We start from the raw sequence: 72,089 nt of genomic DNA, 5'->3' as shown, positions 1-72,089 counted from the left end.
TTACTGGATCAATTGCACCAGAGAATGAATATGAACCACGCTTAATTTTATTAATCTATTTATATTGCTGCTTATTGTCTGAATCATCAAAATATTTATGGCTTTTAAGGAACCTAATGTTTTACTGTTCTTTTGTTTGCAATAATTTAAGAAATTCATATCATATGTCACTTGTAAATGCCTACTATGAGTGGGAAAAGTAATTAAAGACTTGTGATGACAAATATTTCCACTCCTGATAGAATAAACCCCAATGGATTTAAGCAATTTAACAAATAATTTAGCTTGTAATTTTGTAGCAATAAATATAATGAAGAGAATCAGATTATATTTTTTAAAAGAAAACAGAACAAACATGTTTTTATTTAATTAAATTGATTCATTAGCTATATTATCATGAGTAGCACACTAAGGAAAGTAATTGTTAAATAATTAAATATAGAGGCACTCCGTAGTACAATATTGCATTGTTTTAATCGAAGTATCAGCTCCAATAATGTAGATACCAATGTGTTAAGGACAAGGAAAGCCAAATAGGTTTAGGGGATAGAGATGGTGGAAAGCACAGAAGTAGGTAAAGGGTAGAGATGATACAGTGGTTAAGGCTGAGCTAGGGTTCTGAAAGCAAGTCCAAAAGGTGGGTAAGATATGGGGAAAGAAAAGAGGGGAGGTTTATAATACAATATTAAAAGAAAATGAGCTTTGGAGTCCAACACGCATTGGTTCAAATCTCAGTTCCACTGATTATTTACAATATGACATCAGAGACTTATTGAGCCTGTTTTCTCATTTGTGAAATGTGGATAATAATGTTTGCCTCTTATGGTTAGTTTAGGTATTAAGATAGATAACTTGCATAAAACACGAACACAATACTTACTAAATGACACTTTTTTGTGACCTTGACACAGCATTCCATATTTATTTCATGTGTTCTTACCATGAAGGATTATCTTTGAATTAGTTCCCACTCTTCAGGAACTTACATTTTAATACACAAGAGAATGTGTACACAAACAATGACTATAGCATGAAAAATAGGAATAATTAACTCAGCTTGGATAGGCAAAAGGAACTGCACAGAGAAGGAGATATTTAATCCTTATATATTCTATTATTGACTGTCCAAGGTAAGCATCTGTCTTAGTCTGCTCAGGTTGCCATAAACAAAATACCACAGACTAGGTGGTGTAAGTACCAGACATTTTTCTCATATTTCTAGAGACTGGAAATCTGAGATCAGAGTGCCTGCATGCTCAGGTCCTAGTGAGAGATCTCTTTCTGGCTTGCAGATGGATACCTTCTCACTGTGTTCTCACACAGTATTCCCTCAGTTCGTAGAGTGGAGAGAAAGAAAGATCTCTTCCTCTTAGAAAGCCACCAATCCCATCAGGTCAGGACTTCAGCATTATAACCTCATTTAACTGTAATTACCACCTACAATCCCCATCTCCAAATAAAGTCCCATTGGGAACTTGGGCTTCAATATATGAATGGGCGGGGGGCACAATTCAGTTTATAGCATCATCTAGTCAGAGGCAGGCGCCAAAGCTTTAGGATTAAGGGACAATGGATGCAGAATCCACGGAGGGTGTCTGAGCAAAAGAAATCAGAAGCCTGGACAAGTAGTCTTGTCCACTGGTTATTCTTTACTAGAACTGGAATTCTTCACAATAAGGTAGCAATTTTTCTCCAACTGGGGAAATTTTGCATATTTCCAATTTTTTAGGGAAAAAGTCTCCAAGTGTGGTTATCTGGGGTCTTGTGGGATAGCTCTGATGGAGTACACAGTTGGATAAATAATGATGGTATAGAAAGGGATGAGAGAGAAACAGGAAGAACTGCTATCTCATCCATCTTTGATTTTTCCATGGGGCCTGGTACACTCAGCAGGTGTTCAATACATGTCAGTTTAATCAACTTGATAGGAAAATCCAAATACCTAAAAATAAACTTTAGTTTTTGCCCCATTGGTGACAGATAGTATCTTCTTTTCAGAAAAGAAATAAAATTTCTGCTTACTGTTTCAAGAAAGTTTAGGTATTTGTTAAAATAGCTGACTTATCTCTTCTACAGCAGCTTATATATGTTCAACTCAATGAAGATTGGGTATAATGACAGTGCCTTGGTCTAAATTCTATTTCCACTTCCTCTTCCATATGCACGAGAAGACTGTATTGTGCAGTCTTCCTTACAGGTAAATTGGATCCATGCAACCAAATACTGGCCCATGGGATATGGGCAGGAGTGATAAAAGCCACTTCCAGGCCTGCCTCTTAAATACACCTTGTGTGGCTCTGAACCTCTCTCTTCACTGCTGCAGGTGGCATACTGTCTTGAAGACCACTCATTCCATGTTGTGAAGTTGTAAGACTGAAGGGGCTCATTTAACCTGCATTGGCTTTGCACACGTAAGGAGATTTTTATTGTGTTAAAGACATTTAGGTATCAAGTATAGGTTAGTCTATTTTGACTAATACATTACCCTTTACATGAGTGAGGACATTTACTTTATCTTTTACTTACTTTCATTTATTTTCAAAATAGCTCTTCTCAACCTGCTAAATTGATTAATGAATCCTAGGGGGCTATGATCTGTAGTTTGAAAAACACACTTTAGAGACTGCTACTAGAGTTCAGATAAAGTAATGAAATGCTTGCCATGAAAACAGATGGAATGAATCAGATTCCAAAAGACTCTGGGGCTCTGGTTCAGACTAATCACAATGAGATGGTTCTGCTCTCTTCTTAGATAGTTAATATCTCACCCTTCTCCTTATTGATTGGTAACAATGGACACTAACTCCAGATACTTGTCTTTTTCAAAATGCAGCAAATACTATTCAAACAACATAAATATTAATAATTCAATTCATAGAAAGAACAAAGAAATGAGAGATCAATTTTAAAATGACTGTGTTTCTTTTCTTCTGGATCTTTGATGTCACAGACTGTCTTGTCCTGTTTTATTTTCATGCACTGTCTTCTTCAGTCTAGGTTTCCTACCTTTCAATTCATATCTGTGTCTTCCTGGAGCAGTATGACTGTGGTGCATCCCCAGGAACTATGATCTGTCCAGTTGCTGTTCCTCCTTGAGGTTTGAATCTTTTGAGATAAACTCAAAGCCAGCTAGATATTGACCTTTCAATTAACTCAAATAGTTAAGATCCTAGTAAGAGAGGTTATTGTTTATTATTTATTTTTAAGAAATATGTTACTCAAGCAAGGGGGTATTGAGCTTAAAGAGAGACAGCAGATCTCTATCACTTTTGAAACTGTAGGAAGTCTGGATACCCTAATGTATTTCAGGTTTAGATCTGATCTGTCTCAGCCCAACTTTCCATCTTTGGGTTTCAAATTATTTTAAACTTTTAGGAGACTTTTTATCTACCCTGTCTCTACTTGAACAATGAGAAACGCTTGATAACAAGGAACTAAGCGAGCTTTCTGCTGATAAGAAGTTACGTTAAATTCTTTTTTGCATTAAAACATCTTGATGTTTCAACATAACATAGCAAAAGAAAATGTAAGACACATTTAGAACTAGCTTCTTCATAGGTTCAAATCCTCTGTTACTTAGTATGGGGGAAAACGATTAGTAAATGTTTCAGTAAATGTGGTCATGCTCTTATATGAAGATTCCATAATCTGTGGACTTGCAGAGTAGGAATATTAAAGTTCTTACAGTTTGAAAGTATATTAAATTCACTAAGTGCCAGATAATGAGCAAGAGGTACAAATAATATTATAATCAAATGTGCTGCTGTCATTTACAACAGGGCAGAGTCTACTAAGAGTGGAAATGATAAATTTATATCACAGTTTTAAGAACAGAAAAACCATCAGAAATCGTGGTGAAATTTAAAGTGCCATCTTTAGGGAATGTATTTGATTCACAATAAATAAATTTCAACTACTAGTTTCTACCCTGATTTTGAAGAATGATTAGTATTTAAGACCACAGAAAATTGACATGAACTAGAAACAAAGATAATAGGTTGTTGGAGCCATGTTAGTTCTTGCCATTTGCAAAGAAGTGGGAAGCATCAGAGTTATAAAGAAGTGGGAAGCCGGGCGCGGTGGCTCAAGCCTGTAATCCCAGCACTTTGGGAGGCTGAGACGGGCGGATCACGAGGTCAGGAGATCGAGACCATCCTGGCCAACACGGTAGAAACCCCATCTCTACTAAAAAATACAAAAAACTAGCCGGGCGAGGTGGCGGGCGCCTGTAGTCCCGGCTACTCGGGAGGCTGAGGAAGGAGAATGGCGTGAACCCAGGAGGCGGAGCTTGCAGTGAGCCGAGATCCGGCCACAGCACTCCAGCCTGGGTGACAGAGCGAGACTCCGTCTCAAAAAAAAAAAAAAAAAAAAAAAAAAAAAAAAAAAAAAAAAAGAAGTGGGAATCATCTGAAGCACACACACACAAAACCCTGGAAGTTTATGGTGTTTCCATTGTGGAGAGCAAATGGGGCAAAGAATCAAAGGTTCTTGAAGCCATGCCAAAAGAATTAGGCATTTCTCCTTTTACTTAAATAGGAAACCATCAAAGAACTTTTAAAACAGTGTAGAGGCCTGATATGGTTTTTGCTGTGTCCCCACCCAAATCTCATCTTGAATTGTAGCTCCCATAATTCTCACATATCATGGGCGAGACCCAGTGGGAGGTAATTGAATCATTGGGGTGGGTCTTTCCTATGCTGTTCTTGTGATAGTGAATAAGTCTAATGATATCTGATGGTTTTTTAAAGGGGAGTTCCCCTACACATGCTCTCTTCCCTGCCGCCATGTATGACCTGACTTTGTTCCACCTTTGCCTTCTGCCATGATTGTGAGGCCTCCCCAGTCATGTGGAACTGTGAGTGAATGAAATCTCTTTCCTTTATAAATTACCAAATCTCAGGCATGTCCATAGTAGGATGAAAACAGACTTAAAAGGTCTGATTAATTTAAAATTTAAATAGCAAGCAGCATTGTTAGAGATGCATTGGGTGTCTAGATAGGAGACAAGGAAGTCAGAGAGTATTATAATCCAAACTAGGGCAGGGAAGTAGAAATGAAGAGTAGTGAGTAGAAAGGATATATAAGGCAATACAAATGTAGAATTGCAGAGCTGGGGGAACAACTGAATGGAAGAGTGAGAGAGGAGGGGAAGTCAAGAAATAATTACAGCTTCTCTTTCATTGTAACTAAATAGATGGTGGGACAATTAAAAGAACATAGTAAAGAGGAGGGTTTGGGGATAATGATAATCAGTTCAGTTTTGAACCTTTTGGGTTAAATTTTCAAGTAAGATAGATCCAATCTATAAGTCATTGAAAGCCAGGTCCAAAAGTTCAGCTTTGATAAAGTAATTAGACAAGAGCTATTGAAGAATAGAATCACAGGATAATAAAAATGGTGCTACAGTATAATTTATTGCATAACAATATATAACTTTTAGGAACAACTAGATTAAGAAAAAATCTATCTTTCAGAAGTTGGTGATGTTGGCATATTGATAACAATAGAAAAATTTAGGAAGCAACCAGAGAGGGGAGATTATAAATCATGTCATGTAAAGAACACAGGTCCCCTAAACTCAAATGACAACTTTGTCTCAATAAGAGGAAGGTTCCTTCTTGAGATAAACTAAATCATATAGATAAAAAGCATGACAAGAGGACCAAATGGAAGTACTTTCATGAAAATTATAAAAAGACATCTTCTATGGGTGGATACAGTCCCAGTGTTGGGGTCCAACACTTAGCACATAGAGTGTAGCCTGAATTTCAGCTCCCATGCTGCTTCTTGACCCAGCTTCCATTGCAGCATGGGTGTATGGTTGGTGCTAGGGGTGACTGATTGGACATGAGTAAATGAAGACAATCATGCTGTGTTTTACTTCAATATATAAAGAACTCTCTTGAGGAAGGAATATTCTACTTTTTCTAATGGCTTTACAAGACAGAATTACAACCAGTAGACAACTATTTTTAAATGACAGGTAAACACTTTAAGTAAATAAAACATCTCAAAAGCATGACTGATTTTTTCTTGGGAGACTGTGAATTCAGTTACTGAAAGTAATAAAATGGAGTCTGAATACCCAATTGATAAAGGTTTTATAGAGGTATTCTTTAAAAAAGTACTTTCAAGCCTGTGATTTTATGATTACTTACCAAATAAGCACTGTGGCCAGTAAATTTATGATCACAGATAAAAGCCTACTATGCAATGGAAGAGGAAGAACATTTGGTTTTTGTAAAAGGAATAATTCCTCAACTACAAAGATTCAGGAAAAAAATAGAAGAACCTTGGGAAACATTTAATTTTTTATATTTGCATATCAGTATAATATTTACTACAGTTGACTGTGATTTTATATAGCTTTAGCCTAAAAATCCTACTTGATAGATTATTTTAGTATGAAGAGTTGTGGATGAAATCCTGATTAGTCTTTGGCTAGATTATGTGCATTCCCCATATTTTCTAACATACATAATGAGATCGCTAGTGTTGTTTTGTGCTTCAAACTCAATTGCTTTGACTGGACGTACTTTAGAGCTAGGACATCATTTTTATTTCAAAACGGAGGTCTTCAGTCAGGACCTGACTTTGTTAATAAGTGTACAAGTATAAAGTATCTATATTTCACTGAAACAAGAAAGTAAGAATAATAAACATCAAATACCTTGTTTTCACTGAATATTAACTTGATCAACTAATTTAAAGAAAATAAACTTTTTTTCCATAAAAAATGTAAGTTAATAGAAAAGCTTCCCCCCCCCCGCCAAATACTTCAGCAGTAGAGAATGCTGAAAGAAAACAGAAAAATGGAAAGAGCCCACTAAGAAGGACAAAGAGGAACCTGAGCTAGCAGGTTAGTTACACAGCTAATGTTATTGCTTCTGTCTTTTCAAAAGATAAATAGAAGGTCAGGAAGATAAAGATCCTGTTTCCTGGTTCAAGAGGTTGCTGAGCATCTTGGAACACACTCTGCCTTCCAAACCATAGGCCTCACTGAAGATTAGAAACAGTTTCTGACAGATCAGAGTATCTTAGAGTTGGTGTTTTTAGCCAAGTAGAACATTGGGTCTAGCAATTATGTATACAAATACCTATTTCTGGTGATAGCAGTTTAATCAGAATTGTAAGATTTAGAGGAAAATAAACACTGGAAAAATCGGTGGTACAGTGAACTCAGTTAAACTCAAACACCTTACTATTTAAAAAGAAGGACTCACATTTAATTTATTCATCAATATTCATTTATAGAATGTTACCATGTGACAGGCATTTAAAATAAAAACTGTAGCAGCAACAGCAATAACAACAAACACAATACCCTTTTCTTCATTGTTTTTTATTTCCTTGTTGGCTTGATCTAACAAGCTAACTAAAAAAAAAATTTTGATTCAAGTAGCATTTTTTAATTGACTAGAAATGTACACCTTTATGATATATCAACCATAATTGAATTTAGAATATTATCATTGTTACCAATTGAAAGTATTGTATGTCAACATGCAGAAGTTATCTTCCTTAATTTTCAGTCTCAGTCAAAACACCTCAAGTGACTCAATGTAAGCTTTCCTAGGATTTATTCCATAAATTCCTCGACATATACATATGTAAACCATAGGAGTGCATATCACTTTGTAATATACATGTTTTGCATAATTCATTGTCCCCATTTCTGAATGCTTTACTGTGACAGATTCTAAGAAGTAGAAATCTTGGGTCAAAAGCTATGGTTGTTTAAGGCTCTTCATTCATTCTGGAAACCTGCTTTCCCCAAATATATCATTACCGGGCTTTCAACAATAATAAATATTCATATTCATATAGTACATTGTTATTCTAATTTGATTCTAATCACCATTTCTTTCATTGCTGGCCAAGTAGAACATATTTTTATAAGTCCATTAGCCATTTTCATTTCTTTTTTTCTGAGGATTGTTTTTTCTTGTATTTGTGCTCATTATTTTTTGGTAGATAGGTGGGAATTAAGTACATTAACTCTACTTTTTATATAATTTGATACTTTTCTCATTTTGTTGCTTGCTTTTACATTTTTATGTTTTTTTTAAAATTTTGGTTTTTGTATTTTTGTTTTTTGTTTTGTTTTTTGTTTTGTTTTTTGAGGCAGGGTCTTGCTCAAATTCTCAGGCTCAAGCAATCTTCCTGCCTCATCCTCCCAAGTAGCTTGGACTATAAGTATGCACCACCATGCCCAGCTAATTATTTTTAATTTTTTTGTAGAGACACGGTTTCACTATATTGTCCAGGCAGGCCTGGAACTCCTGGCCTCAAGCAATCCTATCACCTTGGTCTCCCCAAATGCTGTGATTATAGTCCTGAGCCACCAGCCTGATCCTATTTTTTTCCTTCTATAAAATAATTATATATTTATTGTAGAAAATTTGGAGAATACATACAATCACATAGAAGGGAATACAAATTACCTAAATCTCCCATAGATGGCTACTGCCAACATTTTTACTACAAATTTATCTAGTCTTTTATAATAGACTTAAATATAAAAATATACATGTTCTGTATTTAGGAAAACAGGATGATATTGTACATTTTGTTTATAACCAACTTTTACTTTTTACTAAATAATAGATAAAATACTACAGTATTATTAAATATTCTTTTACAGCATGGTTTATGTAATGTATCTCCTTTGGGAGATTTTTGGTTGTTGGCAATTTTTGCCATAGTAAATAGAGATGCACATCCTGGTAAATAAATCCTTCTATTAGCAGTATTAAATTATAGAACTATAATTTCTTGTGAAAAGGGGGCATTTTCTAAAGCTGCTGATGCATATAACCAATCTGCTCTCCAAAAAAATTTATACTGGTACAGTAGTTTAAGAAGATGCTAACTTCTCTATACTCCCAACAATACTTGGTATTTTTATTACAAACATCACCACCAGAAAATAGCTTTGCCAATATGTAAGTTAAAATCAGCATCTCTAGTGTTTTCCCTTTCCCTTGACATTCATTCTTCTAGTCATTCAACAAGTAATTATTGAGTACAACCATGGATGAGGCACAATGTTGAGTTCTGAGAAAACAGTAACTCTTTCCTTTCTGAATCATTATCCTCCCTTTCTTGAGTCAAAGAAAGTCTTGACGTGGGCTTTTCCTCTCATGTATCCAAGTATCTCAAGAATATACTGTATCTCTTCTATCTCAATTTTACCTACTCAGGACATTCTAGTTGGTTTCTATTCTCATATCGCCCCTACTTTTAGTGGTAGTTCCATCTGCGTGACCTTTTTTTTAATTTGACACATTTCTGATTTTTGTTGAGATCAGTGTATTGCAGAGGGTATGGACAAGCCAGTTAAACAATGAGCCTCTGGCGACTGGGCGTTGTAGAAAGAGGGTAGATTTTGCATCAGAAAGACCTCAGTTCTCACCCTTGCTGTGTAACCCTGGGGAAATTACTTAGTTGTCTCTTTTGTAAAGAGTGTCTTATAACACATCTCACAGAGTAAAAAGTTCTAAAAGGGTACCGCCATCTGGTAGAATGATGAATTTTTGGTTCATTTCAGCCAAAGTTTGTTTGCTATTTGGTCTGTCCTCTTTCAACAGCCTTTTCTCTAGTTTTGCTTCCCTTTGTCTTCCAAGGCATCCTTAGCCTTCCCTAGTGGCCCTGGAAAAATCTCAATTTGGGATTACCAGTCTGTGCTTTCTTTCCTAAAGGATGTCTTATGTTATGACTCGATCTTCACCTTGATCTTGCATAAAATCCTGTTCTCACTGGACCCTGTTTTCCATAGTGATTAACTAGTTTTCAGGAAAACTGTGAGTTTCTTAAGGGCAGAAAACATGTCCTGTATTTACTGTCTTTGCGTCCTTGATGCTTACCTAGCACAGTGTCTGGCAGAATGTGAGTCCTTGATGATTGTTGAATGACTACTCATCTTAACTTGGCTGTTAGGGGCTCATAAGTCTCAATAACTTACATACTCTTAAGATATTCTTGAATGTTATTGTTTTTAGATATGAGGAAATCTAACGGTTCTGTGTATACACACACATATCCATAAAAACATATGTATATATGTCTGTGGGTGACGTGTGTGTACATGTGTGTATATCCCATTTTGATGTCCTTTTTAAATTTCTTTACCTGAAGATATCCTATATACCTAAAGACTAAACCGAAACGTCATTGTCCCCGGAAGGCCTCTACAGGTCTCTGATGAAATAAATCACTCATTTCTCAATGCTCTCCGAGCACTTTGTCTATTTACTCACATTGCCTTCTCCTTTGGTAGACTCTAATCTCCTATTTATCTTTGGATTCTTAATGCCCAACATACTGAAAAACAATATTGAAAAACGTGTTCAATAATCATTTGGCTGAATGAGGCGAGAGGCTAGGCTTAATCATTCATGTGGCTTTAAGTTTTAGTTTGTATAAACGAGAAGCCAGTTTACAATGAACTTAGAGGGCCAGATACAGTGGCTCACATCTATAGTCCCAGCACTTCCGGAGGCCGAGGCGGATTGCTTATGGCCAGGAATTCAAGACCAGCCTGTGAAGCATGACAAGACCCCTGCCCCTAAAAAAATAAACTAAAATAAAAATAAAATGAACATGAATTTAGAGGATAGTAAGTAAAAAGAGGTAATGTTTAAAAAAAATTAGTGGTTAGGGAGATGAGGAAAGAGAATAGATTTTGATTGGTGGTTCTATAGGTTATAAATGTATGTATACGAGCCACCTTTCTCCCACTCCAGCTGCCTCTAATCTCTGACTGGTTCTAGCAGGAAATCCACAAAAGGCGGCAGCAAATTGCATGGAATTTACATTTTAGATAATGCTCTGCCCTTATAGACATACTACTTTCAATTGATGATTAAATTCCAGGAACCATGGCAGAGCTAAGGGCAGATATTTATACCTTTAAAACACACATGGAGACCTCTGCCTAAGAGTGACCCTGCAGAGACCAAGTCCATGGGCATTACTTATTTAACACATTAAAGGAAATATGTGGGTAACTAGAGCTGCAATAGAAGGCAGAGGAGGAAATGAGGACTAGCTTCAGAACCAAATTGGCGATCTTGAAAATCTATCACTTCACCCTTGCAATAGCTCATAACTTTGTATTATAAGTAAATTTAATTATCATGCTTTTGATTCAACCTTTCAATCCAAGGATGATGTTCTTAAAAAAATTGGACTTTAATTTCATAAGCCTTTTAGGAGGTATTTAATCTTCTGAGAGAAATCTTTTGTACTTCTGAGAAATTTTCTTTTATCATATATGGCCTTAGACCATCACTGAGTCTGCAGGCTTTCCCCCACTCTTATTTCCATATTTTATACTGAATACCCATCTTCAACTTCTCAACCTTGAAATGCTAGACAAAACCACACTCAAGTTATCAGTGTCCTCGAGGAAATTTACCTGAGGAAAATTCTCAGGAGCTCCATTAATTGATAGATGGACACTTCTGAATTTCCCCCAGCCCTCTGCCTGACTTCCTTACCCTGGGGTAAAAAAAGAGTGAAAATAAGCACGATTGAAGAAAAAGGATTTAGGTTTGGGAAAATTTTTGTTTCTCTTAATAGTTCCACTTTGATTCCAGGGAAAAGACTGAATGTCATTGTTTCAAATATGAAGAAATCTGTTGGTTTTGAATTTGCTACCAGTTATCCATCCATGTGTGGAATCAACATATATAGGAAAGCAAAGGAGTCTGATTTCTTAATTTTTAAAAAATAAAACAGATGAGACAGCAAGTGATATTCAATCCTATTAAAGAGACTAAGCACCGACCTTTAAAAAAGTCCTTATGTTCTTTGCATTGGGATTGTGTGATATGGCTCCACAATTCAGGAGTACTGGAAATTACAGAACATCTGCAATGAAATTGTTTTTCTGTGAAAAACTGATGAATCACTTACTGCCAATGACTAGAAGGAGAAGCACTTGCTTATGCCCTTATGTAATGAATTTTTATGAGGTGAAGTTTGCTGTTTATAAAAAATACACTTTACGCTGCTATAGATGTAAAATAATAGAATTCAGAATTCACAGCAATGCATTACTGTGAAGACAGTCACCAGCAGAATATTACCTGCTTACAAAACACCAAAACAGGGCTATTACTTCTATAATGGAATTAAAAAAAAAAAAAAAAAACTTCACCTACCCAGTTGGATTCTAGAAGAAAAAAGTATTTAAAGAGACATAGTTAAAATTGACAGCTCTGAAATTGCATGTACTTTCAAAGCAAAGTTATTAATTCTCTTATTGGGTTCTTGAATTCCAACTGTTTTTTTCTCAAAGCAAGAATGCTACAGGATATTTTTAATTAAAAATGGCAATCTTAAGATACACTACAAACCTGAGGTGTGGCCTTTCTACAACATCATAGACATGCATATAGAATTCTCCCTACACTAATACCATCAGCTACTCTGCTCAATCCTTGTGAAGGGCTTGATGATCAAACTCCAAACTGTCTTGGTTTCTACAGACATTTACAGAGCATCTATATTGTGCCAGTCAGTTTTTGGCTATAGTGCCACAAAAATGAGAAAGATACAGTCTCTGTCCTTACTGAGCTCAAAGGTTATTTTCCTGTTTGAAAGAGTCATCAAGTTGAAACTGAGAAAAATTCCACTAGGTCTGAGAAGGAAAACTAAGAAATAATGCTCACAATATTGGATGAGGATCCTTGCTCTTAAATTTTTTTTTTTTTTTGCCCTCTATATTTAGTCTAGAACTAAGTATTTTTAAAGCAAGTAATTATAATTTCATTTAGTGAAAAAGAACTGAAGTATTTTATTATTTCTGGTGACTAGAAAGGCACTCTTACAAATTGGTGTGGATTTAAAATAGAGGCTGTCAGGAGAGGATGATATTTTCTGAGTGCATGGTGAGATATATTTACCAAGGAACCATTCTGAAAACCTCAAGAACAGTAAAGACTTAAGTTCCAATAATTCAGAATTGTGACTATTTACTTTATATATTTTCTTGAGACAGTCTTGCTCTGTCGCCAAGGCTGGAGTGCACTGGTGCGATATTGGCTCACTGCAACCTCCGCCTCCCAAGTTCAAGCGTTTTTCCTGCCTCAGCCTCCCAAGTAGCTGGGAATAAAGGTGTGCACCACGAGGGCCCAGCTAATTTTTGCATTTTTAGTAGAGATGGGGTTTTGCCATGTTGGCCAGGCTGGTCTTGAACTCCTGACCTCAGGTGATCCACCTCGGCCTCCCAGAGTGCTGGGATTACAGGCATGAGCCACCGCGCCTGGCCAACTGTGACTATTTATATTAGGTCTCAGTGGAGATTCAAGTTTGCATTGTCTCTTATTGGCAGCCAAACCATAACAATACTCAGAAATGTCAACATCTTTGTGTTGATATCTGGAAGAAACACAAAATCCTAGGTCAGACCCTGTATCTTAGATTCTTAGTTGTGGAAATAGTGACTTTACAAGTTTAGGCAGTTGACAATATTCAATATTCATGTCACTTGTTCAGATCTGGTGTATTAGCTCTAGAATTTTAAAGTAACTAAAATACATTTTTTTTAAATTTTTTTTTAGAAACACTGTACAAATATTTTGGAAAAGGAAGTAGGAACTTTTATTCCTTTTTGCCTACATACTTCTAAGTGATTAAAATGCACATATTACATGGAGTCAGATATTTAATATGTAATTTAAGACATATGAGATAATTCAGACTTTCTACAGTTGTGATTGGCTATAAAGGCAGGCTTTATTTAATGCAAAAATAGGTACTATAGTAATTTAGAATCTTTTACCTCCTAAATTATCTCACATCAAAAGACTTGTTTACGAGTTGTGAAGATGGTTTATCTTTGGATTAACTGAAAACTGGCCATGAGATTTTAAAGAAATAACCTGTTTGGGTCTTATTAAAAATAATTATATGCTCATTGTAGAAAATTTGGGAAATACAGAAAAACATAAAGAAGAAAATCAAAATTTGATTACCGAGAGGTATTTGTTGAAAGACATATTATGTGCCTATTTATGTCATTGGTGAGCTCATATTGTACTTAATTTAGTATCCTATTTATTTAATTTAGTATTACATTATGAGGACTTTCTCATGTAATTAAAAATATTCATAAATATTTCTGCATGAAATTCTTTCCTGTTGTATTTATATTGCATTACTTTAGTCAACTACATTGCTACACTCTTTTATTTATCTCCCTATTGTTGAGCATTTATGTTGTTTCACATCTTTCTGTATTATGAATAGTTTGGCACTAAACATTACCATTTCCTTCAGATAGATCTCTTGAAGTAAATAAATATAAACATGTCCACATCCACCTGATTTTGAAAATCAGTTTTACTTAACTAAGTAGATACACAATTTATTGGTTCTGAGGTTTCAGCATAGACATAAGTTGAACCTGTTAATGAGAATATATTATTCTGCTGCTAATGGGAAGGGAAGTGAACTACCTACAGAATACTACACTTAGGGATCTCCTGGCCTCAAGAGTGACTTCTCTCAACCTTGTTTGACTTTTTATAGTTTCCAGAATAACAACTCAATTCAGGATTAGGTAAAAGACATTATACAAAATGGTGCTTACTTAATTTTTTCCCAGCATTTTAAAACCATAAGCTTTTTTTTTTTTGGAAAAAAGGGGAAATAAGAGACCACCTGGAAACATGAAGGCATATTCTCATATTCTGTCTTGTTTCATGATTTACATACTCTTTGAAAGATAAAAGAAATAGATACAAAAAAAGTTGATTTTGCTCCCCTCAAGATGGGGGATTAGAGACTTTTAATACATCTCAGCCACCTGGAAATAGCAAGACAGTGCATAAAGACCAAATCTGTGAGCTTTAATTCAAAAAGGAAAATAGGAATCCATCAAAATTGTGAAGGACACCCCAGATTCTATCAGTGTCCAGCTGATAAAAATGAGTGACCCCAAGTATGTGAAAGAGGCAGAGGGCCTCCCTCTGAAACTCACCTTTCCACTGCAGATTCAAGAAACCCAGGCCAAAGGAGAGCACTTTGTTTCTCCCAAAGCCAAGAGCTAATTTGGGGAGAGGCTTGGAGACTTTGTGAGGAAAAGACATTGGGAAAAGCTGCAAGCATTTTCCCACACCCAGGACTGAGAGCAGAATGCCATTTTTGATCAGGGTGCATACAAAGTCTCAGTCATTCTTTGGTGACCTAGCAGCACAGCCACGCACACATTGTAGTATCAGGCCAGAGACTGGAGCACTTGATCTGGAGCACAGTAGGGACTCCATAGCCAGAATTGTGGAAAGTGCCTCAGCAGTAGGTACTGGAATTGTGCTCTCACCTGTTGCAGGCCTGAGGTGGGAGGAGATCTGGTACAGCTGCAGTTTCTCCTGGATGACAAGACTTGCAGCCAGGGCCAGTTGGCAACCTGGAACTAGTCTGCCTGTGTTACCACTGGGTGTCCCTCCCTGCTCCCCTGAGATTGTGGTGCAGTGGGGCCTGTTCCACTCTACCCCCAGGCAAAAATCTAGGCATCTGGAGCACCTACTTGTCTGGACCAGTAGCTTGGCTACCCCATCCTTCATGGATGTAGATTATGGTGGAATAGGGCCCTTTCTGCTCCATTCCCAGGCAGATCTCCAGCTATTCAGAGCACTCCCTTGCCTGAATCAACAGCCTGAGCTGTCCCACCCTTCCAATGCATAGATCATGGTGTCGGGGGTAGTGGTGGGGGCCATGTTAATATACAGGCAGATCTCCAGAGATTAGGAGCACATGCTCCCCCTGGTTCAGCAGCTTAAACTGCCTCATGCTTTCTAGGCAAAGATCATGATACAGTGGGGCCCTCTCTGCTCCACATATAGGCAGATCCCCAGGCATTTGGAGTATCTGCTCACCTGCACCAGCAGCCTGAGCTGACCCACTCCTCCTGGGCAGAGATTCTGGTACAGTGAGGCCCTCTCTGCTCCCTACCCAGGCAGATCTCCAGGCATGTGGAGCACCCACTCTCATGGACAGGGAGTTTAGGCTGCCCCTATGCCCTGTGCAGAGAACCTGGAGCTGGGAAACTTTCTCAGCTCCATGCCTAGGCATGACTCTGGGCACTTGGTGACGCCTCAATGGATTCTCCCTTGGCACTTCTGCATGTGCATGCCATCAAGGGGCCTGCAGGCAGACCTGTCTATTCCAGCCCTGCCCATCTTGGCCCCCACCCCATTGGGGCTAAGGAGGGAACTCAGATACCTGTGTACTCTGTGAATAAGCCCATTGCCTGAGGCAACAGAGCTTCTCCAGTACACAGTGATCAAGTATATATCCAGCTGTGTTGGCCCAAACTGGCTCTTACCCATGAGCACTATCCACTGGCTCTTAGGTTGAACTGCACAGCCCAATATAAAACTTGACAACAGAAGTGCCTATTAGGGCAATAGAAGTAAAGCCAGAAGATCCTACACAGCATTCTCTACAGTGATACCACTTAGGGAGAGCGGGAAAGGGAAAGTGGGGAAAAAAAAAAATTATAGGGCAAGAAAGAAAAAGAAAAAATCCTACCCCCACACAAATAACTACAAAAATTAGAAACACCAATGTCTCCAGATGAGAAGGAACCAGCAAAAGAATTCTGGCACCATAAAAAAAAATCCAAATGCAGTGACATCACCAACATTCTCTCTCCAGCAATGGTCCCTAACCAAAATGGAAACTCAGTAATGACAGATAAAAAATTCAAAGCATGATAGGATCAAAACCTCACATACAGATATTAACCTTAAATGTAAATGGTCTAAACACCCTACTTAAATGGCACAGAGTGGCAAGCTGGATAGAAAAAAAACATCCATCCTTTGTCTTCAAGAGATCCATCTCACATATAACAATACCCATAGGCTCAAAGTCAAGGGTTAGAGAAGATCTATCATATAAGTAGAAGAGAAAAAAGACCATGGGTTGCTATTCTTATATCAGATAAAACAGACTTTAAACAAACAATAGTAAAAAAAGACAAAGAAGGTCATTACATAGTGATAAAGGGTTCAATTCAACAAGAAAACTTAACTATCCTAAATATACACAAACCCACCATTGGAGCAACCTGATTCATAAATCAAGTATTTCTAGACTTATATAAAGATGCAAACAGCCACCCAATAATAGTGAGAAATTTTTAACACCCCACTGACAGCATCAGATCATTGAGGAAGAAAACTAACAAAGAAATTCTGGACTTAAATAACCAATAGAACCTCATAGACATCTACAGAATACGCCACCTATCAACTACAGATATACATTCTTTGTTATCCGTGACAGAACACACTCCAAGATTGACCATATGTGCAGCCAAAAGCAAGTCTGAATAAATTTTTAAAAAAACCAATATAATACCACCAATCACACTCTTGGACCACAGTTGACTAAAAAGAGAACTCAATACCAAAATGATCTCTCAAAACCACACAATTAAACAACTTGGAAATTAAACAACTTGCTTCTGAATAACTTTTGGATAAACAACAAAATTAAGACAGAAATAAAAAACTTCATTGAAATAAATGAAAACAGAGACGTATCATGCCAAAATATTTGGGATGCTGCAAAAGCCGAGTTAAGAGGAAAGTTTATAGTGCTAAATGTCTACCTTAAAAAGTTAGAAAAATCTCAGATTAACAATCTAACATCAAAACTAGAGGAACTAGAAAAACAAGAACGAATTAACCCCAAAGCTAGCAGAAGAAAAGAAATAACTAAAATTAAAGTGAAAATGAAACTGAGACTCAAAAATCCATACAAGGAATCAATGAAACCAAAAGTTAGATATCTGAAAGGATAAACAAGATTGATAGGCTGCTAGCTAGATTAACAGCCTGCCTCTCTCTCTCTCTAAGATCCAAATAAGTATAACCAGAAATGACAACGGGACATTACAACCCATCCTACACAAATACAAAAGATCCTCAGAGACTACTATGAAAAACTGCACACAAACTACAAAATCTAGAGAAAAGGGTTAAATTCCTGGAAACATGCAGTCTCCCAAGATTGAATAAGGAAGAAATTGAAGCTGTGAACAGACCAATATCAGTTCCGAAACTGAATGAGTAATAATAATAATAATAATAAAACCTACCAACCAAAAAAAGCCTTTGACCAGACAAATTTACAGCTGAATTCTACCAGTTGTACAAAGATGAGCTGGTACCATTCCTACTGAAAGTATTCCAAAAAACTGAGGAAGAGGCACTCCTCCTCAACTCATTCTATGAAGTCAGCCTCCACCTGATTCCAAAACTTAGCAAAGATATAATAACAACAACAACAAACTATAGGCCAATATCCCTGATGAACATAAATGCAAAAATCCCCAACAAAATTACTAGCAAACTAAATACAGAAGCATATCAAAAGTTAATTCATGATAATCAAGTAGGCTTCATTCTTGAGATGCAAGGTTTTTAAACCTATGCAAATCAGTAAATGTGATTCACCACCTAAACAGAATTAAAAATAAAAACCATATGACTAACTCAATAGACACAGAAAAAGCTTTTGGTAAAATTAGACATCCTTTCATTATAAAAATCCTCAAGAAACTAGGCATCGAAGGAAAATACCTCAAAACAGTGAGAGCCACTATGACAAAACCATATTCAACATCATACTGAATAGGCAAAACCTGGAAGCATTCCCCTGAGAACTGGAACAAGTCAAGGATGCCTATTCTCACCACTCCTGTTCAATACAGTATTGGAAGTCCTTGCCAGAGCAATCAGGCAAGAGAAAGAAAAGACATCCAAATAGGAAAAGAAGAGTGAAACTATTGTCTCTTTGCTGATGATACAATTCTACAACTAGAAAACCCTAAAGTCTCTGCCAAAAGGTTCCTGGAACTGACAACAGACTTCAGCAAAGTTTCGGTATACAAAATCGATGTGCAAAAATCAGCAGTATTTCTATACACCATAACATTCAAGCTGAGCACCAAATCAAGACTACAATCCCATTTATAATAGATGCAAAAATAAAAATAAGAATAAAAAACCTAGGAATATATCTAACCAAGGAGCTGAAAGAGCTCTACAAGAACTGCAAAACACTGCTGAAAGAAATCACAGGTGATACAAATAAATGAAAACACATTCCATGCTCCTGGATAAAAAGAATCAATATTGCTAAAAAGGTCATACTGCCCAAAGCAATCTATAGATTCAATACTACTCCTATTGAGCTACCAATGTCATTTTTTAATAGAACTAGAAAAAGGTATTCTAAAGTTCATAGGGAACAACAACAACAAAAGAGCCCAAATAGCCAAAGCAATTCTCAGCAAAATCAACAAAGCTGGAGGCATCACATTACTTGACGTCGAACTACATTATAAGGTGATGGTAACCAAAAGAACATGGTACTGGTACAAAAACAGACACATAGACCAATGGAACAGAACAGACAGCCAAAAAGTAAAGTCACACACCCACACCAATTCGTTGACAAAGTTGGCAACAATAAACAATGCGGAAAGGACTTCCTATTCAATAAATGGTGCTGAGAAAGCTGTCTAGCCATGTGCGGAAAAATGAAACTGAACCCCTACCTTTCACCATATACAAAAATTAACTCAATATGGATTAAAGATTTAAATGTAAGACCTCAAACTCTTAAGAATCCCATAAGAAAACCCAGGAAACACCATTCTGGATATCAGCTTTGGGCAAGAATTTATCACTAAGTCCACAAAAGCAATTGAAACAAAAACAAAAATTGACAAGTGGGACCTAATTAAACCGAAGAGCTTCTGCACAACAAAAGAACTGTTAACAGAGTACGCAGAAAATCTACAGAATGGGAGAAGACATTTGTAAACTATGCATCCAACAAAGGTCTAATATCCAGAATCTATGAACTTAAATAAATCAACATGTAAAAAATATGTAAAAAAAATGTAAAAAAACCCATTACAAATGGAAAAAATATATAAACAGATACTTCTCAAAAGAAACTACACAAGCAGCCAATGAACATATGAAAAAATATTCCAAATCACTAATCACAGAAATGCAAATCAAAACCACAACAAGAGATCATCTCACACCAGTCTGAATGGCTATTACTAAAAAGTCAAAAAACAACAGGTGCTGGCAAGGCTGTGGAGAAATGGGAATGCTTATCATACATTGTTGATGGAAATGTACGTTAGTTCAGACCCTGTGGAAAGCAGTTTGGAGATTTCTCAAAGAACTTAAAACAGAACTCCCATTTGACTAAGCAATCTCATTAGTGGGTATATATGCAAAAGAAAATAAGCCATTCTACAAAAAGACACATGCACTCCCATGTTCACTGCAGCATTATTCACAATAGCAGAGACATGAAATCAACTTAGGTGCCCAGCAACAGTGGACTGGATAAAGAAAATGTGGCACATATACACCATGGGACACAATGCAGCCATAAAAAGGAACAAAATCATGTTATTTGCAGCAACATGGATGCAGCTGAAGGCCGTTATCCTAAGTGAGTTAGTGCAGAAACAAAAAACCAAATGCCACATGTTCTCACTTATAAGTGGGAGCTAAACAATGGGTATTCACAGACATAAAGATGGCAATAATAGACACTGGGGACTACTAGGTGGGGAGGCACAAAGAGGGTGCGAGTTGGAAAAAAAACTATTGGGTACTATACTCCGTTCCCTGGGTGACAGGATCCACTGTATTCCAAACCTTAGCATCATGCAATATATGCGGGTAACAAATCTGCACATGGTACCCCCTAAACATGAAGTAAAAGTTGAATTTTTTTTTTTTTTGACAGAGTCTCAGTCTGTTACCCAGGCTGGAGTGTAGTGGCATGATCTCGGCTCACTGCAGCTTCCACCTCCCGTGTTTACGTGATTCTCCTGCCTCAGCCTTCTGAGTAGCTGGGAGTACAGGCATGCATCACCAAACTCGGCTTTTTTTTCTTTTTTTTTTTTTTTCGTAGAGATGGGGTTTTGCCATGTTGGCCAAGTTGGTCTTCAACTTCTGGTCTGAAGTGACCCACCTGCCTTGGCCTCCCAAAGTGCTGGGATTGCAGGTGTGAGCCACCATGCCCAGACTGAAATTACTTTTCTACCAAAGAAAAATATTTGCTAACTTATTTGTCGTGATGAGTATAAATGTACAATGCATAGTAGTTCTAGCTGCAGAGGACCACGGGTCATCAGTTCTTTAGACAACATGGCCAATTGGTTTGGCTAAAAAGCATGTTTAGAACTGTTTTCTTGCTGAAAATATCTTGTCTTAAACAGTAACACTTACTGAATGTTTTTGCTAAAATTGAATGTTTCAAATAAATCAAACTTTTGCCTCTAAGTGCCAACCCATTTTGAAGGCTTCTCAAACAGAGCAATACTAATTTCTCTGCCTTCTTAACCAAATCATACAGAATATAGGGTAGATTTCGTTGATGATCTAAGGTCATTTTTTAAAACCACAATTACCATTCACGGTTAGTCCTCAGAGCCTGTGTGTCCCTACTCTAAATGATACCAGATTAAAGTCTTTTTTAAGTTTTTCTTTTTTGATATCAAGTTGCTCATTATTGCTTGTTATGGTAAACCATGCTTGCTTTTACCAGTTTTCCTCTTCTCTTTTGTCTGTTATTTTTAATCTGTTGGTGAAAATTGTTTAGAATTATACTCAAAATAAAGCAGCCTCTAACTGGGGACTTGAGAAACTCCCACAAGTATAGTTTTGGTGATAGAATCTATTAAAATGTACTTAGGTTTCTTCAAGCTTTATTTCAGATTGCAGACCATTTCAGTGATACTGTTAATGGGAGTAACAATCATGGCTCATGTTGACTATCAGCTATAGCCTTTGACCTGTTTTCTTGCTTTGACTCATACCTCTGCACAAATTATCCAGCGTGATCCCTTAAAAATGTAAATCTGATCATGTCACATCTCTGCTTAAAATCTTCCTCTGGCCTCCTCAGACCTGGAATAAATTCAGGTATTGTCCCCTTGGCTTGCATGACCTCACCTCGCCTACCTCATTTCCAGTCTCTTTCTGGTTCACTGGGATTTTTTGCGGTTCCTCAAAGAGGTAACAGACTCTCATCTCAGAGATTGGGCGCCAGCCATTTCCTTATCCTAGCACCCCTTTTCTGCTTGGCTTTCTCCCTGTTTCCTTCAGATTTCTTTTAAAATTTCACCTCAGAGAGGCATTCCACAAGCACACAATTCAATACAGCAACCCCTTTCACTCCCCATTTCTCAGCCTATTTTCTTCAGAGTACTGCTAACATTTGAAATTACCTTTATCATCCCTCTAAGAATGTAAACCCCACGACAGCAGGGGTTTTGTGGTATTCATGAAGGCATTCCCTGAGTACAGAAAAAGAATGTTTGCAAGGGCTCAACAGATATTTTTTGAGAGAATGCTTTATTTAATTCCCATTAGAATTCTAAGAGGTAGATATCACTGAATGTCCATTTCATAGGTGAACAAATTGAATCTTAAAGAAGTTAAATAAACTTGTCCCAAATCCAGTCACTAAATACTGAAAGCAGGGGAGCTGAGAGCAAAGTAGTAGGACATACCTTATGTGAGCTCTGATTGATATCTGAGTAATTTAGATATGATCACTGAAGTCGCTTGGGTACTTTAAATACAAAAGTAGCAAGCTTGATTTGAGAGCAAGTGCATGGGAGAGAAAACAAAAATGTTAAGCGTAAATGTTTTTATTTTCCCAAGGAAGAACATTTGTAACCGATGGTTACCTACTTGAGGCTAACATGGAAACATATCATGTTGCTAAATCCCACCCAGTTTTCCTAAAGCTTGAGCCTGGAGGCTGCTGGGGAGTAGAAACAGTTGCACCAGAGGTAGAGCAACTCTTCTGGCAGTGTCCAGAGAGGCAGAGACTGAATAGAGTTCCTGGGGGCTGACATAGCAACTTGGCCAGGAAGTCTGGTATCTGCAGTGGGGCAGAGATACTCAAGAGACACCTGGGTGTGTCAGCCAGTCATAAATCTATTGTTTATAAACTGAACACTACCTGGCATTAGTGTGTTGTTTGTTAAGCGTACTATATGCAAGAAAAACAAACAAAAAAGGAATCTATAAAGGAAAAATGGACAGTATTAGATGTGGTACACACCAAGATATGCCACCCAGCTCCTTCTGCAAGGATGGACATAGTGCCCAGCTATGGAGTGTGGTCAGTGGACTGCCTCCAGCTGCTGGATATGCTTCCGCGACAGAGCTGCCATGCTTGAGATCACAACCTTCCCAGAGCTGCCCACACCCAGTGACTGATAGAAGTGTAGGTAAAAAGGCCTATTTACTTTGGCCTAATTTAAACATTCTGACAGATGACACTAGCTCAGAGCTCCCCTCTGGGTTGGCCAACTCTTTTCAGGCCTGCTTTAGAGCACTCCCATTTCTTCTGCCTATTCCTGCTTCTTTGCTCTTTCCCTTCACAGGCATGCATCCCTGAGAGTTATACATAAAAATCTCTTGTACTTCAAACCGCTTTCAGTGCCAGCTTCTGCAGAACCCTATCTGTGACCTTAGGTTTATTCAGCTAATAAAACGTTTCTATTGCTACACTAGAACTAAAAGGCTCTGGCTATCTAGTGATGAACAAAACAGTCATGGTCTCTGAACTCACGGGGATTATCACCTACTAGAGGTAGCAGATGTTAAATAAAAATGAAAAATAATAAAAATCTATTTTCACTAAGTGTCATTAGGGTCTATGGAAAAAAATACCGCCCCCCTAATACTCACAAGTCTATCAGCTAGCATATATGTGAAGTACTGTTTTCATGTTAAGATTTTGACAATATGGATAACAACCACTTAGAAGTTACTCTATCAAAATAATATAACAAAATTGTTGATATAACAAAATTTTGTTGACTTTATTTAATCCTTTCAAATCTGCAATGTTGAGGAATCATCCAGTTACTTATGAATGTCCTTATCAAACTAGATCACTGGTAAAATGAGACTGCATGTGGACTTTTGAAATGAGTAAGGCAAATGTAGACTCTAACTAGTAGAGATCTATCTGCCAGCATCCACTCTTCTAAGAACACCTCAGTTTCCTGTGGTGAACAGCCTCCTCCAGGACTCCTTTAGGTTCATGTGGTATATGGGAGGAGTGTCACCTACATTTAAGTAACCAGGAACAGTGTTTTCCATCCCCTAGCTATGGTGGTTGGTTCAGGAATGTGCACATAATCCAAGGCAGACCAGTAACAGTGAGCTCCTGGACTTTAGCGGGAACTATTAGGCAAGAGTATCTCATGCCAGTGGGATCAGAAAACTAGCAGAATATAAGCCTTGAGTTTCTAGCGGCCATCATTCTGTGTGAGAATGAAACTGACTCAGAATAATACTGACAACAGCAAAGGAAAGCACTACTATTATATCCTATTTAGTATGTGTCAGGTATTGTTTTAAGAGTTTTATTTACACTAAACATGTAATCCTTACAATGTACAGATGTGCAGAGATGTGGCACATTGCCCTAGGTTATACACAAGTGGGATTTGAATCCTAGCAGGATCTGTGTCCCTCATGCCATGTAGACGCATCATAAAAATGAGAGCCAAGGGCTAAAGCCTGTCTCAAAGAGAACCATCTGAGCACCTACATCCAGACTGGGCCTGCAGTGTGCAGCTGGACTCTTCACTTAATGAACTCAGATTCATCATTGCATTATTCACAACAGAAAGTGAAAAGAACCTAAATACTCTATGACGGTGGTTAAATAATAATAGGAATAGGAATACGATGGCATATGCATAGCCTTTTGAAAATATATTATGGCCGGGTGCAGTGGCTCATGCCTATAATCCCACAACTTTGGGAGGCCAGGGTAGCAGGACTGCTTGAGCCCAGAAGTTCAAGACCAGCCTGGGCAACAAAGTGAGACCTCATCTCTAAAAAAAATTAGCCAGGCATGGTGGCATGGGCCTGTGGTCCCAGCAACTTGGGAGGCTTAGATGGGAGGATCACTTGAGGCACAGGAGGGAAAGGCTGCAGTTAGCCATGATCGCACGACTGCACTCCAACCTGGGTGACTGGGTGAGGCCCTTTCTCACCAAAGAAAAAAAAAAAAAGACGTTTGTATATATTTTTATTTTTTTAGAAACGACCTCAAACTCCTGGGCTCTGCCTCCCTAAATAGGGAGCCTGAGATTACAGGCATGAGCCATTGTGTTCAGCCCTAAAATATTTTTGAAGAATATTTATGCATACGAAAAAATGCTGTTTTTCAAAAATAACAAAATTGCATATTCATTGTAATAATTTTGTAGATAAGGAATGTATGTGCAACAAATCTACAAATATAGCAAAATATAGTGATGATCTCTCTCAAAAAATTGTGGGAGAGTTGATTTTATATTTTTTCCTGAATTGTTGATGTTTTCTACAATAATGTTTTAAAATTACAGGAGGCAAAAGAAGGAAAACTCTTAAGATGTAAAATACTCTTAACTCAAACTACAAAACTTCTTCGGTATCTTACACTAAATTGAATCTAAATTAAACTTACAGTTCATTCAATCACAGAATGTAAACTCCACGAAGGTAACTTTCTTTTTCCTGCTTAATGTAGTGTTGTGCCTCCAATGGCTACGTCAGTACCTGGCACCTGAGTGCTTTTCAATGAAAGATGAAGAGAAAAATGAACTGGCAGTGTATTTCCACCATACTAGCAAGACATTTATTTAAAAACATTTAAAAACTGTTTTTTAAAAAAATTCTAGTTAAGACTTGAAATAATTCAATGTTCAACCTAATAATTCTATACAATTTTAAGAGTCTAAATTTATTTTTAAGTAAAAAAATGCAGAGAAAAGGAGTGAATGATACAGAATTATCTTGATATGCGCTGCTGTATTATTACCATGCTAAAGGCCTCTTTTGTTTCAATAAAACTATCAATATTTACTGAGAATGAGAGCTCTGAATCAAAGGCAAGAGAAAGAGACCTGTAAATAGTGCTGTTCGTACTAGTTGCCCCCAGTTGTTCCCAGGCCTCACTTCCAAGTTGCCTTAAGTAATTTTTGCTTTCTGAATATAAAGCCAACTGTGGAGGGGTCAGACAGCTGAGGACTGAACTTCTTAAAAACTGGCTTCGGAGAACAGCGTAACATTACAACTGAGGTGGCCGGGCACTGGCTCACGCCTGTAATCCCAACACTTTGGGAGGCCGAGGTGGATAGACCATAAGGTCAGGAGTCGAGACCATCCTGGCTAACACGGTGAAACTAAAAACACAAAAATTAGCTGGGCATCGTGACACGCACCTGTAGTCCCAGCTACTCAGGAGGCTGAGGCAGAAGAATTGCTTGAACCTGGGAGGCGGAGGTTGCAGTGAGCAGAGATTGCGCCACTGCACTCCAGCCTGGGTGATAGGGCGGGACACCGTCTCAAAAAAAAAAAAAAAAAAAAAAAAAATTACAACTGAGAACTGAGGCATCAGGTCTTAAGGTTTAAAACAACAGTCTTATAGTTGTCACATTATCATATTATGTCATCTCTGAAAATAAATGCACACTCATCCCAGAGTCTCCAAAATCTTTATCTTTAGAATCCAACCTCGTTTTAAGAAGTAGTAAAATGAAGGAGCATTGTTAGTAGTCACCTGACAAAAGTTGTCCACTATTCTTGACATTAAAAATTGAATGCAATGATTTAAATAACATTTCCATAATATATTTAGAATCACATGGTTTCTAGTGATTAGAATTTAGTCATGACTGGAAAGGAGCAGAAGACAATGGCTAGGCAGCACATTCCTTATAAAGGATACATAAATCGTTTACTTAGGATGACTAACATTCAGAATTTAAACACGGTGCATTTTTTTCCTCAGAGGAAGCAATTTTAGTTTCTAAAGAGCATTTACTTCTGACATCTCAATTCCTGATTTCAGTGGCTGCAGACTGTGCACTTCTGTGCCACACTTAGGACAAGTAAAGTACATGTCAAATAAGAAACTACTCTTAGCACAGAAATAACAGAAAATATGCTCACATCCTATGGTGTGAGGCATGGTGGGCCACTCTCCACAAAGAGAGCATTCTTTGCCACTAGTGGCTAATGTATTGTCACTATTAGGTGCACCAGTAAGAGGGATACACCATGAAGACAGCTTGGCTTTCAACTTCTGGACACTGATAAGTGGTAAGAGAAAAATCAGAAATTCAGCAAAACCATGCCAGAGAAGTTCCCTATTCATGTATTCAAAGCCAACTTCACGTATGTTTTGAGGCTTGCAAAATACAGAATGAATGCCTAGGAGACGTTCTGTCAAAGTTGCAAACTTTCCCCTCTGAAGGAAAATCAAAAAATTAATCAGTCCACCTAATTTCAAAAGTCCAACCACAAAATTCACACACTGCTTGACTTTCCCAAATGATGCTAAATGATGGTTTCGAAACAAATCATAGCATCGTTCTTCTAACCACCTCCCACCAATTGTACAAACAGCATACCAGATTTTTTGATTTTTACTGGGTGGCTGATATCTCAGGTTAGGGGAAAAATCGTTTTTGTACTGAATATTCAAAACTGACTGTCCCACTGTGGCATTTCTGGAGTAGATGGTGAATCTCCACAAGAAAAGCCATAAGCACGCTTTCACCTCTGGCTCAAAGCGAGCTAATAGCCCAGGTTTAAATCCATGAAAGCACTGAGCAAACTGGGACCAAACTAGCTGCTCCAGGGCCTTGTTTAGTTCAAGCGCATCCAACTGGCTTATTCTTAGCACTCTGTTTGCACTCTTTGCATTCTCTTTTCTGGAAGCCATGTCTTCTCTGAAGGTCTCTAGGAAAAAATACAATTGAAGAACATTAACAAAGAGTTGCAATCTTGTACAACCCCCTCAACTTATGCCCGGAAACTGTCATACACAAATTACACAGGATACACAAGAGATGAGCCTTTCAGTAGTCTAAAACAGTACAGCGGATAATCACTTCTTACTTGAAACTTCTGTCTCGTCTCTCAGAGCCTTTCTTTCTCCCCCTGCCTTTTTTTTATTAATTTCTTTTTCTTTTTTCTTGGCCCTCCTCATCAAAGAAATAACAAAACAAAACAAAACAAAACCTGTACCCTCTTTCCACAAATATACTTCTAAGCAATACTCTTTGGTCAGATATTCTAGCAGGGAGATACTAAAATCCTGAAGTTAACAGAAAGGAGGCTGAATAACATGACTAATGAAGAGACATTGGAAGGTAATAAATACAACTACTATATAGAACATTGCAATAGATGGTTAAGTTAAGACCTCCGTTTATTTTCCAGCACTTCTACTGACTCCAAAGGTGTTATTTTTCAGCAAGTCATTTAATCTTTCTCAAATACATTTTCTATGTGTAAAGGAAGTTAAAAAGAAAAATAAAAGAACAATACATGGTTACTATTCTATCACACTATTGCAGAAAATAAATAGTACTAAATCTTAGTATGAGGGAACAAGAATGCAGAAATATCATTATTAACGTACTAAAAACGTATACATCATACAGTACTCTAAGAAAGCTATGATATAAAAATATATACCACAATAATGTCATAAATATACTAAGGAAACAAATTGGTGCTAAAGGCAAAAAAACTTAAATGAAATGTAAGAGCTGATTAATGGTTAGCTAGGTACAGCTTACTGATTCGATACACATATATTACTGATTCAATACACATATACGTATTATGTGCAAGCTGATATAATTAAAACACCAAGTCACTGCTATAATCCAGTATACAGACCAGTTCAGATACTTTAAATATTATTAACTGGCAAATCCACCCATGACCAAAAAAAAAATACATCATTACATTGCACACTTTGTATATATACCATTTTTACTTGCCAATTATACTCCAATAAAGCTAGGAAAAAAAAAAAACACAAAAAAATTAAAATGGGCTATCACCACACTGGGCTTGGTTATCACGTCTAGGCCTTTAAAAGGCCAATACACTAACAGAAAGAACAGTTATTGAAGGAGGCATGGATCCTGCCAGAGCTCACTGCCACGCTCTGGTCATGTATTCTTCGACAAGTCATTTCCCCGACCCTGACCTATGCCTTGGTTTCTTCACTGATAAAACAAAGGGCTGGAGATAAAACAACCTTCAAAGTCTTTTCACATTCTATTCTGTTATGATTTTTAGTAAAAAAATGATAAACACAATTTATTAGAAGGTAAAATAAACGTGTACTTCTTGAAATTGGGAGTATCTTTGACAACCGAAGATGTTTTCAAGAGGGAAGTTCTAAATTTACCCATGCATCCTAGAAGACTTAGTGGCAGAAGACTACATGTTTAATAAGTTCAAGTCCAGGAAATAAAAGTGATCATTGAATAACAGGTTGTTTGGTGCTATTTTTCTCTCAAACCAGATATACAACAGGAATGCTTCTCACCATAAATGCCAATGATCTTCTGGGCAGATCTCACCATTTTCCCGTTCCTGCAGCTCCCTCAAGACTGGACAGCCTATAGCTATGGCAGTGGGAATTTTTGCTCCAAGTTCTTCTGTGAAACCCTTGCCTCATACTTGCCAGAAGCTACACACAAAAAAGAATAAAGTTAGAAAGGTAGTTCCCTTTCCTCACTCTACAAATCAAATCCATTGCCAAGGACTGTTGATACGTGGTCCAAAATTTTTCCTAATCCATCTGTCACTCCCTATCCCCCGCAAACCTTTTCCTGAATTCTGGCTGCTCTCCTCTCTCATGGATTCCAACAAACTGGTCTACCTTACCTTCTGCCTCCTTCAGTGCATTCCCCACAATGCCAATGCTCTAAAACACAAACCTCCCCAAATCCACTCCCAGCTTGCTTTCCTTCTTTACGCATCATATCGAGTCAAAAAGTACCCCCTTCTTTTGTTCACCAGTAGACTTCACTGTCCTTTCCCTTCGTGTGGAACAGTCTGTTTCCAATCTTTAACTGAAAACTCATACTAAGTTTTTAAGTACTGGCTCAGACATCACTTCCTTCTGACTCCAAATTTGGGTAGCTGCCCATCGAGTTGTTCCCTTGGCACGCTATTCTTTCTCTTTCTTGGCCTCTATCTACTGTACATAAACTACTTATAAATTGTTTATTTCCTCCACTAGAGGATAAGCACTGTTGTAAAGATTATTTGAGCCTTATTACAGTTGAATCAGAACAACTATCTCAGTTCCTGGTACACAGAAGGCACTCTACAAGCACTAGATAAATGAATAAATGAACAGGATGAAAGTCTGTGATGTGTGAAGGATAGAAAATATAAATTCCCATCCATTACACTTTAAAATTATTTCAAATTACCATATCCAGAAAGATGATTATTACTAATTTCACTAATTTCAACATGTTTATTGTGCATCTGTTATTTACCTGTTAATGTGAGAGCTAGTGATATAATGGTACAACAGACACTGTCTCAACCCTTGTGGAGCCTATAGTCTACTGTGGAACGAGAGGGAAAAGTAAAGGTGTGCTATATAAAATAAACAGGTGATTACAATAAGGTGCGATCAGTGATCTGCAAGGGAAAATTCAGGGCACTATGGTTACAACTATACTTCAGAAGGTCAGATAAGGCTTCCTGGGAGAGGAAATTACCTAAGCAGCCACCTGAAGTATTAGCATGTCAGCCTGGTAAAGGAGGGTAAGATTATTATTGCCAATGGTGGGAAGAGTAGGTACTAAGGACTAGAGGTGCACAGATGAGATAAGGCTGGAAAGAAGCAGGAGACAGGTCCTAAAGGCCCTAGAAGCCAAGCTGAGAAGGCTGTATTTTATGAAGAAGGTAATGGGAAGCCCTCAATAGTTGTACGCAAAGAACTAATAAGATTTACATTTTAGACTGTTTGTTCTAACCAACCTGAGGAAAGAATGGATTCGAGGCTGAGAGAAAAGACTGGAAACATAGAGACTAGTTAACAGGTTGTTAAAATGATCTGGTGAGAAACTAATGATGGCCTAAATTAGAAAAGTATCAGTGGGGACAGAGAGAAGAGGGTATCTTTGAAAGCGATGAGGTGGTAGAAGTGACACTATCTGGAGAGAAATAAGCCAAGACAAACTGACTTAAGTAATTGAGTGATAGAGATCCAAGTCCCTGAAACAAGAAATCCATGAGGCAATACAGGTTTGAACAGAAAGATAATAAATACATGCAATGTTAAAGATCTGAGGCTCCTATGAGACATCTAAGTGGAAAAGTTCAGTAGGCAGTTATATAAATATGACAGAAAAAATCTAGGTAGAATTTTAGAAGTCTGATGCCCCTCTGGTAAAACTAATCTATTTTAAATCTACTTGATCTATGTAAGTGCTAAAATCAAGAAGGCAGTGATTCAAAACAAGATAGATCTTGTCTATTTGTAACACATTCAACTTTCTTTGTAACAACATAATCTTATTGTTAGTTTTTAACTGCTAACATATATTTGTCTATGATAAAGATACATATATCTCTGGACTTTTAATCCGTCTAAACTGTGGTCTTCACCATCACAGTCCTGTGGTCTCTGTTCCTCTAGTCTAGTGGTTTTCAAACTTGTGAGTTCATCAGAATCACATAAAGCAAACATACCTCAGAGACACTCTAGGTTAGGTTCCAGACCACTGCAATAAAGTAAATATCACAATAAAGTAAGTTACACAACTTTTTTGGTTTTCCAATGCATATAAAACTTACACTTTCACTATACTGCAATCAATTAAGTGTGCAATAGCACTGTGCCTTAAAAACAATGTACATACCTTAATTAAAAATTACTTGATTGCTAAAAAATGCTAACAACCACCTGAGCCCTCAGTGAGTTATAATCTTTTTGATAGTGGAGGGTCCTGCCTTGATGTTAATGCCTGCTGACTGATCAGGGTGATGACTGCTGAAGGCTGGGGTGGTTGTGGCAATATCTTATGACAACAACAAAGTTTGCTGCATGGATTGACTCATTTCATGAAAGATTTCTCTGTAGCATGCGAAGCTTTCTAAAGGATAGCATTTTACCAAGAGTAAACCTTCTTTCAAAATTGCAGTAAATAGTCTCAAACCCTGTCACTGCTTTATCAATTAAGTTTATGGGATATTCTAAATCCTTTGCTATCTTTTCAACAATGTTTACAGCATTTCCCCAAGTGTAGACTCCATCTTAAGAAACCACTTTCTTTGTTTATCCATAAGAAGCAACTCACTGGGTACAGTGGCTCATGCCTATAACTCCAGACCTTTGGGAGGCCAAGGGAGGATTGCTGGGCAACATAGGGAGACACTGTCTCTACAAAAATTAAAAAAAAAAAAAAAAAAAAAAAAAAAAAAAAAGCCAGGCATCCTGGCATGCATCTGTAGTCCTAGCTACTAAGGGGAGGCTGAGGCAGGAGAGTTGCTTGAGCCCAGATTGAGAGGCTGCAGTGAGCTGACTGCTATTGTACACCAGCCTGAGTGACAGAGCATGATCTTCGTTTCAAAAAAAAAAAAAAAAAAAAGAGGGGAAGCAACTCATCGATTCAAGTTCTATTATGAGATTGTAGCAAATCAGTCACATCTTTAGGCTCCACTCTAATTCTAATTCTCTTGCTGTTTCTACCACATCTGTAGTTATTTCCTCCACTGAAGTCTTGAACTCCTCAAAGTCATCCACAATGGTTAGAATCAACTTCTTACAAACTCCTGTTCATGTCGATATGTTGACCTCTCATGAATCATGTTCTTAATGGTACACAGAATGGCGAATCTTTTCCAGAAGGTTTTCAATTTACTTTGCCCAGATCCATCAGAGAAACTGCTATTGGCAACTACAGCCTTATGAAATGTAGTTCTTAAAAAATAATATATAAAAGTCAAAATTACTCCTTGATCCACAGGGTGCAGAATGAATGCTGTAATAGCAGGCATGAAAACATTAATCTCCTTGTACATCTTCGTCAGAGCTCCTGGGTGACTAAGGTGCACATCGATGAGCAGTAATATTCTGAAATACTTTTTTTGAGCAGGTCTCACCTGTGTGCTTAAAATATTCAGTAAACCATGCTGCAAACAGATGTGCTGTCATCCAGGCTTTGGTTTTTTTATTTATAAAGTACAGGCAGAGCAGTTCTAGCGTAATTCTTAAGGGTCTTCGAATTTTTAGAATGGTAAATAAGCACTGGCTTCAACTTAAAAGCCACCAGCTACATTAGCCCCCAACAGGAGAGTCAGTCTGTCCTTTGAAGCTCTGAAGCCACATATTGGCTTCTCCTCTCTAGCTATCAAAGTGTTACATGGCATTTTCTTCCAACATAAGGCCTTTGTCTACCTTGAAAATATATTGTCTAGCCTAGCTACCTTCAGCAATTATTTAGCTAGAGCTTCTGGATAACTTGCTGCAGCTCTGATGTCAGCATTTGCTGCTTCAGCTTGCATGTTTATATTATAAAAGATGGTTATTTCCTTAAATCTCATGAACCAACCTCTGCTAGCTTCCATCTCTTCTTCTGCAGATTTCTTACCTCTCTGTCTTAAAGAATTGAAGAGAGTTAGGAACTTGCTCTGGATTAGGCTTCGGCTTAAGGGAATTTTGTGGCTGGTTTGATCTTCTATCTAGACCACTAAAACTTTTTCCACATCATCATCAACAAGGCTGTTTACTTTCTTTAATTCATATGTTCCCTGGAGGAGCACTTTTAATTTCCTTCAAGAACTTTTCCTTTGCATTCACAACTTGGCTGTTTGGTATAAGAGGTCTAGCTTTTGGCCCCTGTTGGCTTCTGACATGGTTTCCTCACTAAGCTTAATCACTGCTAGATTTTGATTTAAAGTGAGAGATGTACAACCCTTCCTTTCACTTGAACACTTGTTCGAGTGAAAGGGCCATTGTAGGCTTTTGTAGGCTTATTTTAATTGGCCTAATTTCAACACTGTTGTGTCTCAGGGAATAGGCAAGTCGGTCGAACAGTCAGAACACACAATATTTATTAAGTTCACCATCTTATATGGATACCAGTTCTTAGTGTTTAATGAAGGATTCTACCATGTGCCCCAGAATATAAGTTCATCATCTTATATGGAAACAGTTCTTGGTGCCCCAGAATATTTATTAAGTTCACCATCTTATATGGATACCAGTTCTTAGTGTTTAATGAAGGATTCTACCATGTGCCCCAGAATATAAGTTCACCATCTTATATGGAAACAGTTCTTGGTGCCCCAGAATATTTATTAAGTTCACCATCTTATATGGATACAGTTCCTGGTGCCCCAGAACAGTTATAATAGTAATAACAAAGATCACTGATCACAGGTCACCATTACAAATATCATAATAAAAAAAAGTCTGAAATATTGCAAGAATTACAAAAATGTTACACAGAGACACAAAGTTGAGTACATGCTGTTGGAAAAAAATTGTGCAGATCGACTTGATTGACTCAGGTTTGCTACAAAACCTTTAATTTGTAAAAGCAGTATCTGCAAACCAGAAGAAAGCACAGTAAAATATAATGAGGTATGAACTAGGCTATACCAACTAGGCTTGTGTAAGTACACTCTATGATGTTCGCACAATGATGAAATCATCAAACTATGTGTTTCTCAGAATGTACCCTCTTGATAAGTACAGCATAACTGCATCTCTTCCTCAGGTTCCTTAGTGATATTTAGTGAGCAACTGGTCAGAGGGAGTGGTTTCTCAGAAGAATCATGTATTTCAAGTCTCTTGTTTTTGGAGGAATCACACTTAAAAACATTCAGTAAAAATAGGAATTTTTAATGACTGCCAGAAAAAGAGACCTAAACAGTCTTTAACCAATACAATATTTAACAATACTTATTATCAAAAAATTCTTTCTTATCCCTTCTGTTACAGTTTAACATTTTTTTCTTTCTTCTTTTTCTCCCCAGGCCTGGCCTCAGTGTAGATTAGGAACAGCTGGGCTTGCTCTCCTCCCTACATAAGACTCTTTAATAGACCAAAAGACTATTATTAAACTGTTCTTCAGCCTTTGCTCCTCCAGATGAATAATTTCTGTATTTTTTGTTTTAGGTTTTATTTTCCAACATTTTAGTCATTTTTGTGACTTCTTTTAGTTGTAAACATAGAACAGACACTGTCTATTACACATCATAGTTCATTAAAGTGGAATACTTCTCCCAGGCTCTACATTCTTCTTTAGGCATCTGTCATAGAGTGGAAAAAGCAGATTTAAAATCAAACAGGCCTGGGCTCAAGTTCTAGCTCTGCCACTTACTTGCTATGTGATCTTAAAAAAATTCATTAGCCTCGGATTCTTCTCCTAAAAGTTGGAAATAACAGCTACCTCACAAAGTTGTTGAGATTAAACCAGATAATGTTATGAAAGTGGTTTGGAAGCCACAAAGCAGTATTATTTATTACATTATTGTTGCTTTGGCTAGGGATGGGCATGAAAAGTAACAGGCCCCAAACTAATTTTGGCAAATCTCATTTCAAAAAACTGAAACCTTCACTGTTAGTCATAGTAATGCCTCAAACAACCTGTATCAAAATATTTTTCCAGGAAATATTGACATCGTTAAGACATAAATTGTGGCAGTTAAACCACGAACATGATGTCACCCTTCTGTGTGCATGTGGGAGGGGCCAGGCAGGAGTGGGCAGAGATATGGTTCAGTGAAACTCATTGTCCACTTAACTTCCACCTTGTCTGAAAGGATATGACACAGTGTGGATTGAGAAAAGAGATGGGTTCCCACAGGACCTGCTCCCGTGATTATTTAGCCCCATCAACACAGTTGTGCCTGTTATCTTAAAATAAAGAAACCTCATGAATGCACACTTATAATACTTGACGCTAGGGTGCTTTGCTGCACAGAACATGGTACAGGCAGTCCAATACAAGCACACAAACTTGTGTTCATCACCAGCATATTACATTCAGTTCTTCCTCATCGCATGAACTCCCACCCCACCCTCTCTTTCTGGTAGGTACAGCTATTCTAGAATACTCTCTAGAAAAGGGCAGCCAAGGAGTAGAAGAAAATGATGAAATCAAAATAACTAGAAATTCAACTAACCCAATTATGGAATCTTCTTCCCTCTACAGCGGTACAACATTTGTTATAATAGGTATGAAGCACAAATGCCACAAACGACTTTATATCACATAAAATTACTCCCAATATAGTGTAAGCTGTTTGTGTTTTAGTGAATTCTAATTCTCTGACAAATGGTTACTCAATGTAACCAATATATACTGGACACCTACCAAATACAAGGCATTCTCCTAGGTACCAGAGATTCAATCTAAATATTTAACTGTCAGCTAACTTCTTTTTATTCAAGCATTTTAAAAGACACAGAAAATCAGGACTGGCCATTGATCTCTGAAGTGAAGAATGGATCCCCAAACATAAAAACATTATAAAGAATCACAAAACTTCCCAGGCAGAAAAGAGGAAAATGGTATGTAAGGTAAGGGAACAGGTTGTGTGAAAGCCCAGAAATGTGCAAGCTCCTGACCATAGCCTAGCTGGGACATATGGAGACAGGTTGCAGCATGAGCTTCATCCTTGGTTATTTAAGTCCCGTCAGTGTGGCTACATCTGTTATCTGGAAGCAGACAAGTCATCTGCCATGACCAAGCAGGCCAGCAGGAGAGACTGACTGAAGTGTCAACCTAGCCACATTGTAAAAAGAACCGGTGTTAAGGAAATTGTATTGATTCTGTGGGCATGAATAATCATTGAAGAGAAGAGACACAATGGGATATAAATTTCAAAAGATTAATCTGATGGCAGAGTTCAATAAAACTGAAGAAAAGAAAAACTGCCGTTCTGGGAGACCTGATTTATAGGATTCCTGCAACAATTCAGGGGCCTACCTATGATGCTAACAACTTCCTGGAAAAGTCAAAGTAATTTAACTTACTTAAGAACCATGGAAATCAAGAGGAAGACTATACTATCCCTTCACATTTTTGGGTCAAAAATTCCCAATGCTTTTGGTAAATTAGTACTTTCCTGACTTCTGTTACAAGGATTGCCAATACCCATGCCCAACTATTGGTAAGTCTATTTTGACTTTACTTTCAAGAATTTAAGTAAGTTTAACAATTTCTATATTATTGGTTATTGTAAATTAGTATTTAGTTTTATAAATGTAAGCTCAAACTTGAATACTTTTAAAAATTACAAGCTAACTCCTTTTTTAAAAAAGTAGGAATTGCTTTCAATTGAAACCACCACCATTAAATTTAATTCTAATTGATTTTTCCAAAATGCCAAAACAAACAATGCTTTTTTCTATTCTATCTTTTCATACACAATCCTACCAGCCACCTACTCCTGCAACTCTCGAACTATACTAACTTTAAGATTCCAAAATGCTAACCCAGGGAAGGGGAGAGATACATTTATTCATTATGCAAAGAGATATATAAAAATATGTAACTATAATTATAATTGGCACTAAATAATCTTAGTGTTTAGGGAAGGATTCTACCATATTGAGGATATGTGAAAAAGATGTGTAAGGCAAAATCAAGGCCAGATAAAAAGTATAGCATCTACTAGAGTTAGTGTGATTAACTTGTCACATAAATATGTTTAAGACAAAATGATCTAGTACTAAAAACTATTAAAAGGGTCTCCTGCTGACATTTTATCACTAAACATGTCACACTGCTTTTCTTTCACAGAAAAAGACAACTAAAAATTATTTACTAAGAGCAGCAATATATAACCTTATCCCTTAAATAACTCATGCTTTCCTTTTATGTTTTTCATACCCCAAAATAAAAACTTTGCCATCTATATCACATTCCAAAAACTAAACAAATGACTGTATCTCACTGAGGATGAAGGAATTTTTCAGGATGTATTTTATAGTTTTATTGAGTATAGTACAAATTATGAATGAATATATTTTCTTTAAAAACATGTTATCGACAGAAATCTATCAATAATAATGTGGGTATTGTCAAGGGCCTGTCAATATTAACGTAATTATGATTAAGGGGATAACATGGATTTTAGCTATAATACCATGTAGCATCTCCTACATCGCTGCTATCAATACACACATTATTATTGACCTGTTCCAAGACTCTCAGTATTAGATGCATTACCATTAGGCATATTTGTCAATGCATACTGCCTACAAAAATTCTGCATTTAAATTTACAGTCCTGTAAACTTTGTCAGCAGAAACATGTGATTCTCAAGTAATCTCTATGGTGTCATACCCACTCATGCACCCCCTGCCAGGCTACTCTTTTCCATCTCCACAATAATAAACTAAGTTTTAGAATGAAAATGTCACTGCCACACTATCTTAAATGTTCTAGCAATCAAAGTGGATGAGATCACGTTCATTGTTTTCTCTTTCTGAAAATGTTAAACTTAGCATTTCGTATTATGAGGTTATATGAATAAAATTCTATGACTAGACATCTTAAGTTTTGAACCTATAACCTACCATTTTATTTCCTTTGTATAGTCAGATAGATTTACTGTCCACTGTATTGAAATCAATACTAATAAATGGGACATGCATCAAAGAGGGATTTAACTGGACACCGATTCCCAGAACACATTTCAAATATGGGCAAAAGAAAAAAGGCTATGGTTGAAGCCCATTAGAACACTGTGACCTCTGGCACTGTGAACAGGCCTAACAACTCTAAGTTCAAATCCCACTTCTGCCACAGACTTGCTAAGTGCCTTGTCACTACTTTCTTGTTCTTCTCTTTCATCATACATAATCTAAGTTTTAATAGTTTATAGACATCTGATGTTGTAAATCCCAGTTGTGCTCATTTGGGTATAGCCAAGATATGTGAAATTTTAAAACTGTGTTATGTCCAATAGACCTCTAAATTACTTTTAACTTCAACGAACACTGCCTCATCAAAATCCAAATAGGATTTTTCTTTTTGAAGTGGTAGTGGGTACATGACAAAACACTTCTAAAATGTATCTGAAAGATAAACTTCAAAGTTGCACATATTTCTCAAAAATATGGACAATGGTTAAGTAACCTGCCCCAGAAGAGGGGAAAATACTTTTGTTTTCCCCATTTGGGGAGAAGAGAAAACTCAACACAACTCAAGACTATACTGCGTCTTATACAATCAACTGAGTGCCTTACTTATCTCATATACAATATAGTTATTCAAGTATCTAAAACTGGCACAAAATACTTTTTTAAAACCTTGGAAAATAATTTCCAATACTTGGGCCTAGCTTTATAAGTATATTTTTAAGATAACAGCATGGCACTCATATTTTTTTTTCCTTTCAGAAACCTGATACTTCTGAGTCTGAGAATGCTTATTGTGAAAATAAAGAACAGATGCTGAAGCGAGTATCAGGGAAAGCAGAGTTAAACTGCCTCTGATTAGGTATGTATTCTAGCCCAGGTTCACCAACACATTGTGTGACTCTAGACAAGTCATTTTATTACACTACACTCTTCACTGGTTAAAAAAAAAAAAAAAAAAAAAGCAACTGTAAATTTACCTACCTATCTAGAATCCTTATATAAACTGTTTTAGGAAATCTTGGAAGGGAAAGGGAAAAAAATAAAAGAATAGCTATTTCTAATTGCAAAAGAGCAATATAGGACATGAGGAATAGAGAAATCAGAGCAGGACACAGGAGACAGAGACAGTATTCATAAAGAGTAACAGTGAACCACTAAGGAAGACAATCCCAATGAACTTGTTTACAACCAGAGAAAACACAGAACACTTAGCAGTTACTGAATGCTAACAAGAGACTACTATAACTAATTACTAGGTACAAGTTTAAATATTAAATCATTTAATCCTTATAATACTAACATAGATGTTCTGTTATTAATTCTGTTCTAAAACAAGAAAATTAAGGCACAAAGAGATTAGATGACTTGTGTAAAATCCCATGACCAGAGGGGGCAGAACCAGCTCTAAACCAGTGTCCTATACTGACAACGTGGTGATGGACCCAAAAGTTTAGGATGGTAACACAGGTCACACAGATGGGGCTACTTTAAAGAGGCCAAGTACTAAGAGTATAGGCATAAACTATGGGAAAAATACTAGTGCGAGTATGAACAAACAAGACACACATGAAATGTATGAGCAGCTAGATCTTTAAATACTCTATAAATTTAAAAAACAGGCTTTAGAATCTAATTGCTCAAGAATTCTAAATGACTTGAAAATAACTGAAACAAACATTTAATTGCACATTTTATGGTACAAGAGAATGTGGAAATATCCCCAAAGGAATAAACAGCCATTAGCAATGGAATAGGAGGAACTACCATGTGATATATATCATGTACAAGGCACTATAACTTTTCTTTACATTCTTTATTTCATTTAATCTTACAACACAGTAAGTACATTATCATCATCTCCATTTTAAGAAGACAAAAATTAAGGCTTGAGAAGATTAACAACGCTTCTAAAGTCAAGCTGGTAATTAGTAAATTTATGGTAAACATTAGAAAAACTGTAGCACATACAAAATACACTTAGTGGAATGGATATTTGCTAAGCTTGGATCAAATTTAATCCCACAGAACTCAAAAGAAATCTTTTTCCCTTTCAAGATCACATTCAAAAGACCAGACTGCCAGTCAAGTTGTCAGGATTGTAGATGGGGAAAGAAATTAAAGGAATGAAGTACAGTTTTCCTTGCTGCTTGGGATGTATCTTGTCTACATTCCCTCTCCCTGCCTCTCTATACATGTGGTCAAATGACCATTCTAAGGACCATGTCAAATCTGAACAAAGGGAATAGATTAGTGAAAAACCCAAGGTGTGAACATTAACTATTATGAACACATACATGCAAGGTAGAGGCAATGCCAACTCACTCATTTAACACTAAAAGACAAGTCGGCCGAGGTGGGCGGAGAGCCTGAGGTCAGGAGTTCAAGACCAGTCTGGCAAACATGTTGAAATCCTGTCTCTACTAAAAATACAAAAATTAGCCGGGCATGGTGGCACGCGCCTGCAATCCCAGCTACTCGGAAGGCTGAGGCAGAAGAATTGCTTGAACTTGGGAGGTGGAGGCTACAGTGAGCTGAGATCATGCCACTGCACTCCAGCCTGGGCAACAGAGCCAGACTCCATCTCAAAAAAAAGAAAAGTGGTTAGGAATCATCAAAATAAAATTACACTGAAGTTCTTGATTTTTGTTTTACTAGTAAGAAGAAAGAAAAGATAACTTGGATGGAATTTGATCTCATTTTATTGACAGGCAGTAAGAAGGGAGATCTCTGATAAAAAGAAAATATATTAAATTGAGTAAGAAGCAACAGAGAACAAGGTATTTTTGTTGTATAGATGGGAATATGTTAGGAAGATTAATATCCCACATGGAGAAGGGCAGAGGATACTAGACATCCCTTCCTTGCCTCCACTTCCATGTAAAGAAACCACAGGGCTGGGTTTTAAAGATTATAGGATTATAGACATAGGGCAAATGGAGCAATTTAGGGCTTTTCTCCTGAGGTTTCTTGTACATTCCAAAGGAAGGGAAAAGGAACATGAAACATTTACAAACTGTTATCACTTCACAGAAAAGAGGTATAGAGAACATCCAATTTGCTTCTAGGCCGTCCAACTCAGATCATCAAAAGAGGAAAAAAATGAAATAATTCAAGAGAGAACTTCTGGCCAGAAATAAAGATTGTGCATATTCACACATTTTCCTTGTGCTATAGGAACCTGAGCATGTGGACGGTGTGCAAGAGGGAAAGAAACTTACAATTATTTGATGTTGTGAGAAAAACATGGGGCTAGGACTGAGAACTTTTAATCGATGTGATGATGAGCAAGCCTGCTAATACCTTTAACGTTCAGCTACCAAATATATAAAATGGAAAATATTTGTCCTCCCTACGGCAAGAATCATTATGTGCATCAAATATACGCAAAATTTTATGGCTAAAATAAAAGGATATGAGGAAGACAGAATAATAAATTCTAATTTTGATCATAAAGAAAACAATTTCAAATTTGTATTTATAAAATAAATTGAAACAGAGTAGGGACATATTTGTAGCTTTTAGAAATAAATTAGCTGTGAATATATTATTTTTAAAAACTGTAATAAATAAAGGTACATTGAGTACAAATGAATATTCAAAAAAAAAAAAAAAAAAACCAGAATTTTACTGCTAGAAGAAAAGGCAGATCACCTCGTTTAAGATACAAATTTAATCTTCTTAACAAGAACCTTGTTATTCAAGCGGAACACATAAATAGCTGCTCTTGTTAAAACAAATCTGAGGGTGGGCTTGCTTTGTCTCTCCCTGCATGGCTCCAGAAAATTTCTACACAAGTTCTCCTATGGAACAGTTTTAAAACCCCAGCTTGAGTACTAACACTAATTTCTAAAAATAAGGAGAATACGGCCAAGAGATAAAACTGTACAAAGGCAATCAGAGTGAGGACTAGAATCCAACTTAGTCTAATACTCTTTAGTCTGATAGTCTAGTATTCACTCCATGTCCTGTTACTTGTATTTTTTTTTTTAAGAAAAAATATGAAGGGTTTTTGTTTGTTTGTTTGTTTAATTCTGTAAATAGTTCTTTCAAATATCTTCCTGGCTCAAGATCACTCAACTGTAATCTTTCTGGAAACAAGTAATTAATAATATAGGTGAGATCAGGTAAGTTAAAAGAGTCAACCCAAGTTCACTCTGTTCAGGATTAAGTAAAGGTAACACTTTAGGGGAAGGTGTTTAGACTACAAGCTGTGGTGTTGAGAGCGCCCCAGTATCATCTAATTGCCCGAAACTTCAAGATAAAATATTTCCGAGGGGCATCATGGAAGTTTAATAGAATGTGTTAGACTTGAACGTTCAAGTCTTGCTCATCTTGCTAAAAGCCCTTTCACTAAATGTGGGAAATGTGGAAAATGGTACTTCAATAAATAAACAACGATTTTTAAGAACCCAGAAAAAAAAGTTAACGTTTCTCACATTCAGACTTCTTATCAAAAGACAATGTGAAATATAACTAATTTATCGCAAGCAATTTTATCAGAAACTTTTCATTATCTCTTCCCCCATAAGAAAATCAAACTGCTTTTACGTGCGCTTTCGACAATGTTAGAAAACTAAGTATACTCAAATTTTTTGTACCACATATAACACTTTACATAAACTTTCAGATATTAAGTAAAGCTTGGATCCTCAATTCTTTATAAAGCCGTTTATAAGAGGTAAATATCCTCACAACCGCCAAGTGAGAGAAAAAGATTTCAAAGTTCGTCTCTTAAGTCACTACGTGGAATGCAGAGGGGCTCAACTGCAGCTGTGTGTTTATTTTTAATGGCGCGATCCTAAAAACATCTTTTGGAATTTAGGTTTGCTTCACTGCCTTTCCCGACATTCAGAAGCTTTGATTTGCCTCTTCCAGGAAGACAGGAAGCCAATAAACAGGGGAAAAAAAGCAAACGGCGACAATTACAAGGTCGTGAAACTCCACGACCTCCCAGCTGAAAACAAGACCTCGGGTTTGCACTCCGGCTCTCTGGGGCAGACACTGACCTTAGGAGTCTGCGAAACGCCCACGCTCCACGTAACTTTCTCTGAAACATTCTCTGGAAAGCTTGTCTTTTCCTAGCAGAATCTGGATTACCAAGGCTTCCGGAACTAGCAGGCTTCCGGAGCGACGCAGGAGCCGGAAGTGGCTAAAAAAAAAAAAAAAAAGAAAAAGAAAAAGTTACACCAACGAGCACTGCGCTTTAGCGGCGCTGCTGAAGGCCCGGGATGGCCAAACAGCCGCGAACGCCGACAAGCCGAAGAACCGAAGGGACGAAGGGCCGAAAAGCCGAAGCGGACACCCGCGCGCGGTGATTGGTCGGTTGGCCGGATGAACTCTGTCTCTGATTGGCAGGAGAGTCACGAACCGGTCAGCCCCGGGTCAGGGGCCGCAAGTGAGGAGGCTACAAGTGTCAAGGGCCCTAAGGGAAGCCGGGGCTTATGAGGGCCGGGCTTTCTCTGCTTGCGGACACCGCGAACGGCCCCTGGCAAGGGTCGCCGGATGTCGGCGAGACGCCTCCGTGCCTCTGGGGTTCCTCGTTCGCTGTCGGCGGAGGACTGGCTGAGGGATGGCCTGGTGGGGAGGGAACCCTCTGGCAGGTGGCTGCGTCGGGCCTAGGGCAGTTGCGCGGCGCTTGGAGACCTGCCCGCCCTCGGGGCCTGTGTGCACAGGGAGGATAGCTTGTTGATCTGCAGGCTCAGGAAGGAAGGTAGCTTGCCCGTCAGTCATCCGCCCTGCAAAGCGCTCCCCGGAGACCCCGTAGAGCAGACCGGACACGCTCTCGCCTTCGGGGGCAGCGCGCGCCTGGCCTCAGGTTTCCCGCCTTCGGAGGCCCTCAGATCTCCCCGGTAACGCTTAGGAATTAGGGCAGCCAGGTCGCTTACCCCTTGGGGAGTCGAGGCAGAGCTTCTGGGAATGGGGTCTGAGGGAAGAGTACTCACCAGGCAGTGACGTGTAGCTGGCGTTGAGGATCGCCACTGCCATCTGGTTCTGCGGTATGAATGGCTGTGTCTCTGGAGAGTTAGTTCTAAGGTTTGAATGATGGTAGGCACTTTAGGATTCCAGCACGTAGCAGGGTTTAAGAACGTCTTAGTTCTTGCCTCCAGTCTCGACTCTCCGTCCCTACAAGGAGCAGGCACTTCTACGAAAGCTCTGTTAGACCATCGAGAAAGAGCGTATACTGTAGAACCACAGTTATTAGGTTTTTTTTTTTGGGGGGGGGGGGGCTTGTATTTTTATTTCAGAAACTACCCATGGAGCAGACTTGCTAAAATAAAAGTTATTAATGAACTCTAATGCTATCCAAATTGTGAAACAATGGTACAAATTGAGACAGAGTAGAAGCTATAAGTTGATAGGGTATGTAGTTCACTTAGGGGTTTGGGAGTGGATTTTCTAGAGCTGCAACTGTCCAGTATAGTAGTCACTGGCCACCTGAAAAGTGGCTAGTCTGAACTGAGGTCTTCTCTAAGTGTAGAACGTGCACCAGATTTCTAAAGCATGGTCTGAAAAGAAAAAGAATGTAAAAATATTTCATTAATTTTATATTGATTACATGTCAAAATGAGAATGTTTTGGAAAATTTTAAATTACGTGGTTTCCATTCTATTTCTATGGATACTGCTGTTCTAGAGAGTAAAAATCTTGCTGAAGAAGAGTAGGCCTTTCGTTTAGCAATTGTGAAGAAAACCAACCACGCTGCACCTCTTTCAGGTAGCCTACACGTATGCTGTGCTTCACTTAATTTTTGAGAGGAACAGGGTAAAGTACTCACACAAAGACTTGACGTAGAGGACATTTTCATTAAGCAAATTCTGGTTCATAGAGCCTTGTGTATGTCATGTGCACATCACACAGTAGTGAATGAAAATAATAAAGATATCAAGAAACTTGAAACATTTAATCTCATTCAGAATGCGGGGAAACATATAACACTTAACATTCTGTTGAAAATGTTTAAAATAAGTTCTGGATTTTAATGTTTAACCTGTAGATACAGTATACCTTGTTAGTTTTCCCATGAGCTAGTGAGCTGAGGTTCCAGGGAAGCTTTGTTTCCACTTTTTTAAAGATATATTTATTTTTCATTCATGTATTTAACAAAAGCTTTCTGAGGCCCGGGAGTTTTGCTAGGCAGTATTGATAAAAATGTGAAGACAGAAAACAGACACAGCTCTTACTCTCTCAGAGCTAATTCATATAAATTCAGAGGCAGTGAATAAGTAAATAATAACCAAGACAGAATATTTTGCTTCTTAGTAAATGCTTACCTCTGTAAATGCAAAACATGAGTTATTTTAAACCTAGAATTTATATATTCCTAGTGACATGTTAAGTGCCTTTATTAGAACTTGGCTGTGGACTTAAAAAATATTAGGAAAAAAAAAATCAAAGTTAATTTGTTCATTAACCATGAGAAGTTAAAAAATTAAAATTGAATTTTTTTACCTTTACATAGAAAAGATGAAAATATTTTGTAATAGCATTTTATATCCTCTTTAGCCTTTTAGCAACTTTTAGATTCTAAGAATTTAACAATAAAAATGTAAATAAGATATTGATTTATGTCCCTAATATAGTTTTAAAATGCTGACTTTAAGAAGTTAAATTTATTCTAGAATATTATGTAGTTCCTAAATCAATATGTTTGAGTCTTTTAGGAAAAAGTTAAGTGTGGATCTTTTATTAGTTTACTATTAATACTATTTCTGTAACAAAGTTAGAAGCTCGAACCACCACCAGTTTGTTACCTTACGGTTCTGTAGATCAGAAGTCCAACATGGTTCTCAATGGCCTAAAATCAAGGTGTCCACAGGACTGTGTTCCTTTCTAGAGAGTTAAGGGAAGAATCTGATTTTTTTTTGCTTATTCATGTTGTTGGACAAATTCAGTCCCTTGATGTTGTAGCTGTTCTCCCTGTTTCTTTGCTGGCTGTCAGCTGAGAGCTGTTTCCAGCTTCTAGAGGCCACTCACATTCCTTAGTTATGGCCCTCTTCGTCTCCAAAGCCAGCAACAGTGGATTGAGACCCTTTCATCCTTCTAAATCTTCCTTTCCTCTTCTTCCATTGCTGTATCTCTCCAGTTACAGCCTTTTAAGAATCCATTGATTAGACAGAATCTCCCCCTCTCAAGGTTCGTAACTTTAATTACATCTGCAAAGTCCCTTTTGCGGTAATAATGTAACATATTCACAGCCTACAGGGATTGGGGAATGGATATATTTAGGAGCCATTATTCTGCCTATCTCAGATCTCAATTGGGGCCATGCAGTATATCCAGTGTTTCATACCACTATTCTCAATACTTTATATTAGAATAATAATATTGATAATAGGTAAATGTTATTGGTTATGTAATATGCTCAAGGTACTTTTCTGAGCCCTTTTACTAAATTTACTCATTTAATCCTCAGAACTACCGTAGGAGGCAAACACTGTTATTGTTCCCACTTACAGATGAGGAAACAGGTACTGAAAGCTGAAGTAACTAGTCGAATTTCTCACAGCCATTAAATGGTGAAATGGAGATCTGAACCTAGGTAGTCTGGTTGCAGAGTCTATGCATGCTCTGAAGCTCAACATAATAAAAATAATTTCTCCATATCTGGATTTAACCAAACATGTGTTAATGATACAGTGGCTATGAATTCAGGTTCTAGCATCACATTTTGGATTCAAATTCCACCTACCCATTACTGAATGACCCTGAGCAAGTTACTTAACCTCTCTGAGACTTAACAATAAACTGAACCAATGATAATACTTGAGAATTAAACACTATATGTAAGGTAGTTAGAGCACTGCCTCTACATACAGTCATTCATAACAGTAGGGATACATTTTGAGAAGTGTGTCATTAGGCTTTTTTGTTGTGTGAACATCATAGAGTGTACTTACACAAACCTAGATGGTGTAGCCTACTACACACCTAGGCTATGTGGGATAACCTTTTGCTCCAAGCCTACAAACCTGCACAGCATATTACTGTACTGAGTACTATAGGCAGTTGTAACACAATGGCAAGTATTTGTGTATCTAACCATGTCTAAACATAGAAAAATTGCAGTAAAAATACAGTATTATAATCTTAGGGACCACTGTTATATATGGGCCATCATTGACTGAAACATCTTTATGCAGTGCAAGCAATAGCTAGCTGTAATTATTTATGACAATTCAACTTTTAAAAACAGTATTTATTATAAAAAGAATTGTTGCCTTTAGATATCAGTCTTTCCTGAAAATAAAAACTGAAAATTAAAATTTTAACTGTAATTTTTTATTTTTGAGACAGAGTCTCGCTCTGTCACCCAGGCTGGAGTGCAGTGGCCGGATCTCAGCTCACTGCAAGCTCCGCCTCCCGGGTTTACGCCATTCTCCTGCCTCAGCCTCCCAAGTAGCTGGGACTACAGGCGCCCGCCACCTCGCCCGGCTAAGTTTTTGTATTTTTAGTAGAGACGGGGTTTCACTGTGTTAGCCAGGATGGTCTCGATCTCCTGACCTCGTGATCCGCCCGTCTCGGCCTCCCAAAGTGCTGGGATTACAGGCTTGAGCCACCGCGCCCGGCCTAAAATTTTAACTTTAATACACTACATTACTATCTCCTTTCTCAGACGCTGATTTCTCCTCACTCTAGGCTAGCATCTATCTTTCTAACCATGGTACCTTCACTGTTATCTGATCATGCATTCTAACTACTTTGTCCAGATCCTAGTATCTGCAGGCTAATGTTCAAACTCTCTAGAAGGGCACCAGGACTTTTCACACATTCCAGAGACTCTCTCTTGCCATTCCTCTGCTGGATATTTACACAGTCATCAATTGTAACTTATCACTGCTCTCATTTGCTATTACTATTCTTTGAGGGAGACTTATGTGTGTGGAGGGGATTCTGGGGAGTATGGACAATGTCATATCCTGGGTCCCTATCCATAATGCCTGCTAATACCACTCCAAATTCACTCTCTCTTTTAATAATCTTTCCTGCAATTGCCTTAATTCAAACCCTCATTATCCTTGCACTTTAAGCCATCTCTTAACAAATTGGTGGCTTCCAGCCTCACTACCCTTCAGGCTTACTATCCTTGCTTGCTGAAATGATCTCTAAACTACAAAACTCTGTATCTCCTCCTTCATACCATTCAGTGTCCCCTCTGCCAGTTCCTACAAATACTTTTCTTTTTTCTGTGCCTCTTGGTACCAGCTACATGCTTCTACCATAACTTAAAAGGTATCACACAGCTGTTTATTTCAATACTTACCTTCCCTTCTAAATGAGGAAGTCATGGAGAATAGGGCCATAAGAGATGGTTTTGCTTTAATGAATTTATATTATTTCATGAAAATATAAATTATTGTATTATTTTGTCATCTGTCTCTTGTCACTCATCTGTGAACTCTCTAAGGGGAGACTCATTGTTTTATTCATTTCTCTTTTTCTTCTATGCCTGTGGCGTAGGAGGTACTTAGTAATTGGTCAACAAACAATTTGGGAAGAATAATCCAGAATATATACAATTTTTTAGTCTGCTTAAGTCTAAATAAATATATGAAACAATGTATTGGGAATATATATGATTTCATTATGATTATTATATACAATTCAGTTATGATTTTAGAAGAAGCACAATTCAGGTACTGTGGAGCCGGAGTGCCTGAGTTTGATTTCTAGCTCTGCCACTTACAAGCTTGGGGAAGTTTGCTTGGGAAAGCTCATCAAAATTGTGTTTGTTCTTTGTCTGTAGAAGAAGAATGATAATAGTGACTGTCTTGTAAGTTAATAGAACTAAATGAATAATATTTATAACGTATCTATGACTTTAGACTTTATAATAGTATCTACCACATAGTTAATGTTCTTCAAGTGTTTGTTAAATAAAAACGTAGTAGTTTTTATTCTCATTGCTTTTGATGATAGTTAATGGTCTTGAAATACAATGATTTAGAAAAAATAGTCGCATGCTTTGTAATGGTGTTTTGAACTAAAAGTTTTTTTACTCAATGATTTTTAATATTGTACATTATAGAATGATCATATATATTCCTTCAACATTTAGAGAGTACCTGTGTGTGATATCTCTCAGGACACACATATTTTCTCTTTCTATTATTTTTCTGTTGCCATTATACCAAATTGCCACAAACTTAGTTGCTTTAAACAATGTAAATGTATTATATTCTTGTTCTATAGATCAAAAGTCCAACAATGATCTCACCAACCTAAGATCAAGTTGACAGCAGGGTAGCACTCTTTACTGGAGTGTGCAGGCTAGAATCTGTTTTCTTGCCTTTTCTCATTTTGGAGGCTGTCCACATTCATTGGCTCTTGGCCCCCTTCTTCTACCTTCGAAGCCTGCAATGCTGCATCTCTCTAATCATTCTGGCGTAATCACAGGTGTTTCTCTGACCACAGCCAGGAATGATTCTCTGCTTTTAAAAGATTCTTGTGATAAAATTGAACCCACCTGGATAAACCATGCCGGTCTTCCCATTTCAGGAATCTTAACTTGATTACATGTGTAAAGTTCCTTTTCCTATGTAAAGTAATTTATTCACAAGTTCTATAGATTGGACTATGGACCTCTTTGGGGGATATTATTCTGCCTACCATGCTCTTGTACTGTAAATGAGTCACTGCGGAAAGGTAATAGGTTGTACCTTCTGAAAATAAAGATAATGTTAGCGAGATTGTGAACAGTAGTGTCAGTATCATTTATGCCTCTACTGGTTGTTGAGAGCAAAGTTGGCTTAGGTACTGCAGGGCTCACTGATTATGTCTTTGTCTCCTAGGAGTTTTATTCTACTAGAGAGGGAAGAATACATTCATATTTGTTGCATATCTGCTGTGTCCTAGGTAGTCTACAATGAATTACAGATACATTAAGACCATTTAATTTCTATGATAACTTTATGAGGTGTGGTAGGAGACCTTCTAAGATGACCCAATGATCTCTATCACATAGCACTCGCCCCCTTGTATAATCTCCCTCCTTTGAATGTAGGCTTGACCCAGTGACTCTACCAATGAACAGAGTAGGACGATAGTGATATTACATCATTTCTGAGATTGGGTTCCAGAAAACTATGACTTTTCTCTTGCTTACACTGTCTCTCTTTTGCCCTCTTATTTGTTTGCTTTGATGAAGCAAGCTGCAATGTGGTAAACGGCCTTTGAAAGAGACCCACATGTCAAGAAACTGAGCATCTCCTGTGGCCAACAGCCAGCAAGTCATGGAAGCCCCAAGACGAACGGCTTGTGCAAAACTAAATTCTGCCTACAACAAAAGCATGAATTGAGACGCAGATCCTTCCCTAGTTGATCCTTGAAATGCTTGCAGCTCTGTGGACATCTTGATTGCAGCCTTGTGAGAAATTCTGAACCAGAGGACCTTGTATGCCTTACCCATAGGACTTAGAAGACAATAAATGTTTTTCAAAGAAGTAAGTTTGGAGATTATTTCTTATGCAGCAGTAGATAATGAATAATAAAATAAATATGGTTTTTTGGTATTGACTTCAAAAATGTTTGAAGATTTTACTGTTATATAAATTGTACATATTTACGGGGTACATGTGATATTTTGATACATGCATATAATGTGTAATGATCAAACTGGGGTAATTTGAATATCCATCACCTCAAATGTTATTTAGTGGTATTGGGAACATTCCAAATCTGGTAGGTATTTTGAAATATACAAAAAGTTATTTATGTATATAAATATATGTAATATATTTATTAATATATTAATAATATATACCATATATGTGTATGTATATATAAATGCCATATATATACCATATATATTCATTATATATATATATGACATGTTTTCTTTTATACATTTATCCACTGATAAACACTTAGGTTCCTTCCTTACCTTGGCTATTGTGAGTAGTGCTGTAATAAACATGGGAATGTATATAGTCTCTTTGATGCACTAATTTTCTTTCTTTGGGATGTATACCTAGCAGTGGGAATGCAGGATCATATGGTGGATATATTTTTAGTTTTTTGAGGAACTTTCATACTGTTTTTTACAGTGGCTGTGCTAATTTACATTTCCCCCAATGGTGTGTGAGTGTTCACATCCTTGCCAGTATTTATTATTTTTTGTCCTTTTGAAAATAGTCATTTTAACTGGAGTGAAGTGATATAATTGTGGCTTTGATTTGCATTTCCTTGATGATTAGTGATGTCGGGCATTTTTTTTTTCATATACCTGTTGGCCATTTATATGTATTCTTTTGTGAAGCATCTATTTAGATCATTTGTCCATTTGTAAATCAGATTATTTGTTTTTTTGCTATTGAGTTGTTTGAGTTTCTTATATGTTCTGGTTATTAATCCCTTGTTGGATGGATAGTTTGCAAATATTTTCTCCCATTCTGCAGGTTGTCTCTTTATTGATTGTTTCCTTTGCTGTACAGAAGCTTTGCTTTAGTACAGATAAGAAAACAAAAACTTGAAAAGATTAGGCAACTTCCTGGGTCACTTAATTATTAGTAGAAGCTCTTTCCACTGCAAATAATGATGATAATAGTAATAAAATTAAAGTATTGGTAGTTGCTTATGTTTATTGAGCACTTACTAGGTATTAGACACCTTTCAATGCATTTTATATGTTATAATCTTAGATTATTACAACTTTATAAAGTAGGTACTATAATTATCTCATTTGATAAATGATGAAATTGGATTTAAGAGAGGTTAAAATATATTCCCAAGATCCACAGTGAGCCAATAGATTGGCAAGAATTGAACTCCAGTTGTATGGCTCTTGAGTTCTCACTCTTAACACTATAATAAATTGTTCCCTAAAGATCCATGCTAGGAGGCAAAAGGTGATGGTGCAGCAGGAAGATATGAAAGGTTGTAATTTGTCAGGCAGATGAGATTATCCCTGACCAAGTTATTATGAAATGCTGTGGCACTAGGAATGTATCCGACCTGGCTCTAGAAGGCTGGGTAGAATTTAAGATTCTGGTTGTTAGAGGAAAGAGCGTAATCAGCTGAGAAAGATAGCTGGAGAAGCATAAGATGGAAGACACCAGCTCACAGCGTCTAGAGCTGCATCAGGATGAGGAAAAGTGGGAGATAAATTTAGAAAGCTGGTTTGAGGCCTGGAGATAGTTATGTAAAAAGAGAAAATGAATGTATTGTTTATTAAAAAAACTGATTCTTGAGGTTTGTGACTAGTAGTTTAAATCAACTACATCTTAAACAGTTTAGTGACACTATTATAGAGATAATATTTGGGTAAAGTTGAAACACACAGAGAATCAGATTGTATAGATTGTATGAAAATATGAAATTTAGTTTCAGTACAGTACAAAAGAAAACTATGAATGTACACTGTACATTTTGTGAGGTTAAACTTCTTGACACGTTAAAAATGTGTTGAATTTATATTTAGTTTCAGCAAAACTGCATGAATCATTATATATCAACATGTGCAGGCATTTTTTTTCTTATAAAAATAGTATTATTGGTGATTACATTCAAAGAACATTAAGCATCCCACTAAAAACAGAGCTTATAGAAATGAAGAAAAAATATCGTTATGATGGTGTTTTAGTTACCTGGGAGTAGGCATTAAAAACACAGGTATTTTTTCCTCAAAACATCCAGATTCACTAGATGAAAATTTAATTTTGTAGGATGTCTGTACTGTTCAACTTTGATTATGGTGTGAGCTTTCAATTTAGATAATTTATCATTACATGGAGAGGAATTTTTTCTCTTAAGCCAGATTGAGTTTTCTTTCCAGGGAATAGATGAATCCAGGAGAAATTTTTCCACAGCTTATATCTAGCCAAAAGCAGTGGCCATGGAGGAATGGACAGCTCATTGAATAATGACAAAAGGAAAATATGTAATATCTTTTCCTATAGTCTCTCTTTGACCTTGACATATCTCAAAATTCTCCTCTTCATAGATTAAAGCAGTTTACATTTCGACTCCTAAATTTGGGGGTTGGACTTCTGCTTCAAAACAGTACAAAGCAGGCAGTTGATAATATAAAATATATGCAGAGGCCTGACTGATTTGTCTCTGACAATTGTGTGACCTTTGGAAGGTCTCTTAACTGTCAAGGCCCTCAGTTTCTTAATCTCTCATCTGCTTGACATGTCCTCTAAATTTTTTGTTTTGTTTTAATGGATTAGGATTCTACAGACCAATTTTTTATGGCTGCAGTTTCAACCTGATTGTGCAGTTAAACATGTGGGCTTTTGTGCTGTCTATATGTTTTATTTGAAGTCATCTTTCCTATGTCTGCAGCTTTACAGGAATAACATAATTACATCCATAAGAGAAGCTAAGTCCTAAATTCCTAGCCTAGCCCAAGTTTGGCTCCTATTCTTGCTAATTTTGATCTCAAAATTTAGGAGAGGCTACTCCCTCTACCTCATAGGCAGACAGATTCTGTACCATCCCTAGAGGAATGATCTTGAAGTCCTTTCATTTTAAAATATCTCCCTTTTCTGTATGTATTTAAGTGTTTGTACTGTATATCTTACTGCCATAAAAGAGGAAGCCAGTGAGGTAATGAGGAAAAAATATATGGCAATTATTTGACCTGACATCATTAACCTTAACAGCCTCAGCATCCAATACCTAGCTTCATCCCCAACCCCTATGCTCCCACCCCTGGAAGACTGCAATGACTCTTAGAAACAGGACATTTCTTTGAAAAGAAACCTTTGGAACTCTGGATAGGGTATTTTGAACAAGAGTTCTTCACTCATTACTTCAGTTTCAGGACGAGTCTGAGGTCAATATTCTTATATCACTCAAAAAATATGAGTAGAATAAAGGATTATATACATAACACTAGCATTTCACATGATTTCCAAACAGAAAGTATCCAGAAGTCCTGTTTTTTCTTGAGTTTCTGAATTAATGAATTTTTCCTCCTCATTTTAGAAGGATATAATGATTAAAAATTGTTCCCAAGTACTTCTGGGCCATAGAAATTCTCCGACAGTTGGATAAAGAAGATTCTGTAGAGTTACAAGAACTGGGCTTGAAGTTAAGGAGACCTGATAGCTTACATCCACATACTCATTGAGTTGAGTGCCCTTGAGCAAATGATAGAGCATCTGAGGACTTTAGTACCTCATGTGAAAATGAAGAATATGGGCTAGATAAATTTAGTGAACTTTTATAATTCTAAATTTATGTGAGTCTTTTTTTTTTTTTTTTTTTTTGAGACGGAGTCTCACTCTGTCACCCAGGCTGGAGTGCAGTGGCGTGATCTCCACTCACTGCAAGCTCCGCCCCCAGGGTTCACGCAATTCTCCTGCCTCAGCCTCCCTAGTAGCTGGGACTACAGGCGCCCGGCACCACGCCCGGCTAATTTTTTGTATTTTTAGTAGAGACGGGGTTTCACGGTGTTAGCCAGGATGGTCTTGATCTCCTGACCTCGCGATCTGCCCATCTTGGCCTCCCAAAGTGCTGGGATTACAGGCGTGAGCCACCGCGCCCAGCCTAAATTTATGTGATTCTAAAAGTAAGTTGCCAAATGTCTGTAGATACTTTGGATTACACTCAGGCACCAAGGCGAATGTCAACAGGTAGTGCTGCTTAGCTAGGCTTTGACATTATCCAGAGTAGTAGAGGTGGAAGTTTAATTCACTTGGTTTCCAAAAACTTCTGAGGGATGGGTTGCCCTGAGAATATAAGACAAGGCTAGTCTTTGCTACACCATCTTGAAGTGTTTTGTTTTATAATCAGTTTACAGATATTTAGTAAATTTAAGGTGACTTTTAGCCATTATTACAGAAAGACAGTATAAAATCTATTATTTCTTTACTTATTCCTTTTAAATCCTATTATTTAAAAATTATCCTTGTTAGAAAATCTTACTAAGGTTTATTAATCCAATGGCAATCAATGAAATAAGATTTCATTGATTGTACTGAATGTATGACACTGTATTAGTCACTTTGGGAGGATATAAACATTTATGGGAATGTGCTTGCCCTTAGTTTGTATGTTAGGAGAAGAGAAAAGTCACAAAGAAATAAAATATGAAGAAGAATGAAAGAATCAAAATGCTCAGGACATTTTGCAGAAGAGTGGAATTATTCTAAAAGAAAGAATGTATCCTTTGGATTTTTAATGAAATAATTTTGGGAGTACTTTTTAAAATTAAAGATTATTTTACTTAGAAGCAGATTGAAATCTTTCTTTTTCCAGCCTGCAGAGCTCTCTTTAAAGATAAATGTTGCAGTGGTATTTTTAATTATTAAGGCTGGGCACTTATTTCCTTCTTACACTCACACACTTCCAGGGGGATTTGGAACATGGAAGAATTTCATAGCTATTTAGAGAAATGAGAACGTAGGTCTTTATAATTGCAAACGTTACTTTCCAGTTCTAAGTTCAGGCTCTATTCTCCATGGTATTGAATCTTCCAAGTTGTGATACATCAATATAATGTATGATCTGTGCCTGAACATCCAAACATTTGTAAGTTTCTAGGATGGATGAAGGCAAGTTTGTTTCAGCTAGCTTTGTTATGGTTTACTTTTTTCTAAGTGCTTAGTAACTTACCAATTAAATATATAATTTGGAAAATAAAATGTGATGTTTTTTTTTCTTTCACAAGTAACTGTAGCTCAAACACAAAGCAATACTAATGTAGTCTGGCTGTCTATGGGCAGATTACCTGAAGCAATGTCTGAGCATGTTTAGTCATAAGCTTAAGATAGCCCGAAAATATTCATTTTGGGGAAATAATGATTTCTGCTCACCTATCAGAACCTCAAACTACATATGTGCTTAAGTATCGTTTAGTGAAGGTAAATATTTTTTTTTAGACATGGTCATTTTATTTAATAACAATACATATACCATGTTATCACTATAGAATGTAAATTCAGGTTAGACAAGAGAATTTCAGAAGTGTAATAGCATTCTGTAGTATATAAAAGTGTGTATACACTGTCTGACCAAACCAGGTTGCTCATAAAACATTAATCAATTATATTATAGGTAATTTGTTTATTTTAATGTTTACAATTCTTATGGAGAAAATAATCAAAACACGCATTTATTTATTTATTTATTTAGAGACAGGATCTCACTTTGTTGCCCAGTGCAGTGATGTGCAGTGGTGTGATCTCGGCTCACTGCATCCTCTGCTTCCCAGGCTCAAGCAATTCTCCTGCCTCAGCCACCCGAGTAGCTGGGACTACCAGTGTGCGCCACCATCCCTGCCTAATTTTTGTATTCTTAGTAGAGACAGGGTTTAATTATGTTACCCAGACTGGGCTTGACCTCCTACACTGAAGAAATCCACCCACCTCGGTATCCCAAAGTGCTGGGATTACAGGCATAAGTCACCGTGCACAGCCAGCAACGCACACATTTAGAAAGTATTTACCTTTCCATGAGTGCTTAAAATACAAATTTCTATTTCAAGATGATATTTAAAAATTATTCTAATATAACAGCAGCAAAAATATAATTCTACAATTACAAAAGAACTAAACTAGAATCCATAAGTTATTCTCATTGTTTATAATTATGATTCTTTAATAAATACTACTAGTATGAAGCTCTATTATAAGCTTTCTAGATTTGGTTTAAACACATACACATACACACTTTCAGCTGTGGGAGGCTTTACAGATTCTATTCCATGCGCTTTCTAGACAGAGCTCTGAAAGAGCCAGCCAGTCCACAAGACAGATAGATAAAAAGTTAAATTAACTGGGGCAAATAGGACTCTTATATAAAATCCAAAACATGTGAGATTCTGCAGCAAACTGGGAGTACTTCAGGGTTGGCCTGCTGTCTTCTTTAGAACTAATTTCACCTCGATAGTTTAAGAAGGTGGACATTTTAACACTATCAAGTGCATTTAGGTGACATGTTTCTTTTGTGTTAACTTGACTCCCCTGAATGACCTAGTTGGTAAACTAGTCAGGAATAGTTCGATCACCAGGCAAATCAAGCCTGCAAGAAAGGAAACCAATATTCAAAATGCCGTGTTACCATCTGAACCCACTCAAATAGTTTATTTTTAACATTAATATGTAACTTCAGTAATGAGATGTCTAACTAAAGCAAGCTCCCCCAACAAGACCAAGACAGCTTCACTTCGAAGGCTTAGGATTGCCCAGAATTCCTAATACGTGGAATAGCCCAAGAGTCATTTCTCCTACAACAAAGCCTTGGGCTGCCACACGCATGTGGATCAGATGAAGGGACATTTTAGTATTTCCTCTGCTCTTTGATTTGTATAATCTATATGCAACAATTGCTGCAAAACCTGCCAATCCAATGGGGATGAATGGTATGTCTTTAGCTTTTCTAATAAGTTTGGATCCCTGATCTTTATCATATGAAGAAAGGGAAGCATCTGTGTCTGTTGACATAGTGATTGCTTTAAGAATCTAGAGCGAGCAAACCCCTCACACGCCAGCTGGCTCAAAGCTAAATATTTCTTAAGTATTGTCATATATAATTTTTAAAATAATGCTAATTTATAATAATGTACTATAGGTGACTCAGATTTCTGATTAAAAGTAGGCTATTTCCCTCTATTTTATAAAATAATAGTAATGGTTAATAGTACCAAACATCTGCCACACACTATTCTAAGTGTTTTACATTTATTAATCTTCATGCACTTTACATTTGCAACAGCCCTGTGTAGTAGGCGTTGTTATTACCACATTTCCATTTTACAGATGAAGAAACTGAGACACAGAGAAATTAAATAAATTACCCCAGATCAAAAAGTTTATAGGGCCAGAATGTAATATCAGGCACCCTGCTCCTGGCATTAGTGCTTTAATTACTATACTATTCTTCCTCTCAATATAACAGTCTGCACTTCAGCTCCTTCATTTAGACATGGAGCCACACTCTAAACTTGAGCACCTGCAGCCAAAATCTGTTTTTCAGTTAATCACTCAATACTGAACGAATGAAATGGAAAGAAGTCAAATAACTAGCTTATAGTCAGAACTGGCTACATTATTTGCAGGGCTAAGTCCATAAAGAAACTGCTTGTTCAAAAAGTAGGAAAAAAATGTATAATTAAATATACTAAAATATAAAGCTTTTCCTTTATTTTATAATCTTTCTCCTGTCATGATCGTTTTTGTTTGCCATTTAGTGTCATCTTAAGAAAGGAAAATTAAAATTTAAAATGATTAGCATACCTTTTACCATTCATCTGTGTATTGTGCAATACCTATTTTTAAATGCAAATATGGGAGTATTTAATTTGTATGTGGAATCACCAAAATTCCACTATGGTTTTATTTTTATTTTTTTGTAGTTTGCACATGAATATCTTTTTTTTTCCTTATCCGAACAGTGGAAACAGTATAAACTAACTCAACTGCTTTTATTTTACTTCTTGACATGCATACATTCTACCAACATTCTCTACCTTCAGCTTACTGATGAGTGATGAAAGACAGAAAGAAAATGAAATATGGGTTGTCCTGCTTTTTTCTTTCCTCCTTTGTCATCATTTTCAATGTAAGTAGGTCATTAATACAGGAAACTAATATGCATAAGAAAGTATGATAAGTTTCCTTGGTTGTTCATGTTTCTTAAAACACTATTGTTTTCTTTCTGTGTTTGAAGCAAGCTCTGGTTTGAATAAAAATCATGGCCTTTTGGGGCTATCAGTGCCTTTGCTTCCTCAGTAGTGGACATAAGACACCGACCTTGAATACTTGATTTGATTCTCTGTGAACTTCCACTTAGCATGGGTCCACGAGAATCCTGTGCTCCTGGACATCATGAACACTGTGTGAATTGGGAGCTAAGGAATAGAACAGACCAAGATACTTGCATTTTGCTTTGTATCTCCTCTGTTCCCATGTATATTCCCCTGAAACACTGGACTTCACTATGAATATGTTTAAATATGAAATTGCTGGCAATTTCAACATGGCAATAGCAGATCCTTTTTGAGTGCAAGGCACTGTATGACTACACAGGTCCTACACCTCTGAACTGGGCCCTACTCAGGGCCATTAGATGAATTGAAAGCTGGATTGGCCTCACACCATTTTTCCAGTCAACCCTAAACGTGGTACTAAAGATAGAAAGAATTGGCCTAGAAGGGTTAGGTGTGATCACAGGTGATCAAGCCAAGGTGAGATTGACTTCCAAAGAATACTTGCCCTTTGACCAAGAACTCTTAAATATCCAGTCCCTAGTTATATCTGGCAGCCAGTAGAAGTGGTGAGGACTGCTTCTGAACAGGGCGTGGGTTACCTGTGTGGAGAGGTTCTGAAGTATCTTCTAGCATAATTGAAATGGTAGATCTTTCTACAGAAGGGAAAGGTGGCAACTTCTACACACCAAGAGAATCCAGAGAGGGTTGCAGAGTCAACATCCTCGGGAAAATCCAGATAGCACCGTCACAGTTATCAAAATCTGTAGTTTTCTTTCCTAGGGCTCTGACCTTCACATAGCAAACCTGATTTGACTGAGTTTTGAATCATCTTTGGAACTCTGCAACTCTCACAATTAGTTCTCCTAGCCATTTGATTGTCTCTCTCTCTCTTTTTTTTTTTTTTTTTTTGAGATGAGGTTTCGCTTTTGTTGCTCAGGCTGGAGTGCAATGGCATGATATCGGCTCACTGCAACCTCTGCCTCCTGGGTTCAAGTGATTCTCCTGCCTGAGACTCCCGAGTAGCTGGGATTACAGGCATGTGCCACCACGCCCAGGTAATTTTGTATTTTTAGTAGAGACAGGGTTTTCCATGTGGGTCAGGATGGTCTCGAACTCCTTACCTCAGGTAATCCACCCACCTCAGCCTCCCAAAGTGCTGGGATTACAGGCGTGAGCCACCGCACCTAGCCGAGTATTCCTCTCTTTTAATATGCTACTGCCATCCAAGCTCTGTGGTTCTCACACTTAGCTATTAATCACATATTAATGTCAGGCAATCTTACGCTATCCTTCTGAAGCACCTAATTTCAACAAGGCAGTAACCAGCCAATTTCACTGTGTTGGCAGGTATGATTCATCCTATATATCTCATATGCCAGCATCATGGTGCCTTCCTCAGCATTCCCTTTCACCAGGACATTTTTACAGGTCATTATCAGCAAAATGATTAGCCACTGAACTTCACCTTGTGCCAGGGGCTATTCGTTTCCTACCTGCCTATCAGGGCAGTGTCCACTTTTCCATTAAGTGGTTGGTAGGCCAGTGCCAAATCTTCATCTTACTCCTATTTTCTTAAACCAAATTTGCTCCCACTTCTTTTAGTTTAGATCCTCCAAAATGCAAATGCTTAGGCAAAATTAAGCATGTAAGGATTTTAGTAGAGCAAACACCTGCAGGCAAAGAAATAGGGAGAGAGTTAGACAAGGGTGGGAAATCCATTAGACTGTGAATGAGGGAGAGCAGGAGAGAGAGTGTGTTGAGGAAAGGTGCCTAAGCTGCTTTACAGAGGAAGGTAGGGTCAGCAAAGCTGCTAAGGTTGGTCTAAAAAGGGGTACCGAGTATCCCAGGAACAATTCTGTTTTAGGATTCCAACTCTCCCTCACACAGTCTTTGGTGAAGAGCAGGACATGACAGGCATGGCCTCTACTCCAAGGCAATGAAGGGTGTATCACTGGAGCCCCTCTAGGTCGAGTGTGCACCCTGTATTAAAACCTGCACACACATTCTCATGGCCTTCACAGACCCTCACACTGTTTATCTAGTAGGACTTTACAATTGTTAGTAATTGTTGACTGCTCTTCCAGATGGAAAGTTTATTGTGACGATCTTGTTTCCATTCCATCATTGTAGATGTACATCATTGGAGACAGATAAACTTTTTGTTCAAAAGTCGCGTGGGAAAAAGGAACCACATTCAGACCAGTTGCAGAAATCAATCCAAGCTTTAAGGTCTGTGTCAGTTAGCATTTGCTGCATAACAAACAACCACAAAACGTTACCAGTGTGTAATAGATACTTATTTAGCTCAAATGTCTGCAGGTCAGTAACGTTCAGCTGATTTGGGTTGGGCTCTGCTGCACAGCTCTGCTCCAAGCCTTAATCCAGCTGGATGTGGCTCTTCAATGAAGTTTGGGCTCAGGTCTGTCCACATGTGTTCAATGGAGGCCCAGCCAACAGGGAGCTCTTCTCATGGTGAAGAAAGAGATATAAGACAATGTGCCCAGCTACTAACCACATGTCAATTCCCTGCTTGTGGTCTCTCTTCTAGCGGTCTATTGGCCAAGGCAAATTAACAAAGCTAAGACGAAAGTCAAGGAGAGAGGCATGGCAGGAGGGATGGGAGAGAGGACCTTTAAACAGTTGTCTATCACAATGCTCTTTCCAGCAAAGACAGACTAGCCATATGCATTGGTAGGAAAACCAACTTGGATACCTCCCCTGACACACAGTGTCCATCAGCATAGGCCTTATACCATTCTTTGGCATACAGGAGAGGATGATGCTCCAAAGTGTGGAGGGCATATCAGAACCAACCAGGGGGATATTCTGAAGTGTTTCCTTTTTTATCTCTTGCTGTGTGAGAAACACCTTGTAGTGAGCCACTATTATCCATTCACTCAGCAGATACAGACTAAACAACTACATACGACAGACTCAAGGTGGGGCCCTGAGGAGACAGGGAAGATCCAGCCCCTCCCCTTATGTGATATAGTAAAAGAGACAGACACTAGGAAAAAATAATAATGATTAAGCAAATATTTAATTACAATTGAGGTAAGTGAAATAAGGAAAAAATAACAGGGAAAACTGAGTTTGCCTGACTGTTGAGGAAAGATTACCTAAGAAAGAGACATCTGAACTGTGATCTGAAGAATGAGCAGAAGATGCCTCAGTTTGATGGGTTAGAAGTTGAGGTAGAAGATTCCGGAATGGGGTTCCAAGAAGAAGGATGGTCCTGGGACCATCTCACTCTGTCACCTATGCTGGAGTGCAATGGTGTGATCTTGGCTTGCTGTAACCTCCGCCTCTCGGGTTCAAGCTATTCTCCTGCCTCAGCCTCCCAAGTAGCTGGGATTACAGGCGGGCACCACCACACCTGGCTAATTTTTATATTTTCAGTAGAGACGGTGTTTTACCATGTCAACCAGCTGGTCTCAAACTCCTGACCTCAGGTGATCTGCCCCCCTCGGCCTCCCAGAGGGCTGGGATTACAGGCGTAAGCCACTGTGTCCCAGCCCATCAGTCAATTTTCAAGTCTGAAACCCACTGGCTGAAGAGGTGACTGGGTCCCTAAGAGGAAGCCCTCTTGAACTCTCTGACATTTATATACCATGACAATCACCTCATCTTTCCCCAAAAGGAATTACATGGACTTGGGAAATAGCACACTGGGTAGACAGGAATAGCAGAATATTTGAGGAGTATTGGATTCAAGTTCTGAGTTGACATTGAAGCCAGAGACCCAAAGTGTCATCATGGCCTTCTGTTGAGGTGGGGTTATGGAGGACAGGTAGTAAATGAAGACCTAACTAAAATTCATGTCACAGTGAGTCCACTTGTCCCAATGACCCACTCGATCATTTTTCCAGTCCCCAAGTGTATAATCAGAATTGATATACCAGGCAATTGAATTCTTACATTGGCTCTGTGGAGAAAAACCTATTATAATAGGGAAACTAAAGAGAAAACTTTGAAATTCCCTCTCCCTAACCCCCAGCCAAGATAGTAAATCAAAACAATATTTTATCCCAGTGGAGATGGTGGAGATAAGTGGCACTATTAAAGAGCTAGATGATACAGGGGTAATGGTCTCTGTCACATATCCATTTAATGCCATTCTGGCCCCTGCAGCAACCAGATTGATCCAGGAAAACGGCTGTAGACTAATGCAGGCTAAACAAGTAGTAGCCATGATTGCAGCCACTGCGCCAGATTTGGCACTGTTGCTAAAACAGATCAACAAGGCCTCAGGTACATGGATGTAGCCAGTGATTTGGCAAAAGTGTTATTTTTCATTCCAATGATAAAAGGAAATCAGAAACAGTTCTCATTTGTATGGGTCAGATGATAAGGAGGAAGAAAAAGTTCAAATTTGAATTATCAGTGGATCGGGTAGGTAATGAGTGTCAGCCAGAAATAGAATATAACTATATTACTGTCTCTCTACAGACAGTAGAGGCAGCAAATCTTACCAATGGAAAAACAAACAAACAAGCAAACAAACGAAAACAAACTAGTGTACTTGGTAATCTACTTTGTGTGGAAGGAGAAATAGCCTGAGGTGAGAATATTCATAGATTCCCAGTCAGTAGAGTGGCCAGCAGCCAGGTGGTCTTCAGGGGTCTGGAAGGAAAATGACTGAAAGGTTGGAGATAAGGAGACCTGGAGGAGAGGCATGTGGATGAATGTATGAGAGTGTTAACAAAGTGCAAATTGTTCTTTATCCTTAATGACCACCAGAAGACAACGATCGCAGAAGAGGCACTAGGAAACCAAGTACATAAAATCACTTGACCAGGGCCGGGCGCTGTGGCTCACACCTGTAATCCCAGCACTTTGGGAGGCCCAGGCAGGCGGATCGCCTGAAGTCAGGAGTGAGACCAGCCTGGCCAACGTGGTGAAACCCTGTCTCTACTAAAACTACAAAAATTAGCCAGAAGTGGTGGCAAGCGCCTGTAATCCCAGCTACTTGGGAGGCTGAGATGGGAGAATCACTTGAACCTGGAAGGTAGTGGTTGCAGTGAGCCGAGATTGTGTCACTGCACTCCAGCCTGGGTGACAGAGCTAGACTCCGCCTCAAAAAAAAAATAACTTGACCAGGTGATATGAGTCAATGCCGGCCACCCTAGAACTGACATGGTGGGCACAAGAATGAAGCAGCCACAGAGGGAGAGACAGGCTATTTATGGGACCAACAGTGTGGACTCCCACTTTGGCCCAAGGACAACTCCCCAGTGGGTTAGCTAGTGAATGGCAGTCTAGATTGCTTCCACCTAACCTTCTTTTCTCTTCTTCAGTCAGGGACAGATTTATATCATTGTCTGACAGACTCTCAGAGCCTTATCTGACTCCCTTCCTGTTTCCTTTCACATAGGAATTTTCCCTAATAAAATCATTTCATGTTTGATTCTGTCTTGGAATCTGCTTCTTGCAAGACCTTGTCTCACATAGTTTCCTAACCTAGGAATGCAGAAATGTGCTTTGATTAGGCTCCAGTTCTATTCCCTGAAATTAGCTCCCTTCTCTTCTGTTTTCTGTGACCCTTAACTCTGGTTTTCTTCTGCGTCAGGCTCCATGACCACACCTGAAGAGGGCATCGGAGAGTGAGTACTGATATCCCTCTCTTTAGACTTAATTGTTGGTGACTGAAAGGTCCAATCTTCTGTAGTTTACTTTTTTTCTTTTTTTTTTTTTTGAGATGAAGTCTCACTCTTATCCCCCAGCCTGGAGTGCAATGGCACGATCTTGGCTCACTACAACCTCCGCCTCCCAGGTTCAGGTGATTCTCCTGCCTCAGCCTCCTGAGTAGCTGTGCGTACCACCATGCCCAGCTAATGTTTTGTATTTTAAGTAGAGATGGGGTTTCACCATGTTGGCCAGGCTGGTCTTGAATGCCTGACCTCAGGTGATCTGCCTGCCTTGGCCTCCCAAAGTGCTGGGATTACAGGCGTGAGCCACCGCACCCAGCCCTGAGTAGCTTTCTTAGCACCTGCTTTCTGCTTCTGAATGTTAGGAGCCCAAAGGACATATTAAGTAACAAATGACCACAATCTCTTTTTCTTCAGGTAAGTGATAGTACAATTCTCTCAAACAGTTTTGTATCTGTCTAACTCTGGTTAGCACAATTTTCCAATTGTACACCCATGATTCTTTTTGAAAGATATCCCTCTCTTTAGACTTAATTGTTGGTAACTTAAAGGTCCAATCTTCTGTGAAAGAGCCACTTCTTCAGATATCTTTCATTGAGCTGTTTTGACCAATGGAAAAAATTTACTTCATTCTGCTGTAGAATATTTACTCACGTAATACCACACTGACCCTCATCCAGTTTGCCTGTTTGCTCAGTTTTTGTTTTCTAGAATCCTCATGCTTCTTTGAGGCTTCATTTTCCCACTTGAAGTGTTGCTACTTGACCATGTTTTCTATATTAGAAACACCATGTTTCAGACAATGCTGTTAATTGAACCTTCACACACTTCCTGGATTCCAAATCTTCATTTTCCCTCTCATGCTTTTTCAAAATTTCCACAAACCAGAGATCTATATCATTTCCACACTTTTCCCCATTTTCTTTAGTTTACTTTGCTTGAAACTCACTCATTTGTTTTTTCACTTCTACTAAACCAATAGAAAAGAAGAACAAGGACCATAGCTGTAGACACTTTAACACGTAAGTATCAAGGAGAAAAAGAGGAACCAAGTGAAACTGAGAAGGATCAACCAACAAAGGAGGGGAAAAACCAAGAAAGTGGGGTGTCCTAGATGCCAAGTGGAGAAAATAGCAATTGTCCTCAATGTAGTTGAGGACATCTCATTTATCATGAGATGAAGACTGAAAATTGACCATTTGCTTTAGCCACACAGGTCACTAGTGACTTGGAATAGAGTGGTTTGGGTGAAGTGATAAGGTTGGTGCCTAATTGCAATGGGTTTAAGAGGAGATGGAATCTGTGTCTTGTTTCTTCATTAGGTAAATAAATTTCTCCCCCTCTCCCTGTTTTTTCAGTTCTGCATCTCTGCCAATCATCTCAATCAAAACTGAACCATCCCAGTAGCGAGAGCTGCAAAGGATGTTTCCTTAAAAAGTGGGAGAGATGGTTATTATATCCATTTTAATACGTTGTCTTCATCTCATTCATTGGTCTGATATGCTTGTAAAACCCCTGAAACCATGACTGTATTTTACCTCACCACTTAGCATCAAGGTTAACACTAAGTAGTTTTAATTTTGGAGGCAGTTTGCTTACCCTTCTAATTCAGAGTGTTTTTCTTCCTATCTAATCACATGCCAGCTGGAACTAGGATTTAAGGGGCTGAAATTATCAGGTTTTGTTTCAAGGCAGTTGGAAAAAGAATAGAGTTGGTGGGAGTCTTGGGTTCTATCCCTGATTCTAAAATAATTGTGTGATTCAGTCAAGTTCTTAGCTGTAAGAGTATCTGGGCAAATTACTAAGAAAATGTTAGCTCTGAAATGAAAGAGTCTTTCAGGTTTCCCATATCCATAAAAGTCAATACCTTATTGCCCTCAGCTCTTTACACAATTTAAAAAAAATCAACATATTCTTCCTAAATGTCTGAGGAGGCACATAATATTATTCATGTTTTAGATATTTGGAAATGGAAACTAAGAGAGTGTAGATGGTTTACCATGTTTTAAAGTTGATAAGAAGGAGAACAATCTATAATTGCAAGCCATGAAGCCAAATGGCCTATGTCTGCAATCATGGCTCTGTAACTTACTAGCTGTGTGACCTTGGACAGCAACCTAAATCCTGAGACTCAGTTACTTTAACGGTGTAATGGGACTAAGGTCAGCATTTACCTATGGACCATTGGGGGCATTAACTGTGATAATCTAGGTAAAATGCTTTAATATTCCTCAGCGTGCAGTATGTCTTCAATAAGTATTAATTCAGAATGAAATGTATTTCCTTTTCTCTTCAGTATCGGTCTGCCACTTGCATCTGAAGTATATACCAATTGCATATCTGGTCTTTTAAACCCCATTTTTATTTTGGAATTCTACTTGTTGGGTTATCTGACAAACTAAAACAGTTTCTAAGGAACAAATTAGTATAAAAGTAAGAGGAATTTTATCATTTTCTATCACTTTCCAATATCAAAACTAACAAATCAAGGCAGCTCAAATTTGAAAATGTGTAGAGAGGAAGATCACCACTAAACCACTTCATTTATTTTCTCTTTCAAAAATATATATTTTTAAAACAGCAAGATAAAAAAAGGAAAATTGCATTAGAAAAAAGGCTGTTACCCTACGACATTTCCCCCAGTGATTGATTGTATTTTCTCCCAGGAATTGAAGAAAAGGAGAAGAGAATATGAGGGTTGATTGCATCAAAAGTGTGACACGAATAAAAGAATCAAGAAATCACATATGTCTGCACAGAAGTCAACTAATAAATCAAAAGCATGTTCTTAGCTAAGTCAGATGTTTCTTTGAAACAGCATATGGTGCAATTCCAATATACTCTATATTCAGCTACCTAACAGGCTGTATTGTTGCTTTCAACTAGTGAAAAATATGGCAGCACAAATGTTTATAAGGCTGGTAAAACATTTTAACTTTATTTTATGCCCTGATTAGCTATTGCTGGCCTGGCAATTACATTGTAAAACCTAAAATCATAAATGAAGAAAATAACCCGTTGGCAGGAGTGAACACTAATTGTTACAACGTCCTATATTAAACTTGTTCATAGTTTCTTTTTAGTAGTTATTTTGATGTAAAATTTAACAAGTTTTCTTTTATCCTATATCAAGACTGTATTTTAAAAAGTTATGGATTTAAATTTCTGCATCATTTGTAGAATTTAGTCATAAAATTGACATTTTTCATCATAATTTTAACCAAATCAAATCCTCATGATGGAATCATGCCTTCATCAGGAAAGAATGAAGATTATAACCCTTAAAATATTATGATGGTAATATCTTGCTATAAAGAATAAATAAATGTTAGTATAATTGAAGAAAAGTAGTTCACATGGATTTTTACACTTTCAAATACTCAAAAGTTTGTGACTATGTGAAGGTTACTCTTTGAAATACTAAAAAGTTTGTGACTATGTGAAGGTGGCTGTGAGTGAATGTAACTTTGTAACCAAAGGAGAAACTACTATAATTAATTGACAATAGTAGAAGAAATAATTTTCAGTGAATCATCATGCTCTCCATTTTTTTTCAGGATTATCTTTAATTGCCATTATATTATAAGGTTAATGGGAATCAATGTCAAATCTGAAAACTGTATTATACCCCCATACATACCTTGACCCCAAAATGCAACCACTCATATTTTTTGGTCATTGGTAACAAGTGGGACAGTCTTGAACAGTAAATTGTTGAGCCCTGTATTTTATCAGACCCAAAAAAGAAGGAGAGTTGGAGGATATCAGTGAAAGGGTAATTTTGGAATAGAAAAGTGATAATGGAGACATTGGTATAATTTTATATCCAGCTCTTTTACTGTCTCTAAATATGCAAGTTATTATGAATGAATACTCAAGATCACATTCAGCAGCGTCCATGGAGCACATGAGGAGTAAGAGTGAACTCTTTCCTACCTGTGTAGATACTTAAGTGTTCTGAGAGGTCCCTACAGGTACTTTGCCAGGATTCTGAAAACCATGTTTTTCTGCTTATTTCTTCTTACCATTAGCCTTACTCATTATTTTCCCAAGGCCACTAATTCTGTATTTAGTGTCTGTTCACAGCATATAGCTAATATTAGTAGCTTATTAGAGTGTGGTGCTGTCAGTAATAGCAAAACAACTAATGGAAATGTTGTGCTAAAACTCTACATGGTCAGATGTTGGTGGGACTGGTTATATTTTGTAGAAGGTATTACTTGTGTGATTTTTCTTCCCCTCAGTTTCCTAAATAATGTAATTGAAAAGAAAAGAAGAAAGGAAATGGTACTAGTGAAGTGTTTCCTCTGTGATAGATACTTGGCACACATTATCATAATCATTTTCCCAGTGATCCAAGCCCAAGACCAATTCTGTTCATCGTTGAAAAATACTAAAAAGCTTTGGCACAATAACTTGCTGACTCAGCATCAGGCCATCCACCTGAATGGCCTTGCCCATTGCTTGTGCTCCACTTGTAATAAATAACTGGTGTTGTCAAGCCTTTGACTAAAAATGTGACCTTTCCCTGGCTCCTACTTAATTTCTCCATAACTTATCCTTGTCCTTGAATCTTATCCAGCTTTACCTAATACCAAACTCCTGAATGCCTTTGCAATTTCTTCTGTTTGCATGTACAGACTTCTTGTTGCTTGCAGCTGCTTTCTACTGGTAGTTGGGTTCCATCTTCAGGAGCTGCTGCTCCAGGCTGGATTGCCTGACTGCTTACATTTCTTTGCTTGCTGTAATTCCCTAACATGCCACATGTGGATTCAGAATTACTCTGCCTACTTTGGGATCCATCCCTAGTAGCCTCTTCTTTTTATTCTTGTCAGCCTAACTTTACTGTCTGACCTTTGCTGTATGCTATGGTTCTTTGATTATAAGAGCAAGGAAGGACAGTATGTGTCGAGGGACTGGAAACATGGCAGTGGTGAAAAATCTGAACTTTGAAGATTTCTCTGCTTTGGAACTGTCCTGGATAGATTCTTCCATTTATTTATTTATTTTTTTCCTTTCTAATTGTATGGAGATGGGATTAGTGAAGTCTTGATTAATTTGAAGCTAGTGGGTATGTCATCTCACAGGTAGTGATTTTGGCAGCTATATTGAGTTTATCTATGTCAGTAGCTATAATTGCAAGCTTCTTTCTTGTTAATTCCTGGAGTTGCCTATCTTCTTCCCCTGCTGTAAAATTTTGTCCCTCTCTGAAACAGAACACATTTTTTTTCCTGATATGCAAAGCACACTCATTAATTTCTCACTTAGTGATGATTCATTAATCATAGAAGGGCATGTAAGCTGCAGTAAAAGCAACTCCTTTAATTTAATTTAATTTAACAAACATTTATTGAGTGTTTAATGTGCAAAGCAACGCGCAAAGCATGAGACCCAAAGAGACCTAGTTTGGGTGATATGCAAATTATTTTTCATCAGGATAAGTGTTTAACAAACTTTTCTGAATAAAATCTAATTGGCAGAGACTTTATTAGGGCTTTCAGTTCAGATAATAAGTTCTAAGATAAACTGTTTAGTAATACACTTTAAGAAACATACTTAGAATGTTTCCATAGAGAATTAAATAACTATTTTGGGAGGTAACTAATCTGCAGTTCATATTCCGCTAAAAACGGTGTCTAGTCAATACTAAAACCTGCAAAAAACCACTGGTTTTTTTCCTTGTGTGCTCTATTTCTTCTTTGTAGATTCCATTATGTAGGAATAATACAGGGCTATAATCAGAAAAACAGAGAAGAAATTATATTTAAGCAAAACTAAGACACAGTGTGAAGTGGTTATTTTAATTAAAGTAATTATATGTTAAATTGCAGAATCATGAAACATTAGGAAAGATGACAACCTGGGGATCAATCCAATTTCAATCGTTTTACAGGTAAGGAGGCTCAAATCCAGGGAGAAGATGTGATTTGCCTACGGTTGCACAACTAGCTGAAATTAGAAACCAGCTTGTGGTTTATATCTGAAGTAGTTAATCATGACTCTTTGGATGGTAAGAAATGGAAAACAGTTCAAGCTAACTTTTGGAAGATTTTGGGTCGTGCCATTAAGAAGTCAGTGGATTGCAGTCATGGCTTGATCTAGGGGTATCAATGCTTGTAGTTTCAATCACCTCTCTCTTTCTCTCCATCTCCAGAACTGGCTTCATTCTCTAGTGGCCTCATTTACTTCTCCTGGGGACAGGCTTCACTCAAAACAACAAAAACAATGGTTTCGTAGCCTACTAAATTAGAAAAAATGTTAATTTTTTTAAGTTTCATATAATTAAAAATAATATATTTGAAACTTGACTTAATGATAACTTAATACTTCTGGAATGTTGCAAAAAAAGTGGGAGATATTGATGAGGAAATTGTTTGCTATATTGTATCTTACTGCAAACATTGAGTAATTTTTGTCAGCATACTATACTCTTCTCTTTCCATAAACTTGCCCCAATGTTTCAAACATATCCACTAATAATTAGCAAACTCACCTTTCGTACTCTGTCTTCACTCCTCTTATTCTCAACTGTAAAAATCCAGGTAAACAGCATAAAAATCATATATATATAGGTTTCTGGGACATGGGAGGTATTTGGTTACATATGTTTTTTAGTGGTTATTTGTGAGATTTTGGTGCACTCATCACCCAAGCAGTATACGCTGAACATGATTTGTAGCCTTTTATCACTCAACCCCTTCCTAACCCTTTCTTCTGAGTCCAAATTCCATTATATCATTCTTATGCCTTTGCATCCTCGTAGCTTAGCTCCCACTTATGAGTGAGAGCATATGCTGTTTGTTTGATTTTTCATTCCTAAGTTACTTCACTTAGAGTAATCATCTCCAGTCCCATCTAGGTTGCTGTAAATGCTGTTAACTCATTACTTTTTATTGCTGACTAGTATGCCATCTCATTCATATGTGTGTATATATATATATATATATATATATATCTCCATCATATATATGATGTAATGATATATATGAGATATATGATTTGTGATATGTATGTGTGTATATATATACACATATGTGTGTGTATATATATGCATATATATACATATCTCACAGTTTATCCACTTGATTGATAGGCATTTCAGCTGTTTTCATATTTTTGCAATTGTAAATCGTGCTGCTATAAACATGCGTGCACAAGTATCTTTTTCTTATAATGACATATTTTCCTCTGGGTAGATACCCAGTACTGGGATTGCTGGATCAAATGGTATTTCTACTTTTCATTCTTTAAGGAATCTCCATACTGTTTTCCATACTGGTTGT

At 37.5% G+C, this 72,089-nt stretch overlaps 1 protein-coding gene and 1 long non-coding RNA gene across 3 annotated transcripts; one reads left to right on the top strand and one right to left on the bottom strand.

Annotated features, from left to right (window-relative positions):
• Nucleotides 1–25,687: 25,687 nt before the first annotated feature.
• On the bottom strand, nt 25,688–43,830 carry PEX2 (peroxisomal biogenesis factor 2). 2 transcript variants are annotated; one of them, XM_050802613.1, is made up of 4 exons: nt 43,512–43,830; nt 31,596–31,627; nt 29,428–29,571; nt 25,688–27,818 (listed from the first exon to the last, which is right to left on the bottom strand). In XM_050802613.1, the coding sequence occupies exons 3-4, from the start codon at nt 29,462–29,464 to the stop codon at nt 26,884–26,886; spliced, it is 972 nt and encodes a 323-aa protein (XP_050658570.1). In that variant the 5' UTR covers nt 29,465–29,571; nt 31,596–31,627; nt 43,512–43,830; the 3' UTR covers nt 25,688–26,883. The 2 variants fall into 2 exon arrangements, with proteins under 2 accessions (XP_050658570.1, XP_050658569.1); XM_050802612.1 differs by lacking the exon at nt 31,596–31,627 and having other exon boundaries at nt 43,512–43,809.
• A 534-nt stretch (nt 43,831–44,364) lies between these two features.
• On the top strand, nt 44,365–71,024 carry LOC126961837 (uncharacterized). Its single transcript, XR_007728441.1, has 4 exons — nt 44,365–45,219; nt 50,651–50,945; nt 70,638–70,699; nt 70,961–71,024. It is a non-coding gene; the product is annotated as an uncharacterized LOC126961837 (long non-coding RNA).
• Nucleotides 71,025–72,089: the final 1,065 nt, after the last annotated feature.

The sequence above is a fragment of the Macaca thibetana genome, chromosome 8 (assembly GCF_024542745.1).
Source record: "Macaca thibetana thibetana isolate TM-01 chromosome 8, ASM2454274v1, whole genome shotgun sequence".
Taxonomy (NCBI): Eukaryota; Metazoa; Chordata; class Mammalia; order Primates; family Cercopithecidae; genus Macaca; species Macaca thibetana.
The sequence above is the reverse complement of the archived record's forward strand: the minus strand, read 5'-3'. Positions and strand labels throughout refer to the sequence as shown.

What these genes read in the sequence shown, in the direction of transcription:
- PEX2 (XM_050802613.1), bottom strand. Translation starts at nt 29,464, where the DNA reads ATGGTGAGATCTGCCCAGAAGATCATTGGCATTTATG. An exon ending in GAAGATCATTGGCATTTATG is followed by an intron (nt 27,819 to 29,427) that starts GTGAGAAGCATT and finishes ATTTTTTCCTAG; the next exon opens with AGACCTTCAGAGAAGACATG.